Source organism: Pristiophorus japonicus, chromosome 9 (genome assembly GCF_044704955.1).
Source record: "Pristiophorus japonicus isolate sPriJap1 chromosome 9, sPriJap1.hap1, whole genome shotgun sequence".
In the NCBI taxonomy this organism is placed as follows: domain Eukaryota; kingdom Metazoa; phylum Chordata; class Chondrichthyes; family Pristiophoridae; genus Pristiophorus; species Pristiophorus japonicus.
This window is the reverse complement of record NC_091985.1, coordinates 188,033,096-188,104,940: the sequence shown is the minus strand read 5'-3', so window position 1 is coordinate 188,104,940 and position 71,845 is coordinate 188,033,096. Positions and strand designations below refer to the sequence as shown.

The 71,845-nt window shown below is 47.8% G+C and overlaps 1 protein-coding gene across 2 annotated transcripts; it reads right to left on the bottom strand.

The window, feature by feature from the left end:
* Positions 1-17,641: 17,641 nt before the first annotated feature.
* Positions 17,642-50,520, bottom strand: LOC139272787 (oocyte zinc finger protein XlCOF6.1-like). Of its 2 annotated transcripts, none has more exons than XM_070888899.1 (2): positions 50,458-50,520; positions 17,642-18,669 (listed from the first exon to the last, which is right to left on the bottom strand). In XM_070888899.1, exon 2 carries the CDS (start codon positions 18,304-18,306, stop codon positions 17,728-17,730), a length of 579 nt encoding a protein of 192 aa, XP_070745000.1. In that variant the 5' UTR covers positions 18,307-18,669; positions 50,458-50,520; the 3' UTR covers positions 17,642-17,727. The 2 variants fall into 2 exon arrangements, with proteins under 2 accessions (XP_070745000.1, XP_070744999.1); XM_070888898.1 differs by lacking the exon at positions 50,458-50,520 and adding an exon at positions 34,226-34,309.
* Between the last annotated feature and the right edge of the window lie 21,325 nt (positions 50,521-71,845).

Genomic DNA, 71,845 nt, shown 5'->3' with positions numbered 1-71,845 from the left:
AATTAGAAATAGAGAGTATACGCAGTGAGGGAAACACAGTGAGTGTGTAAGTAGAAATAGAGAGTCGGGACAAAACGGGGAAGTCAGTGAATGTTTAATTAGAAATTGAGAGTGGGGACAGTAAGCGGAACACAGTTGGGGTTTTACTAAAAATAGAGACTGGGCGCAGTATATTGAACACAATGAGTGTTAAATTAGGGATAGAGTAGGGACAATAACGGGAAATCAGTGAGTGTTTAATTAGAAATAGAGAAAGGTGCAGTAAGTGGAACACAATAAGTGTTTAATTGGAAATATGAGTTGGGGCAGTAACTGGAATACAGTGAATGTTTAATTGAAAATATAGAGTGGTGTTAGTAACGGGAACACAGTGAGAGTGTTTAATTAGAAAGAGAGACTTGGGTTGTAAGGGGAACACAGTCACTGTTTAATTAGAAATAGACAGTGGGGGTATTAAGGGGAAAACAATGAGTATTTAATCAGAAATGGAGAGTGTGGACAGTAAGGATAACACAATGAATTTTTAATTAGTAACAGATAGAGGGGCAGTGAGCGGTACACAGTGAGTGTTTAATTAGTAATAGAAAGGGAGCGGTTAGGGGAACACAGTGAGTGGTAAATTCGAAATAGAGATGGTGGCATTAAAGGGAACACAGTGAGTGTTAATTAGAAATAGAAAATCAGGGCAGTGAAGGGAACACAGTGAGTGTTTAATTAGAACCAGAGGCGAGGGGCAGTAAGGGGATCAATGAGTGTTAAATTAGAAATAGTTAGTTGTGGCAGTAAGAGGAACACAGTTCGTGTTTAAATAGAAATAGAGATTGGGGGCAATAAGGTGAACACAGTGAATGTTTCATCAGAAATAGCGAGTGGGGGCAGTAAGGGGAACACAGTGAGAGTTTAATTAGAAACAGAGAGTGGGGGCAACAACGGGAAGACAGTGAGTGTTTTATTAGAAATAGAGAGTGGGGGCAGTAAGTGGAACAGTGTGAGTGCTTTATTAGAAATAGAGAGTGGGGGCAGTAAGGGAAACACACTGAGTGTTTCATTCGACATAGAGAGACATGCAGTAACGGGATCAAAGTGAGTGTTTAATTAGAAATAGACAATGTAACAGTCAGGAGAACACAATGAAAATATAATTAGAAATAAAGAGTGGGCGCAATCAGGGGAATACAGTGAGAGTTTCATTCGAAATAGAGATTTGGGACAGTAAGGGCAACACAGTGAGTGTTTAACTTGAAATAGAGTGTGGGGGCAGTTTTGGGAACATGGTGAGTGTTTAATCAAAAATCAAGAGTGGGAGTAGTAAGCGAAACACAATGTGAGTTTAATTAGATACAAAGTGGGGCCAGTAAGGAGAACACAGTGAGTGTTTAATTAGAGCTAGAGGCGAGGTGTAGTAAGGGGAACGCAGTGAGTGTTTAAATAGAAAAAAGAGTTGGAGCAGTAAGTCAAACGCAGTGGGAGTTTAATTATAAATAGCGCGTGGGGGCAGTAAGGGGAACACAGAGAAAGTTTAATTAGAAATAGAGAGTGAGGGCAGTAAGAGGAACACAGTGGGTGTTTAATTACAAATAGAGAGTGGAGGGATTAAGGGGAACACAGTGAGTGTTTAATTAGAGCTAGAGGCGAGGTGTAGTAAGGGGAACGCAGTGAGTGTTTAAATAGAAAAAAGTGTTGGAGCAGTAAGTCAAACGCAGTGGGAGTTTAATTATAAATAGCGCGTGGGGGCAGTAAGGGGAACACAGAGAAAGTTTAATTAGAAAAAGAGAGTGAGGGCAGTACGAGGAACACAGTTGGTGTTTAATTAGAAATAGAGAGTGCGGCAGTAAGGGGAACAGAATGAATGTTTAATTAGGAATAGAGAATGGGGGCAGTAAGGGTAACGGACTGAGTGTTTAATTAGAAATAGAGAATGGGGGCAGTAAGGGGAACACAGTGAGTGTTTAATTAGAAATAGGGATGGGGCAGTAAGTGGAACACAGTAAGTGTTTAATTACGAATAGAGAGTGGGGGCAGTATGGGGAACACAGTAAGAATTTAATTTGAAATAAAGAGTAGGGGCAGTAAAGGGAACACAGTGAGTGTTCAGTTAGAAATTGAGAATAGGATCAGTAAGGGGAAAACAGTTAGTGTTTAATTAGAAATAGAGATTGCGGGCAGTAAGGGGAATAGAGTGAGTGTTTAAATAGAAATAGAGTGGGGGCAATAAGTGGAGCACAGTGAGTGTTTAATTAGAAATAGAGAGAGGGGCTGTAAGGGGAACACAGTGAGTGCTTAATTAGAAATAGAGAGTAGCGGCAGTAAGGGGAACAGAATGACTATCGAATGGGGGCAGTAAATGGAAAACAGTGAGTGTTTAATTGGAAATAGAGAATGGGAGCAGTAAGGGGAACAAAGTGAGTATTTAATTCGATATAGAGAGTAGGGACAATAAGTGAATGTTTAATTCGAAATAGAGAGTGTGGACAGTAAGAGGAACATAGTGAGGGTTTCACTAAAAATAGAGACTGGGGGCAGTATTTGAACACAGTGAGTGTTAAATTAGGAATAGAGTAGGGGCAATAACGGGAATACAGTGAGTGTTTAATTATAAATAGAGAAAGGGGCAGTAAGGGGAACAGAATGAGTGGTTCATTGGAAATATAGAGTAGGGGCAGTCAGGGGAATAGAGTAAGTGTTTAAAAAGAATTAAAGAGTGGAGGCAGTCAGGGGAGCACAGTGAGTGTATAAAATGAAATAGAGAGAGGGGCAGTAAGGGGAACACAGTCAGTGCTTGATTAGAAATAGAGTGGGGGCAGTAAGGGGAACAGAATGAATGTTTAATTAGAAATATCGAAAAGATTAGAAATAGAGTATTCAAATAGAATTTGAGAATGGGGCTGTAAGGAGAACACAGTGCGTGTTTAATTAAAAATAGAGAATGGGAGCAGTAAGGGGAACACAATGAGTGTTTAATTCGAAATAGTGGGTGAAGGCTGTAAGGGGAACACAGTGAGTGTTTAATCAGCAATAGAGAGTGGGGGCAGTAAGGGGAATAGAGTGAGTGTTTTAGTAGAGATAGAGTTGGGCAGTAAAGGGAACACAGTGAGTGTTTAGTTCGAAATTGAGAATAGGATCAGTAATGGGAATACAGTTAGTGTTTAATTAGAAATAGAGAGTGGGGGCAGTAAGGGGAATTGAGTGCATGTTTAAATAGAAATAGAGTGGGGGCAGTAAGTGGAGCACAGTGAGTGTTTAATTAGAGATAGAGAGTGGCGGCAGTAAGGGGAACAGAATGACTATCGAATGGGGGCAGTAAATGGAAAACAGTGAGTGTTTAATTGGAAATAGAGAATGGGAGCAGTAAGGGGAACAAAGCGAGTATTTAATTCGAAATAGAGAGTAGGGGCAATAAGTGCATGTCAGTGAATGTTTAATTAGAAATAGAAAGTGTGGTCAGCAAGAGGAACATAGTGAGGGTTTCACTAAAAATAGAGACTGGGGGCAGTATTTGAACACAGTGAGTGTTAAATTAGAAATAGAGTAGGGGCAATAAGGGGAATACAGTGAGTGTTTAATTGTAAATAGAGAAAGGTGCAGTAAGGGGAACGCAATGTATGGTTAATTGGAAATAGAGAGTAGGGGCAGTCAGGGGAATAGAGTAAGTTTTTAAACAGAACTAGAGAGTGGAGGCAGTCAGGGGAACACAATGAGTGTATAATTTGAAATAGAGAGTGGGGCAGTAAGGGGAACACAGTGAGTGTTTAATTAGAGTTAGAGAGTGGGGCAGTAAGGGGAATACAGTCAGTGTTTAATTAGAAATAGAGTGGGGCAGAAAGGGGAACAGAATTAATGTTTAATTAGAAATATCGAAAGGGGGCAGTAAGGGGAACACAGTGAGTGTTTAATTAGAGTTAGAGAGTGGGGCAGTAAGGGGAACACAGTCAGTGTTTAATTAGAAATAGAGTGGGTGCAGTAAGGGTAACAGAATGAATGTTTAATTAGAAATATCAAAAGGGAGCAGTAAGGGGAACACAGTGAGTGTTCAAATCGAATGTGTTAATGGGGGCTGTAAGGGGAACACAGTGAGTGTTTAATTAAAAATAGAGAATGGGAGCAGTAAGGGGAACACAGCGAGTGGTTAATTAGAAATAGAGAGTATACGCAGTGAGGGAAAAACAGTGAGTGTGTAAGTAGAAATAGAGAGTCGGGACAAAACGGGGAAGTCAGTGAATGTTTAATTAGAAATTGAGAGTGGGGACAGTAAGAGGAACACAGTTGGGGTTTTACTAAAAATAGAGACTGGGCGCAGTATATTGAACACAATGAGTGTTAAATTAGGGATAGAGTAGGGACAATAACAGGAAATCAGTGAGTGTTTAATTAGAAATAGAGAAAGGTGCAGTAAGTGGAACACAATAAGTGTTTAATTGGAAATATGAGTTGGGGCAGTAACTGGAATACAGTGAATGTTTAATTGAAAATATAGAGTGGGGATAGTAACGGGAACACAGTGAGAGTGTTTAATTCGAAAGAGAGACTTGGGTTGTAAGGGGAACACAGTCACTGTTTAATTAGAAATAGACAGTGGGGGTATTAAGGGGAAAACAATGAGTATTTAATCAGAAATGGAGAGTGTGGACAGTAAGGATAACACAATGAATTTTTAATTAGTAACAGATAGAGGGGCAGTGAGGGGTACACAGTGAGTGTTTAATTAGTAATAGAAAGGGAGCGGTTAGGGGAACACAGTGAGTGGTAAATTAGAAATAGAGATGGTGGCATTAAAGGGAACACAGTGAGTGTTTAATTAGAAATAGAAAATCAGGGCAGTGAAGGGAATACAGTGAGTGTTTAATTAGAACCAGAGGCGAGGGGCAGTAAGGGGATCAATGAGTGTTAAATGAGAAATAGTTAGTTGCGGCAGTAAGAGGAACACAGTTCGTGTTTAAATAGAAATAGAGATTGGGGGCAATAAGGTGAACACAGTGAGTGTTTCATCAGAAATAGCGAGTGGGGGCAGTAAGGGGAACACAGTGAGAGTTTAATTAGAAATAGAGAGTGGGGGCAACAACGGGAAGACAGTGAGTGTTTCATTCGACATAGAGAGACATGCAGTAACGGGATCAAAGTGAGTGTTTAATTAGAAATAGACAATGTAACAGTCAGGAGAACACAATGAGAATATAATCAGAAATAAAGAGTGGGCGCAATCAGGGGAATACAGTGAGAGTTTCATTCGAAATAGAGATTTGGGACAGTAAGGGCAACACAGTGAGTGTTTAACTTGAAATAGAGTGTGGGGGCAGTTTTGGGAACATGGTGAGTGTTTAATCAGAAATCGAGAGTGGGAGCAGTAAGCGAAACTCAATGTGAGTTTAATTAGATACAGAGTGGGGCCAGTAAGGAGAACACAGTGAATGTTTAATTAGAGCTAGAGGCGAGGTGTAGTAAGGGGAACGCAGTGAGTGTTTAAATAGAAAAAAGAGTTGGGGCAGTAAGTCAAACGCAGTGGGAGTTTAATTATAAATAGCGCGTGGGGGTAGTAAGGGGAAAACAGAGAAAGTTTAATTAGAAATAGAGAGTGAGGGCAGTAAGAGGAACACAGTGGGTGTTTAATTAGAAATAGGGAGTGTGGCAGTAAGGGGAACACAGTGAGAGTTTAATTAGAAATAGAGAGTGAGGGCAGTAAGAGGAACACAGTGAGTGTTTAATTACAAATAGAGAGTTGAGGGATTAAGGGGAACACAGTGAGTGTTTAGTTAGAAATAGAGAGTGCGGCAGTAAGGGGAACAGAATGAATGTTTAATTAGGAATAGAGAATGGGTGCAGTAAGGGGAACGGGCTGAGTGTTTAATTCGAAATAGAGAATGGGGGCAGTAAGGGGAACACAGTGAGTGTTTAATTAGAAATAGGGATGGGGCAGTAAGGGGAACACAGTAAGTGTTTAATTACGAATAGAGAGTGGGGGCAGTATGGGGAACACAGTGAGAATTTAATTTGAAATAAAGAGTAGGGGCAGTAAGGGGAACACAGTGAGTGTTTAATTGGAAATAGAGAGTGGGGGCAGTAATTGGAACACAGTGAGTGTTTAATTAGATATAGAGATTTCGGGAAGTAAGGGGAACACATTGAGTGTTTAATTAGAAATAGAGAGTGGGGGCAGTAAGTGGAACACAGTAAATGTTTAAATATAAACAAAGAGGGAAATTTAGGTTTATTACCAAAAGGAACATGATGCGGCAGATAAACCATTTATTTAGAAATGGAGGACATGGAAAGACTTGAACTGCTTAATAATAAATAGAGGAAACAAGACTGTTAGGGTAGAACATTAAATCATTCATTAGAAATTGAGAATGTCAAGGCAACACGTCAACTGTTTAATTAGGAACAGAGGCGATGAATGTATGGGATGGAGTGTGACACGATAATGTAATGGTGAACTTTGATTTCTCTTTTACCTGTACATATTGGATGATATGTTCATTTGCACCTCTGCTTCTCATGTTGGCAACTGCATGCAGAAGCATCGCTGCCTGACGGAATTAGAACATCTGCGTTTTGCCAGTTGTGCTTAAATATTGTTGCACGTTCAAGGAGAATGTACCTATTGCACAAAACTGCCCGCAATGCACTAGCACTTTTTCCCAGGAGCTGGGTGCCAGCCTGACTGGCAGAACCTGGGTACACGGGCGCCTGCAACGATGTAAAGTTTGGCTTTTGCAGAATGTCAGCATCAAATGGAACGTTGAAGTACGCCGAATAAAGTGTCAACTTAATCACAATTAATAAATGAAGCCCATTGATATTTTAATTACTAAGGCTATTGTTAGAGGGAGGTTTGCAATAAGGTTCTTCAACATTGAAGTGGGGTGGTATACATATGTTGAGCACGCAGTACATACAATAGTACTTAAACACACGTTAAAAGGTGCATATTGCATCGACTTCTGATGTAGTTTGCTTGATGACTCAAATGTGTCACCATTCTGAGCTGAGTATCTTCGGCTTTTAAAATGTTTAATACTCATTACAAACAGCTATTTCTTTAAATTGCTCTCACTTCCCCTGCCACACAATTCTGTATTACACAATTATACAATCGTTAAAATTCAACGCAATACAAAAATAATTAATTTAAATATCTGTTCCCAATCACAATAGTTTTCATGCTAAACAAGCTGTTTTTTTCCCATTGGCCTAACAAGTATTATAAGAACATAAGAAATAGGAACAGGAGTAGGCCATAAGGTCCCTCGAGCCTGCTCTGCCTTTCAATAAGATCATGGCTGATCTGACCATGGACTCAGCTCCGCTTCCCTGCCCGCTCTCCATTATCCCTCATACCCTTATCGGTTAAGAAACAACTTTCCTCATAAGTAAACCCCCACATCCCAGGGATAAACCTAGTGAAACTTCTCTGAACTGCCTCCGCAGAAAATATATCCTTTCATCAATGTGGAAACAAAAACTGCACTCAGTATTCCAGATGTGACCTCACCAATACCCTGTACAACTGTAATAAGGCTTCCCTGCTTTTATACTCAACCCCCTTTTCAATAAATGCCACGATACGATTGGCATGCCTGATCATTTGCTGTACCTGCATACTATGCTTTTGTGTTCCATGCCCAAGTAGCCCCAGGTCCCGCTGTACAGCAGCACTTTGCAATCATTCTCCATTTAAATAATAACTTGCTCTTTGATTTTGTTTCTGCCAAACTGCATGACCTCACACTTTCGAACATTATACTCCATCTGTCAAATGTTTGCCCACTCACTAAGCTTGTCTATATCCATTTGCAGCGTTTTTATGTCCACCTCACACATTGCTTTTACTTCCAGCTTTTTATCGTCAGCAAACTTGGCTAAGTTGCACTCAGTCCCATCTTCCGAGTCGTTAATATAGATTGTAAATAGTTGGGGTCCCAGCACTGATCCCTGCGCCACCCCGCTCGTTACTGATTGCCAACCTGAGAATGAACCATTTATCCTGACTCTCTGATTTCTGTTAGTTAGCCAATCTTCTATCCCTGCTAATATATTAACCAAAACACCGTGAAATTTTATCTTGTGCAGTAACCTTTTGAGTGGCACCTTGTCAAACGCCTTCTGGAATTCCAACTACATCACTTCCACTGGTTGCCCTTTATCTACCCTGTTCCTTATATCCTCAAAGAATTCCAGCAAATTTGTCAAACATGACTTCCTCTTCATAAATCCATGCTCTGTCTACCTGTATAACTTTTGCTTTTCCCAACGAGTTGTTACTGCTTCTTTAATAATGGACTCCCACATTTTCCCAAACACAGATGTTAGGCTAATTGGTCTATAGTTTACTGATTTTTGCCTGCCACCTTTTTTGAATAGGGGCGTCACATTTGCAGTTTTCCAATCTGCTGGGACCTCCCCAGATTCCAGGGAAATTTGGTAAATTGCAACCATTGCATCCACATCCCTGCCACTACTTCTCTTAAGACCCTAGGATGCAAGTCATCAAGTCCAGGGGATTTATCTGCTTTAGTTCCATTATCTTACTTAGTACCACCTCCTAAGTGATTGTGATTGTGTTACGTGCCTCACCACGCCCCGCCCCTCCCCACACCCACCCCCGCCGTCCTACAGCCCCTTGACTATCCACTGTTGGAATATTGTTAATGTCCTCACCGTAAAAACTGCGACAAAATAATTGTTTAGAGTTTTTGCCATCTTCATGTTCCCCGTTACTAATTCCTCGGTCTCGTCCACTAAGGAAATGTGACACCACTTTTTAAGAAAGGAGGGAGAGAGAAAATTGATAATTATAGACTGGTTAGCCTGACATCAGTAGTGGGGAAAATGTTGGAATCAAATATTAAAGACGAAATAGCAGCACATTTGGAAAGCAGTGAAAGAATGACAGGATCGGTCCAAGTCAGCATGGATTTATGAAAGGGAAATCCTGCTTGACAAATCTTTTGGAATTTTTTGAGGATGTAACTGGTAGAGTGGACAAGGGAGAACCAGTGGATGTGGTGTAGTTGGACTTGCAAAAGGCTTTTGACAAGGTTCCACACAAGAGATTGGTGTGCAAAATTAAATCACATGGTATTGGGGGTAATGTACTGACGGGATAGAAAACTGGTTGGCAGACAGGAAGCAGAGAGTCGGATAAATGGGTCCTTTTCAGAATGGCAGGCAGTGACTAGTGGGATGCCGCAGGGCTCAGTGCTGGGACCCCAGCTATTTACAATATACATTAATGATTTGCATGAGGGAATTGAGTGTAATATCTCCAAGTTTGCAGATGACACCAAGCTGGGTAGCGGTGTGAGCTGTGACTACGACGCTAAAAGGCTGCAGGGTGACTTGGACAGGTTAGTTGAGTGTGCAAACGCGTGGCAGATGCAGTATAATGTGGATAAATGTGAGGTTATCCACTTTGGTGGCAAAAACACGAGGGCAGAATATTATGTGAATGGCAGCAGATTAGGAAAAGGGGCGGTGCAGCGAGACCTGGGTGTCATGGTACATCAGTCATTGAAAGTTGTCATGCAGGTTCAGCAGGCGGTGAAGAAGGCAAATGGTATGTTGGCCTTCATAGCTAGGGGATTTGAGTATAGGAGCAGGGAGGTCTTACTGCAGTTCTACAGGGCCTTAGTGAGGCCTCACCTGGAATATTGTGTTCAGTTTTGGTCTCCTAATCTGAGGAAAGACTTTCTTACTATTGAGGGAGTGCAGCGAAGGTTCACCAATCTGATTCCCGAGATGGCAGGACTGACATATGAGGAGAGACTGGATCGACTGGGCCTATATTCACTGGAGTTTAGAAGGATGAGAGGGGATCTCATAGAAACATATAAAATTCTGACGGGACTGAATAGGTTAGATGCAGGAAGAATGTTCCCGATGTTGTGGAAGTCCAGAACCAGGGGACAGAGTCTAAGGATAAGGGGTAAGCCATTTAGGAGAAACTTCTTCATTCAGAGAGTTGTTAACCTACGGAATTTCCAATCGCAGAGAGTTGTTAATGCCAGTTCATTGGATATATTCAAGAGCGAGTTATATATGGCCCTTACGGCTAAAGGGATCAAGGGGTATGGAGAGAAAGCAGGAAAGGGGTACTGAGGTGAATGATCAGCCGTGATCTTATTGAATGGTGGTGCAGGCTCGAAGGACCGAATGGCCTACTCCTGCACCTAATTTATGTGTTTCTATGTTTCTATCAGTTACAACCCCTCCTGATTTATACGCTGTTCTTTGTGTTTCTATTCTGCTCGCAGGCAAAAATCTTACGAGGAAGGTTTATTAATGTTTAGTATATATGCAATAATCTGAACAGCAAACTCGCTGCTCTGTTTGTGGATCTATATTATTACATGTTCAACAGACATTCACCGGTTTATAACTGAGATCGAGTGAGTACACCTGGTTAGGAAACTCCCAGCTTATCAACGGTAGGGATTTAATATTAAGCAGAGAAATAGAGACTTGGATTTATATTGCGCCTTTCATGGCCATCGGACTTCTGAATGTGCTTCCCAGCCAATGAAGTACTTTTTGAAATGTAGACACTTTAGTAATGTAGGAAAGGCGGCAGCCATTTCGCGCACAGCAAGCTCCCATAAACAGCAGTGTGATAGTGACCGGATAAGCTGTTGTGTTATGTTGATCGAGGGATAAGTATTGGCCACGACACTTGGGATAACTGACCAGCTCTTCTTTAAAATAGTGGTCATGTGGTCTATTATGTCCAGCTGAAAGAGCTGAAGGGGCCTCCGTTTAATGTCTCTTCCTATAGATGGCATCTCCAACAGTGCAGCATTCCCGCATCACTGCACTGGTGTGACAGCCTAGACTTTGTGCTCAAGTCCCTGGAGTGGGACTTGAACCCACAACCTTCTGACTCAGAAGTGAGAGTGCTACCAACTGAAGCACAGGTGATAAGATTGTGATCAATAGATCAGTTTCTTCAGACAGTAGAAATATAGAAATAATAGAAATACAGCAACATAGATATTTACAGCACAGAATGAGGCCATTTCAGTCCATCGTATCCGCAACGGCCGACAAAAAGCTGCACGGCTCTTGGTCAGTGGCCCTAAAGGTTACAGTTAAACCTTTGAACAATGACAGAAAGGCAAAGAGCACCCAGCCCAACCAGTCCGCCTCAAACAACTGCGACACACCTTATACTGAAACATTCTACATTCGACCCCAACCAGAGCCATGTGATCTCCTGGGAGAGGCAAAAACCGATAAAAGCCCTGGCCAATTTAGGGAGAAAAAATCTGTGAAAATTCCTCTCCGACCCATCCAGATGATCGAAATGAGTCCAGGAGATCACCCTGGCCGTATTCTATTCCCTGCAGTACTTACCATTACATCTGCACCGTCCAACAAAAGGTCATCCAGTCTAATCCTGGTTACCAGCTCTAGGTTTGTAACCCTGCAGGTTATGGCACTTTAAGTGCCCATCCAACCATCTCTTAAAAGTTGTGAGGGTTTCTGCATCCACCACTCTTCTAGGCTGCGAGTTCCAGATCCCCACAACTCTCTGTGTAAAGAACCTCACCCCCCCCCCTTAAATCCTTTCTAAACCTTCCACCAATTCACGCGAAAACTATGCCCCCTCGTAATAGACCCCTTCACCAATGGTAATAGACCCTTACTATCCACTATGTCCAGGCCCCTCAATATTTTGTACGCCTCAATGAGGTTTCCTCTCAACCTCCTCTGTTCCAATGAGAATAAACCCACCCTATCCAATCTGTCCTCATAACTAAGATTTTCCATTCCAGGCAGCATTCTAGTAAATCTCCGCAGCACCCTCTCTAGTGCAATCATGTCCTTCCAATAATACGGCGACCAGAACTGCAAGCAGTACTCCAGCTGTGGCCTAACTAAAGTATTATACAACTTAACCATAACCTCCCTGCTATTATATTCTATGCCTCGGCCAATAAAGGCAACCATTATGTATGACTTCCTATCCACCTTATAACTGGCCGGCTACTTTCAGGGATCTGTGGACAAGCACTCCAAGGTCCCTTTGTCATCTACACTATTAAGTGGACTACCGCTTAATGTGTATACCTATTCCGTATTAGCCCTCCCAAAGTCCATCACCTCACACTTCTCTGAATTAAATTCCATTTGCCACTGCTCTGCCCATTTGACCAGTAGATTGACATCCTCCTGCAGCCCATGACTTTCCTCTTCATTATCAACCTCAGCCAATTTTAGTGTCGTCAGCAAACTTCTTAATCATATTCCCTATACTCAAATCCAAATCGTTAATATATACCACAAAAAGCAAGGATCCCAGTACTGAGCCCTGTAGAATCACACTGGAAACATCCTTCCAGTCACAAAAACATCCTTCAATCATTACCCTTTGCTTCCTACCTCCAAGCCAATTTTGGATCCAACTTGCCACTTTGCCCTGTATCCCATGGGCTTTAACGTTCATAACGAGTCTACCATTTGGGACTTTATCAAAATCGTTACTAAAGTCCAAATATACGACATCGTATGCACTTAGCCTCATCGACCCTCTTGGTTACCTCCTCAAATAATTGAATCATGTTAGTCAACCACGAAGTTCCCTTTAAAAATCCGGTCTGACTGTCCCTAATTAATCCTTGACCTGCTAAATGCAGATTTATCCTGTCTTTCAGGGTTTTTCCAATAATTTTTCCGCCACTCAGGTTAGCCTGACAGGCCTGTAATTACTCAGCCTATCCCTTTCTCCCTTCTTGAACAAGGGTACTACATTGTGGGTGGCTCTGAAAAGAACCCACGTGTTGTTAGATCAAATCTTGTTCACTTTACTTGCCCTTGCTGGGCCCAGCATTGGATTTCTTTGTCAGGAGCACCACCTGGATTTTTGGCTGTTCGGCCATGATCATATTGAATTGTGGAACAGAATTTCCAGAAGGCATTCGATAAGGTGCCACATAAGAGGCTATGGCATAAGATAAAAGCTCACGGGTTGGGGGTAATATATTAGCATGGATAGAGGATTGGCTAACTAACAGAAAACAGAGAGTCGGGATAAATGGGTCATTTTCCGGTAGGCAAAGAATAACTATTGGGGTGCCGCATGGATCAGTGGTGGGGCCTCAACTATTTACAATCTATATTAATGACTTGGATGAAAGGACTGAGTGTAATGTAGCCAAATTTGCTGATGATACAAATATGGGTGCAGAAGCAACTTGTGAGGAGGACACAAGAAATCTGCAAAGGGATAAGTGAGTGGGCAAATTTTTGGCAGATGGAGTATAATGTGGGAAAATGTGAGGTTATCCACTGTGGCAGAAAAACTAGTAAAGCAAATTATTATTTAAATGAAGCCAAATTGCAAAACACTGCAATACAAAGGGACCTGAGGGTCCTTGAGCATGAAACACAACAAATTAGTGTGCAGGTACAGCAAGTAATCAGGAAAGCAAATGGAACGTTGGCCTTTATTGCAAGGGTGATAGAGTATAAAAGCAGAGAAGTCCTGCTGCAACTGTACAGGGTATTAGTGAGGCCACACCTGGAGTACTGCGTATAGTTTTGGTCTCCATTTTTAAAGCAGGACATACTTGCATTGGAGGCAGTTCAGAAGAGAAGATTCACTCAGTTTATTCTGGAGATGAGGGGGTTGACTTATGAAGATAAGTTGAGTCTATTGGGCCTGTACTCATTGGAATTCAGCAGGATGAGAGAGAATCTTATTGAAACATATAAGATAATAAGGGGTCTCGACAAGCTTGATGCAGAGAGGATATTTCCACTCATAGGGGAATCTAGAACTAGGGGGCATAATCTCAGAATAAGGACTGCCCATTTAAAACTGAGATGAGGAGGAATTTCTTCTCTGAGGTTCGTACATCTGTGGAATTCTCTGCCCTAGAGAACTGTGGAAGCTGATTCGTTGAATATATTTAAGGCAGAGATAGACAGATTTTTGAGCGATAAGGGAATAAAGGGATATGGGGAGCGGGTAGGGAAGTGGAGCTGAGTCCATGATCAGATCATCCATGATCGTATAGAATGGCACGCAGGTGCGAGGAGCCAAATGGCCTACTGCTGCTCCTATTTGTTATGTTCTTTTATTCCAGGCTTCGAGCTAATAAAGTGCCACACAAGGGGCTGCTCAATCAAAAATTTTCAAGAAGTCTGAAGAGGGAAGGGTGAGGGGAGGGAGTGGTCTGGCACAGGGGAGGGTGAGGGGGGTCTGAGTCAGGGAAATGTGAGGGGGGCGTCTGGGACAGGGGAGGGAGAGGGGGTCTGAGTCAGTCTCGACAGGGGAGGGTGAGGGGGCTCTGGGACAGTCTGGGACAGGGGAGGGTGAGGGGCGTCTGGGTCAGCGGAGGGTGAGGGGGGCCTGGGTCAGTCTGGGACAGGGGAGGGTGAGGGGGGTCTGGGTCAGTCTGGGATAGGGGTAGGTGAGGGGGGTCTGGGTCAGTCTGGGAGCAGGACAATTGAGGGAGATGTTGCCTGCTCCAGTCCTGTACAGTGCTCGGTTAGTGGGGCACATTTCCTGAGTGTGTCCTTTGTATTTCTGCACCCAGCCAGAATCAGCATCTTCAGGGGAGGAGAGCTGCTGTGGATAAATGTAACTCCCCACAACTCACAGTGAGAGTGGAGCTAACATGTGGGGTCTGGGGGAGCAGAATGATCGCTCCCCCTCTGTGGATGCCCAGTGTTCCAGGTCTGTGGGCCAAAGCTGGGGGGTTCTGGGGGGCTTCTCCAGGGTCTGTGAGATCCCACTGGTCACTGTGGCTTCCAGGCTGCAGCGTAGAATGTGGTGATTCGGCATCAATTTGACTCGGAATTCATAACCAGAATGTTTGGAGGAGTTCCCTTTCTGTCTCTGGACGCTCCAGAAGTGACTGCCCCAGAGACAGGGCAGTTCGTGCATTCCCTATAGTGTGCAGTATGTTCAGTGTCTGACCCTGAGCTGCCCCAGGGAGGGTACATTGTGTGATGTCCTTGTGGGTTGCAGTGTGTTCAGTGTCTGACCCTGAGCTGCCCCAGGGAGGGGGCAGTGTGTGATGTCCCTGTGGGGTGCAGTGTGTTCAGTGTCTGACCCTGAGCTGCCCCAGGGAGGGGGCAGTGTGTGATGTCCCTGTGGGGTGCAATGTCTGACCCTGAGCTGCCACAGGGAGGGGGCAGTGTGTGATGTTCCTGTGGGGTGCAGTGTGTTCAGTGTCTGACCCTGAGCTCCCGCAGGCAGGGGGCAGTGTGTGATGTCCCTGTGGGGTGCAGAACACCCTTCTGATATTTTGTATCAGTCTTAAAGGTAGAAGATACTAAAGACATCCCAATAATAGATAACCATGGGGCTACAGGGAAGGGGGAACTTAAAACTATCACTGACACGAAAGAAAAAGTAAGCGGTAAAATAATGGGACTAAAGGTGGAAAAATCCCCTGGACGAAAGGTGGAGAAGTCCCCTGGAACTGATAGCCTGCATCCTAGGGTCATAAAAGAAGTGGCTGCAGAGATAGTGGATGCATTGGTTGAAATCTCCCAAAACTCCCTGGATTGTGGAGAGGTCCCAGCGGTTTGGAAAGCCACAAATTTAACACCGCTATTGAAAAAAGGAGGGAGACAGAAAACAGGAAACTATAGACTAGTTAGCCTAACATCTGTTTTTGGGAAAAAGCTGGAGTCCATTGCTTAGGAAACGAGCAGGACATTTGGAAAAGCATAATACAGACAAGTAGAGTCAGCATGATTTTAGGAAAGGGAAATCATGTTTGACAAATTTGCTGGAGTTCTTTGAGGATGTAATGAGCAGGGTGGCTAAGGGGGAACCAGTGGAGGTGGTGTATTTGGATTTCCAGAAGGCTTTCAATAAGGCGCCATATAAAAGGTTACTGCTCAAGATTAAAGTTCACGGGTTTGGGGTTAATATATTAGCATGGATAGAGGGTGGGCTAACTAACAGAAAACAGATAAATGGGTCATTTTCCGGTTGGCAAATGGTGACTAGTGGGGTGTCACAGGGATCGGCCTCAACTATTTGCAATCTATATTAATGACTTGGATGACGGGTCTGAGTGTAATGTAGCCAAGTTTGCTGATGATACAAAGATGGATGGGAAGCAAATTAGAGGAGGACAAAAACAATCTGCAAATAGATGTAGACAGGCTAAGTGAGTGGGTTAATATTTGGCAGATTGAGTATAATGTGCGAAAGTGTGAGGTTATCCACTTTGGCAGGAAAAATAAAAATACAATTTATTATTTAAATGGAGAGCTATTACAAAATGCTGTAGTACAGAGGGACCTGGTTGTCCTTGTTTGTGAAACACAAAAAGTTATCATGCAGATAAAGCAAGCAATTATGAAGCCAATAGAAATGTTGGACTTTATTGCAAGGGGGATGAAGTATAAAAGCAGAGAAGTCCTGCTACAACTGTACAGGGTATTTGGTCAGACCACACCTGGAGTACTGCGTACAGTTTTGATCTCCTTATTTCAGGAGGGATATGCTTGCATTGGAGACAGTTCAGAGAAGCTTCACTAGTTTGATTCCTGAGGTGAAGGGGTTGCCTTATGGGGATAGGTTGAGCAGGTTGGTCCTATACTCATTGGAGTTTAGAAGAATGAGAGGTGATCTGATTGAAACATATGATACCGAGGGGACTCGACAAGGTGGATGCCAGAGAGGATGTTTTCACTTGTAGGGAATCTAGAACTAGAGGGCATAGTTGAACAATATGGGATTTAGAACTGAGATGAGGAGAAATGTCTACTCTCAGAGGGTCGTAAATCGGTGGAATTCTCCGCCCAGAGAGCTGTGGAGACTGGGTCACTGAATATATTTAAGGTGGGGATAGACAGATTCTTGAACGATAATGGTGTGAAGGGTTATGGGGAGTGGGCAGCGAAGTGATCTTATTAAATGGTTTAGCAGGTTCGAGTGGCCAATGGCCTACTCCTATTCCTATTTCTTATGTTTTTTAAAGTGAATTAGAGATGCAATCACAATCAGTATTATTTTTTATCTGACCATTTTCCCATTGATTAATTTGTCAAATATCCAGAATATTAAACTCCAGCCCAGGTATTGGGGGAATCAATATCAGCAGTAAGAAAGCCCAACTGTCAGAATGGACTTGATTCAGTCTGGGACAACAGCAGAATCCAAACCCTGCAGTCACTTGTGAACTCGCTGGTGCCTCAGCAGGTGGGATGAAGAAGTGAATCCGTTCCCACACTCAGAGCAGGTGAAGGGCTTCTCCCCAGTGTGAACTCGCTGGTGTGTCAGCAGGCTAAATGACTGAGTGAATCCCTTCCCACACTGAGAGCAGGTGAACGGCCTCTCCCCACTGTGAACTCGCTGGTGTGTCAGCAGGTGGCATAACTGAGTGAATCCCTTCCCAGTCAGAGCAGGTGAACGGCCTCTCCCCAGTGTGAACTCGCTGGTGTGTCAGCAGGTGAGATGAGGTAGTGAATCCCTTCCCACAATCAGAACAATTGAACAGCCTCTCCCCAGTGTGTTCTCGCTGGTGTGTCAGCAGGTGACATAACTGAGTGAATCCCTCCCCACACTCAGAGCAGGTGAAAGGCCTCTCCCCAGTGTGAACTCGCTGGTGTTTCAGCAGGTTGGATGACTGAGTGAATCCCTTCCCAGTCAGAGCAGGTGAACGGCTTCTCCCCAGTGTGAACTCGCTGGTGTGTCAGCAGGTTGGATGAGGTAGTGAATCCCTTCCCACATTCAGAGCAGGTGAACGGCCTCTCCCCAGTGTGAACTCAGTGGTGTGTCAGTAGGTGGGATGACAGAGTGAATTCCTTCCCACAGTCGGAGCAGGTGAACAGCCCCTGCCCAGTGTGACCTCGCTGGTGAGTTGCAAGATGAGATGAGGTAGTGAATTCCTTCCCACACTCGGAGCAGGTGAACGGCCTCTCCCCAGTGTGAACTCGCTGGTGTGTCAGCAGGCTAGATGACAGAGTGAATCCCCTCCCACACTCGGAGCAGGTGAATGGCCTCTCCCCAGTGTGAACTCGCTGGTGCCTCAGCAGGTGGGATGACCGAGTGAATCCCTTCCCACACTCAGAGCAGGTGAATGGTCTCTCCGCAGTGTGAACTCCCTGGTTTGTCAGCAGGCTGGATGACTGTGTGAATCCCTTCCCACAGTCGGAGCAGGTGAACGGCCTCTCCCCAGTGTGAACTCGATGGTGTTTCAGCAGGTGGGATGATGTAGTGAATCCCTTCCCACATTTAGAGCAGGTGAATGTTCTCTCCCCAGTGTGAGTGCGCCAATTAACTTCCAGCTGAGACGGGTAATTGAATCTCTTCCCATAGTCCCCACATTCCCATGGTTTCTCCATGATGCGGGTGTCCTTGTGTCTCTCCAGGTGGGATGATCAGTTGAAGCCTGGTCCACACACACAACACGTGTACAGTTTCTCCCTGCTGTCAATTGTGTGATATTTTTGCAGGCTGTGAATCTGGCTAAAGCTCTTTCCACAGTTAGTGTACTGGAACACTCTCACTCGGGTGTGTGTGTCTCGGTGCTTTTCCAGTCACACTGATGTTTGAAATCTGTTCCCACAGACAGAACAAACAAACATTTCTCCATCCACATTCAAAGGCCGATGATATTCAGGTCCTGATGATTCGAGTGAATCCGTCAGATCTTGACGAATGTTTGATTTGATTTTCTCGTCTGCAAATCCTGCCCCTCGAATACTCTGGAAAATGAGTTTACAAAAATCATTACTGCAAGTAAAGGACATTAATTCACAACTGACAATTTTAGATTGTATGGAAGATTCTTTCCTCTCTTGTTCCTCCAAAGCAGTAAATCCCCACCCCATACACTCTTCCCCGTCACTGTCCTGAAATTCAAACACATCGCATGTCTGAAGGCAGCTTGTCCTATGCTCCTAATTATCATCACCAACTCTGGCTGGATTCAGTTCTACACTCACTGGGCCCACTCACTGGTTCCCCTCCCCTGAAGGTACGGATTCTAGCTGGGTTCAATTCTACACTCACTGGTTCCCCTCCCTGAAGGTGTGGACTCTGGCTGGGTTCAGTTCTAAATTCCCTGGTTCCCCTCCCCTGAAGGTACTGACTCTGGCTGGGTTCAGTTCTGCACTCACTGGTTCTCCTCCCCTGAAGGTGCGGACTCTGGCTGGGTTCAATTCTAAATTCCCTGGTTCCCCTCCCCTGAAGGTATTGACTCTGGCTGGGTTCAGTTCTAGACTCACTGGTTCCCCTCCCCTGAAGGTACGGATTCTGGCTGGGTTCAATTCTACATTCACTGGTTCCCCTCCCCTGAATGTACGGATTCTGGCTGGGTTCAGTTCTACACTCACTGACTTTCCTCCCTCTCGCTCAATCCCAGAGGGTGCTGACTCTGGCTGGGGCAGTTAACATAAGATAAGAAATAGGAGCAGGAGTAGGCCATTTGACCCCTCGGGCCTGCTCCCCCATTCAATAAGATCATGGCTGATCTCATCATGGGCTCGCTCCACGTCCCTGCCCGCTCTCCATAACACTTTACTCCATTATCGCTCAAATATCTGTCTATCTCTGCCTTAAAATGTTTGCTGGGACCGTGCAGGAGTTAATATTAGACAGAAACAGTCCGAGATTAGTTTAATTACAGAAAAACACTTGGTCACTGAGAGTAATATCGAAGTGGATAATCAAACGGCTATGGGGAGGGAAAACCTAATACAATCACTATCACTAATGAAGCAGTACTCGGTAAAATAATGGGACGGAAGGCAGGCAAGTCCCTTGGACCTGAGGGTCTCAAGAGAAGTAGCTGTGGAGATAGTGGATGCATTGGTTGTAATCTACCAAAATTCACTGGATTCTGGGGCGGTCCCAGCAGATTGGAAAACCGCAAATGTAACTCCTCTATTTAAGAAAGGAGGCAGACAAAAAGCAGGAAACTATAGACCAGTTAGCCTAACATCTGTCATTGGGAAAATGCTAGAGTCCAATATTAAGGTAGCAGTAGCGGGACATTTAGCAAAGCATGATTCAATCAAGCAGAGTCAGCATGGCTTTCTGAAAGGGAAATCACGTTTGACAAATTTTCTGGAATTCTTTGAGGATGTAATGAGCAGGCTGATAAGGGGGAACCAGTGGATGTGGTGTATTTGGATTTCCAGAAGGCATTTGATAAGGTGCCACATAAGAGGTTACTGCACAAGATAAAAGCTCATGGGGTTGAGGGCAGTATATTAGCATAGATAAAAGATTGGTTAACTAACAGAAAACAGAGAGTCACGATAAATGTGTTTTTTTCTAGTTGGCAAATGGTGACTAGTGAAGTGCCGCAGATATCGGTGCAGGCTCCTCAACTATTTACAATCTATATGAATGACTTGGATGAAAGGACTGAGTTTAATGTAGCCAAATTTGCTGATGATACAAACATGGGTGGAAAAGTAAAGTGAGGACACAAAAAATCTGCAAAGGGATAAAACTGCAAAGTGCTACAGGACAGTGAGATCTGAGGATGTTTGTGCATGAAACACAAAGTTAACATGCAGGTACAGCAAGTAATCAGGAAGGTAAATGGAATGTTGGCCTTTATTGCAAGGGTGATAGAGTATAAAAGCAGAGATGTCCTGCTACAACTGAACAGGATATTGGTGACACCACACCTGGAGCACTGCATACTGTTTTGGTCTCCGTATTTAAGGAAGGATATACTTGCATTGGAGGCAGTGCTGAGTTTGATTCCGGAGATGAGGGGGTTGCTTTATGAGGATAGGTTGAGGCAATACACGTTGGAATTCAGAAGAATGAGATGTAATTTTATTGAAATACATGATCGACAAAGTGGATGCAGAGAGGATATTTCCACTCATAGGGGAAACTAAAACCAGGGGGCATAGTCTCAGAATAAGGGGTCGCCCATTTAAAACTGAGATGAGGAGAAATTTCTTCGCTCAGAGGTTGTAAATGTGTGGAATTCTCTGCCTCAGAGAGCGGTGGAGGCTGGGACATTGAATAAATTGAAGACAGAGATAGACAGTTTCTTAACCTATAAGGTGTTTTGGGGAGCGGGCAGGGAAGTGGAGCTGAGTCCCTGATCAGATCAATCATGAGCTTATTGAATGGCGGAGCAGGCTCCAGGGGCCAAATGTCCTACTCCTGCTCATATTTCTTATGTAATAAGGAGATAATAACCCTGGGACTGTTAATGGGGATTGCAAACCTGGGACTGTACATGGGGATTCTAACCCTGGGAGTGAACAGCTCTGGGGTTTTCCTGCTACAATTGTCTGGGACGTAAACCGTAAGCTGAGCACTGAGCAGCGCCTTCAGGAGAGATGCTGAGAAACCCGAGGTGTTGAGTGAGAATAAAATAATTAAGTTGTTGCTTTACCCAGGCGGCCCGGTTGGATGCAGACACTGGCGCAGCTCACGTTGCTCCTGCACCAAGATGGCCGCGCATGCGCTTTGCTGCTCATTGAATCAAGATGGCGGAGCGCTGACCTTGACTTCCTGTATAAAGATGGCTGCCGTTAACCTGGGCCTGTGACCGGGAGAAAGCCCGGAGGTTGCAGCCACCGGTATTCCGGTTATAATTCCAGGCTTCCGTCGGGCACTAGTTGTTTATGAAGCCTCCCCGTTTACCCTCAGGTCCATTACTCCCCTCCGCCCCGCTGAAAACGGGCTCCTTCGCGCACCAGATGTTCACCGTGTGCGCTCCGCCATCACACGCGCCGCGCATGGTCCAAACACAGCCAGGTCCCGCGCCTGCGCACTGGGCCGCTGTTGTCTGGGCTCGGCACAATCTCCCCCGCGGGGAATGCTGGGTAAATATACCGCCATTGAAAGGCCACGTTGGTGAATTCAAGAGGATTTACTGGGATTGAAAGGTTGCATTAGAGGGAGCAGCGTGCGGCGACGCGGTCCCGGCCTGCAAGACCATCAGCAGGCCTGGGCCATCAGAGGGAGCAGTGTGCAGCGGCATACGAGGGCGACGGCTGCGAAATCAGGTCGTTCATTGCAGTGCGGGCAGGCACAGCAGGAGGGGCGAAGGAGCAAGAGTTTGTCGAAGGAAGTGACCGGGGCCCAGGAGAGGCATGAGTTTGGGACCCAAAAGAGTCGAGGGCCCAGGGACAGCACGGGCCAGCCCACACTGCGATATGTGTGCGCGCTCGGTCCGTGCAGCAGAGCTGGTCTCCAGTCCTCTTGGGTAATTCTTGCCACTGGACCAAGACCTAGCTCTGTCAAGCCCGTGTGCTGGCTGGTGTGCAACAGCCACCACACGTTAAAAAAAAATCCACACACAGGCATCTTCCACCCTTCAGGATGTAATTCGGGATCTGGAATATTAGGTCCTTCATTGAAACACCTGTGAACTTATTCCTTTTTGGCATGGAAACAAGTCATCCTCGCTTTGAGGGGCTGCCTATGATGAAGACTCTGATTGCAATGGACACTGAACCATGTTCATTCTGGCAATTAGACCTTGTTTCTGCTGCTCGACATAATCCCTATACCTGAGCTGGAGATTAAGGTTCTGTATAAATAGTGAATACATCAGTTTGTTTCAAACACCGTGTGTCGAGTATTTGATTTCTCCATAATAAGAAGAGACTAATTAATGTTTCCTTCCCTTCCATTTTGGGCCTTTTCTTACTCTAACTTATTTAACTTCTCACGCAGTTCATCTTTTACCACATCAAATCCCAAGCTTGTTTTGTTTGAGTATACGGCTTGTGGGTGTCATGGACTGAACTGGTGTGTCTCACTTTACACTCATTTGACGTTCCTTTCAACCAATCCTTGAAAGAACTATTTTGCTTAAGACTGAAATCTGTTATTTTCTGTATTATTTAACGATTTTTGAATGCAGTTAGTAGAACTTCACACATATTGCATGTGATCGCCTTTGAAATGTTCTGATCTTTGTAATTTCCTTTGCTAATTTTGATGGGTTAGTTGATTATAATTACTTGTTACTAACATACCTTGCAGTATTTCTTACATCAAAATAATTGTTTAAATACTTCCTTTATCAGGTCTTTAGCTCTTCCATTGAACTCTGTATCCTCTTGTGGGGGAATCTCGAACAAAGTGGCATAGTCTGAGAATAAGGGGTCACCCATTTAAAATGGAAATGAGGAGGAATTTCTTCGCTCAGAGGGTCATGAATCTTTTAAAGTCTCTATTCCAGAGAGCAGTGGAGGCTGGGTCATTGAATATATTTAAGTTAGAGATAGACTGATTTTTGAAAGGTAGGGAAATCAACGGTTATGGGGAGAGAGCAGGGAAGTGGAATTGAGGCCAAGATCGATCAGCCATGATCTTATTGAATGGCAGAGCGGACTCAAGGGGCCTATTTCTGCTCCTATTTCTTATGTTCTTGGCCTTGGTTAGGAGCTGCGTTTAGATGTAGGTTTAGGGGTTAGTGGGTGTGGTTTGTGGTTATTTGTTAGTATTGGGATTAGTGATTGGGATAGTAATAGCATATTTGGCTTAGGATATCGTGATTAACTTAGAAAGCACTTTTGAAAATAAAAATGTCACTGGACGTGCCCTTTTCCATTTCATCTTTTTAACCTCTCACAGGCGAGTCAAAAAACAGCCTCACAATGTGTTCATTCAAGGAATCTTCTTTCCTGCGCAAGCCTCATTTCCTCCCTTCTTTCACACCTCTTCATTTCTCACAGAAAAATAAATTAGTGACATTAGATTTGGGGATTTTGGGACAAGAACAGATGGATACAGTTGTTGTGCTGGTTACATCTAATCATCAACCTTCCTGAAAAGGGCTTTTCACAATAATCTGTCACCAGGCCCCACCAATCGCCACGTGATTCCAGCATCATATCTTCATTCATTACCCACCCTTCGCCCTAACTAGAGCTGCTTTCACCTGCCCACTCCCCATACTGAGGCTCTCCAATTGATGAGCACAGCATAAACACCGGCACGGACTGGTTCGACTGAATGGCTGAGCCCGCTCCCCCACCCTGACCAAGATGGTGGGTGCTGCGCCCACTCCCCCCTCTGCCCTGACCAAGATGGCTGCCGCTGAGTACACTTCCCCCATCCGCCCTGACCAAGATGGCGGCTGCTGCGCCCACACCCCCCTCCTCCTGACCAAGATGGCAGACGCTGAGTACACTCCCCCCTGCACCCTGACCAAGATGGCAGCCGATGAGTACACTCCTCCCTCCACCCTGACCAAGATGGCGGCCGCTGCGCCCACTCCCCCCTCATCCTGACCAAGATGGCAGCCGCTGAGTAAATTCCCCCCTCAACCCTGACCAAGATGGTGGCCGCTGAGGCCGCTCCCCCGGAATTACACCCAGAACTTAGGTTAATGCTCCCTCCTGGTGGTGATTTAATATATTACACCCAGAACTTGGATTAATGCTCCCTCCTGGTGGTGAGTTATTGTATTACATCCAGAACGTAGGTTAATGCTGCCTCCTGGTGGTGCGTTACTGTATTACACCCAGAACTTGGATTAATGCTGCCTCCTGGTGGTGAGTTGCTGTATTACACCCAGAACTTGGATGAATCCTGCCACCTGATGGTGAGTTATTGTATTACACCCAGAACTTGGATGAATGCTGCCCCCTGGTGTTGAGTTATTGTATTGCACCTCGGCTCTTTGGTATTAGCCCCACCCCTTGCACTTTCACCATTCCCCTGCAATTATTTCCTTTTTGAAGTGTTTTCCAATTGTTTTTTAAAATTTGCTGTTGAATCTGCTTCCACCACCCTTTCAGGCAGCCCAGTCCCAAGCACAACAAATTGCTGCATATTTTTTGCCTCTCCGCTCACCTCTGGTAACTCACCACGAGGAGGCAGTCTCGCTCCACGCCCCGGGTGGAATTCAGTAACTCACCACCAGGAGGCAGCGTTGCTCCATGTCCTGGGTGTAATTCAGTAACTCGCCACCAGGAGGCAGCCTCGCTCCATGTCTCGGGTGGAATTCAGTAACTCACCACCAGGAGGCAGCCTTGCTCCATTTTCCTCGATGTCATACAATAACTCACCACCAAGTGGCAGCCTCGTTCCATGCCCTGGGTGTAATTCAGTAACTCACCACCAGGAGGCAGCTTTGCTCCATGCCTTGGGTGTAATTCAGTAACTCACCACCAGGAGGCAGCCTCGCTCAATGTCCTGGGTGCAATTCAGTTACTCACCAACAGGAGCCAGCCTCGCTCCATGCCGTGGGTGTAATTCAGTAACTCACCACCAGGAGACAGCCTCACTCCATGTCCAGGCTGTAAGTAATCAAGTCTCGATTTCAAAATTCTCATCCGTGTTTACAAATCCCTCCATGGCCCTCACCCCTCCCTATCTCTGTAACCCCCTCCAATCCCTACACCCCACCCTATCTCTGTAACCTCCTCCAGCCCCTCAGCCCTTCCTATCTCTGTAAGCCCCTCTAGCCCCACAAACCCCCCTTACAACTCTGGCCCCTTGAACCTCCCTGATTATAATATTATTTGATAATCGCTCCATGTGAAATGGCTTGGGGCGTACTATTTGGCTAAAGGTGCTATATCAATGCAAGTAGTTGCTGAGGTTGAATGGCCTGATTCTGTGCTCTATCATTCTCGGAGAAATTAGGGCAGGTGACCAAAAGCTCGGTCAAAGAGGTTCGTTTTAAGCAGCATCTTGAAGGAGGAGAGAGGTAGAGAGGCGGAGAGGTTCGGAGAGGAAGCTCCAGAGCTTGGGACCCAGGCAACAGAAGGCACAGCCACCGATGGCGGAGCGATTATAATCAGGGTTGCTCAGGAGGGCAGAATTAGAGGAGCACAGACATCTCAGGGAGTTTTGGAACTCGAGGAGGTTACAGAGATAGGGAGGGGTGCAGGGGCTGGAGGAGGTTACAGAGATAGGGAGGGGTGCAGGGTCTGGAGGAGGTTACAGAGATAGGGAGATGCGAGGGGCTGGAGGTGGTTACAGACACAGGGAGGGGTGTAGGGGCTGGAGGAGATTACAGAGACAGGGAGGGGTGTAGGGGCTTGAGGAGATTACAGAGACAGGGGGGTGTTAGGTGCTGGAGCGAGTTATAGACACAGGGAGGGGCGAGGGGCTGGAGGAAGTTACAGAGATAGGGAGGGATGTAAGGGCTGGAGGAGGTTACAGAGATAGGGAGGTGTGTAGGGGCTGGAGGGGGTTACAGAGAAAGGGAGGGGTGTAGGTGCTGGAGGAGGTTACAGAGATTGAGAAGGGTGTAGGGGCTGGAGGAGGTTACAGAGATAGTGAGGGGTGTAGGGGCTGGAGGGAGTTACAGCGATAGGGAGGGCTGTAGGGGCTGAAGGTTATACAGATAGGGAGGGGTGTCGGAGCTGGAGGAGGTAATAGAGATAGGGAGGGGTGTAGGGGTGGAAGGAGGTTACAGAGATAGGGAGGGGTGTAGGGGTGGAGGACGTTGCAGAGATAGGGAAGGGTGTCGGGGGGAGGAGGTTACAGAGATAGGGAGGGTGTAGGGGCTGGAGGAGGTTACAGAGATAGGGGGTGTGTAGGGGCTGGAGGTGATTACAGGGATGGGGGGTATAGGGGCAGGAGGAGGTTACAGAGACAGGGAGTGGTGTAGGACTGAAGGAGGTTATAGAGATGGTGGGGTGTACGAGCTGGAGGATGTTGCTGAGATCGGGAGGGGTGTAGGGGCTAGAGGAGGTTAAAGAGATAGGGAGGGATGTAGCGGCTGGAGGAGGTTACAGAGATAGTGAGGGGTGTAGGGGCTGGAGGGAGTTACAGCGATAGGGAGGGCTGTAGGGGCTGAAGGTTATACAGATAGGGAGGGGTGTCGGAGCTGGAGGAGGTAATAGAGATAGGGAGGGGTGTAGGGGTGGAAGGAGGTTACAGAGATAGGGAGGGGTGTAGGGGTGGAGGACGTTGCAGAGATAGGGAAGGGTGTAGGGGGGAGGAGGTTACAGAGATAGGGAGGGTGTAGGGGCTGGAGGATGTTACAGAGATAGGGGGTGTGTAGGGGCGAGGTGATTACAGGGATGGGGGTATAGGGGCAGGAGGAGGTTACAGAGACAGGGAGTGGTGTAGGACTGAAGGAGGTTATAGAGATGGTGGGGTGTACGAGCTGGAGGATGTTGCTGAGATCGGGAGGGGTGTAGGGGCTAGAGGAGGTTAAAGAGATAGGGAGGGATGTAGCGGCTGGAAGAGGTTACAGAGATAGGGAGGAGCAACAGCTTTGGAGTGATATGTAAACAAGGATGAGAATTTTGAAATCGAGGCTTTGCTCAAGCGGGATGCTAATATAGATCAACGAGCAAAGGGTGTGATGAGTGAGTGGGACTTGGTGTGAGTTAGGACACGGAGCAGTGAGCACAGGGGGTGATGGGTGAGTGGGACTTGGTGTGAGTTAAGACACGGGGCAGTGAGCACAGGGGGTGATGGGTGAGTGAGACTTGGTGCAAGTTAGGACACAAGGCAGCAGAGTTTTGGATCACCTCTTGTTTACACAAGGGTAGTACTCCCTCTCTAACAGCACCTTCACCACACGGACTGCAGCGGTTCAAGAAGGTGGCTCGCCACCACATTCTCAAGGGGCGATTGTGGATGGGAAATAAATGACGGCCTCGCCAGCGACGCCCACATCCCATGAACAAATGCAAAAGAGGAAATAGCAGAGGCCTTGACCATCATTTTCCAGTCCTCTTTGGTTTGGGCATGGTGTCGGAGGATTGGAGGACTGCTAATGTGGTAACCTTGTCTAAGAAGGCAGAAAGGAAGGGATAGGCCGAGTAATTATAGGCCTGTCAGCCAACCTCAATTGTGGAAAAATTATTGCAAACAATCCTGAAAGGCAGAATTAATTAGGGACAGTCGGCATGGATTTGTTAAGTGAAGATTATGTTTGACTAACCTGATTGAATTTTTTGAGGAGGTAACCAAGATGGTCGATGAGGGTAGTGTGTATGATGCAGTATATGGACTTTAGCAAGGCATTTGATAAGGTCCCACATGGCAGACTGGTCATGAAGGATAAAGCCCATGGGGTCCAGGTCAAAGTGGCAAGTTGGATCCAAAATTGACTTGGAGTAGGAAGCAAAGGGTAATGATTGATGGATGTTTTTGTGACTAGAAGGATGTTTCCAGTGGGGTTCTGCAGGGCTCAGTATTCGGTCCCTTGCTTTTTGTGGTATATATCAATGACTTATATTTGAATATAGGGAGTATGATTAAGAAGTTTGCAGACGACACTAAAATTGGCTGCGTGATTGATAATGAAGAGGAAAGTCATGGGCTGCAGGAGGATATCAATCTGCTGGTCAGGTGGGCAGAGCAATGGCAAATGGAATTCAATTCAGAGAAGTATGAGGTGAAGCACTTTGGGAGGGCTAATAAGGAAAGAGTATACACATTAAGCGGTAGGCCACTTAATAATGTAAATGAAAAAAGGGACCTTGGGGTGCTTGTCCACAGAGCTCTTTTTGTGAGAAAATTAAAACATTAAATCGTAAAATCGTGTCCCCCCGATCTGGGGGGGGGCGCAACAAACATTTCCAAGGCCCTTTTTTTTGTGTTTTTCTTTGTTTTTTTGGGGTTTTTAAATGGTTTTTTTTGGGCACTAAAATCTTTTTTTTTTCTCCAAGTGCCCCCTATAAAAGGGGAGGGGGACACTAAAAACACCGGCAATTAAAACAAATTAAACTTTAAAACATAAAATCAAATTAAAATTTGGTTGCCGGGCGTGACGATGCACTCCAGTCCCTCCGGTGTGCAACTCACGCGGAAGTCCTCTCGCGAGCGTACCGGTGGACACCGCGTGCTCCATCTCCAAGGACACCCTGGCGCGGATGTATGCGCGGAAGAGAGGCAGGCAGTCAGGTTGAATGGCCCCCTCGACCGCCCGCTGCCTGGACCGCCTGATGGCACCCTTGGCCGTGCCCAGGAGCAGTCCTACGAGGAGGCCCTCGGACCTACCCGCTCCCCTCCACACAGGGTGTCCAAAGATCAGGAGTGTGGGACTGAAGTGCAGCCAGAATTTCAGGAGCAGCCCCTTTAAATAATAAAACAGGGGCTGCAACCTCGTGCATTCCATAAAAACATGGAACACGGACTCTTCCAGACCGCAGAAATTGCAGGCGGCCTGGGAGCCCGTGAACCGGATTAAAAATTTATTGCACGTGACTGCTCCGTGCACCACCCTCCAGGCCAAGTCCCCGATAAATACTGGGAGGACTCCCGCGTAGAGTGCCCTCCATCGGGGACCCCCGCCTCCTCCAGACGGCAAGATGGTACGCCATGGCGTGTCCGGACGGCCGGCGAGGATGGCAAAGTTGAGAGTGTGCAGGAGCAGCCCGTACAGGAAACCCCTCCGTGCGGAACTGAAAGGCACGGAGGGGATTTCCTCGAGGCGGCTCAAGTTGTGAGGCGCCGGCCCCCGAGGGAGGTTCCGGGGTTTGGCGCCAATGAGTAATTCCATCCAGTTCGGACGGGATCTCCCCACGTGCTTGAGCATCCTCGATGCACCTAACGGAGTCAGGGCCCAGAGCTGTTTTTAGCGACTCGATGGCATCGGCCGCGCGGCGGACGTTGGCGGAATTTAGGCGCCGCGCCAGCGTGTCTGGCGCCATCCAGCCCGCTCCTCTCCCAAAGCGAAGGGGCGCCGTCAAGGACCCGTTAACATTTAACAGACACTCTGCGGCAGCGTACAAAAGTCGGATCCGGGCGACGAAATGCGTCCCGAACCCGAAAGCGCGCAGAGTTCCGAACAGATAGTCATGATCCACCCTGTCGAACGCCTTCTCTTGGTCGAGAGATAGGAAGGCGACCGACAGACCAGCCTCCTGGGAATGATGGATGAGGTCCCGGACCAAATGAATGTTATCGTGGATTGTCCGGCCCGGGACCGTGTAGGACTGGTCGGGGTGGATCATGTGGTCCAACACGGCGCCAAGGCGAGCAGACATCGCCCTGGCGAAGATTTTGTAGTCCGTGCTGAGGAGGGAGACCGGGCGCCAGTTCTTAAGGAGACAGAGATCGCCCTTCTTAGGCAGCAGGACGATGACTGCCCTGCGCCAAGAGAGGGGCATCTCCCCGGTCGCCAGACTTTTCCCCAGGACCCGCGTGCAGTCGCCCCCCAGGACGTCCCAGAACGCCCTGTGGAACTCCACGGTCAGCCCGTCCAGCCCCGGGGCATTTCTCCTCCAGAGCCAGGCGAGGGCGCCGGTCAGCTCCGCCAGGCTTAGCGGAGATCCCAGATTTTCGTCGCACACCGGGCCGACCCTCGGCAGGTCCTCCCACAAAACTCTACACGCTTCTACGCTGGACGGATCTGGAGAGAACAAAGCCCCGTAATATTCACGGGCCCTGTTGTTGACGCCATCCGTATCCGAGACGAGAGAGCCGTCGTCGGCCAGCAGCGTCAAGAGCTGCTTACGGACACTCTGTCTTTTTTCCAGCGAGTAGAAGAAGGGGGAGCCGCGGTCCAGATCCCGCAGGAACCGGATCCGCGACCTCACAAACGCGCCTCGGGACCCAACGAGCTGCAGGTCCTTCAGCGCGGCCTTCTTCGCCTCGTACACAATCTGCAGGGCCGGGTCCTCGACGACTTGACCGAGACGGACTCCAGTTCGAGCACCTCTTTTTCTAGGCACCCGACCCTGGCCGCCCGCCTCTTGGTCGACCCCCTCGCGTACTCTTGACAGAAGACGTGGACGTGAGCCTTGCCCACGTCCCACCATAGCCTCAAGGAGGGGAAGCCCCCATGCTTCCTTCTCCAGTCGGCCCAGAAACGACGGAACGAGTCCTGGAACCGCACGTCCTCCAGCAGCTGGTTGTTAAAATGCCAGTACGCGGACCCCGTCCTCGCGCGGAGCGAAGCGAGCTCCGCCCACACCAGGTGGTGGTCCGAACACAGCACCGGCCGCATGGAGGCCGCCGGGACGCACGAAATGTATGCCCAAGACATGTAAAGGTGGTCGACTCTGGACCATCCTACTCCATGCCTCACCCAAGTAAAGGCGCTGGAGTCGGGATGGAGATTTCGCCAGACGTCCACCAAGTCGAAGGACCCGACCAGGTCCCTCAACTTCTCCATCGCCATCATCCTCTGCAGGGCACCGGAGTGGTCCCTCGCCTCGAGGATGCCGTTAAAATCTCCCCCAAGGACAATGCAGTCGCTGACATCGACGGAGCCAAGAAGAGCGGACACTTCTTCGAAGAAGCGCGTTTGCTGCGGGCCGGGCTGAGGGGCGTACACGTTCACGAGATAGAAGCACGTCCCCCAGGCGAACCGTGACGTGCAGCAAGCGGCCTGGCACGGGCAACTCGACCCCCAAGATCTCCGGCTGAAAATGTGGGGCCAACAAGATGGCCACCCCACAAGAAGTGGTAGTGAAGTAGCTCATGCGGACCTCTCCTTGCCATTCCAGGAGCCACGTGGCTTTGTCTCCCAGAACGGTGTGGGTTTCTTGCAGGAAGCACACCGCATATTTACCCTCCCGCAGGAGCGAAAAATTTTTAAATCTACGGTGTGCCTCTCTGCTGCCGTTGATGTTGAGGCTGGCTATGGTTATCTTCATGACAAAAGCATAGTGCAACCTCTACCTAACCTATTGTGGTGCGGGAGTGGAGTCGTTTGTTGACCTCCACTCCTTCAGTAGCCCAGCGAGCAACCCTTTGAGCTCAAGGCCTTGCGCCTTTGATAAGGGCCCGCCCGTGGCCATGGTTTTAGCGGCGGCATGGACGGACGCGACGAGCAGCCCCGGATCGGACCATCTTTCCAGGGCCAGATGGGCTCGATTGCAGCGACCCTGGCTCTGGACCAAAAAGTCCCGGAGTTCCTCTACGGGTCTGAGGGTGGACTCAGCGGCGGGCACGAGGAGATCCACCACCTCACTGGCGATGGACTCAAGATCTTCTCCCGAGTCCCCCACCGAGTCCCCGTCCCCCTCCGGGAGGTCGCCGCCAGCAGCCGGCCCGTCGACCGCACGCGGTATGGCAAACGGCCCGGCCGCTCCATCCAGCCCTGTCTCTGCCCCGATCCCACCCCCAGGATCGTCGACAGAGGAGTCCCCACTGGGCTCTTTTAAAAGTGGTGCTGGGTCAGGAAGTGACAGTGGAAGGGGTTCCCCCTCCGCCCCAGGAACCGGGGAACACGGAGAGACCTGGTCAAAGTAATGTTCCAGGTCCTCCAAGTACCCCAGCTCCAAAGTAGGGGGCGAGGGTTGTTGTTCTTTTCCCTCCCCGCCGCCACCCACCGGCCCAGCGTGAACAGATTCATTAAAATTGTTAATTCTGTGTATTTCTGCCGAGTCGAGCAAATCCCGGGGGAAGTTGGATATTGGCTGGGTGGGCTCAGGTCCGGCCTTTTCGGCCCCGCCCGCCACAGTCCCCAGGACGCTCGACCCGGTGGCTACGCGTTCCTCCGCTGGCCCCACGCCCCCCACGACAGGCAGATCCCTCACACCATCCCCGGGAGGCAGAGGCTGGGCAGCCTCGACTGCCCCTCGCTCCCTGGGGACAGATTCTTCCCGTCTACGGCGCAGTTTGGTGGCACTGGTGGGGGACGCGGGACACACGGTGGGCAGCGACTCCTCTGCGGAGGGACCTTGTTCCCCCTCCGCCTCATTGGAGCGGCGCCTCCTTTTGTTCCTGGGGGTGCGTGGAGGCAGGGAGACCTCCATGTCTGCCGAGACCTCCCGCTCTGCCCCCCCTTTTTCTTATCTTGCCCGCGCCCGAGCCCCTCTATGATATTGGTCATGGTCTCGGGCATGGGCTCAGGGCACCCCGCGATCGCCGGTGACAGGGTTGGGCTGAGCGCGGTGACCAGACTGTCTGGCGCACTGAGGGGACCCGCCTCAAGATGTTTCGCCTTCCTCCGCGCCTTCTTTCCGATCGGACGTTCTCCCTCACCCCCACCGGAGGCCATGAAAACAAAGGCCTCCGACGATGCCCGCGCACCTACGGCTCCCGGCATGCGGACGCTACTAGGGGGAGGGTTGGCGGCGGCGCCATCCTTGGCCGCCTTCGGTGGTTTGGCGGCCTTGGAGGCGGGGCAGTTCTTGTGAACGTGCCCCACCTCCCTGCAGGCATGGCACCGCACACCGTCCGACGTCCAAAAGACGCGGTAGGCAGTCCCCTCGTGCACCACATTAAACGATCCCTACGTCGTCTCCTCCCGCGCCAACCGGACAAAGAGCTGGCGGCGGAAGGACAACACATGGCGCAGGCTGTTCTCCCTGAGGCCGAGCGGTATGGGGTTGATCCCCGACCTTACCTCCCCCAGTTGGTGAAGGTGAGGGAGGAGGAGCTCAGCGGGAACAAAGGGCGGGACGTTTGAAATGATGACTCTCTGCGCGGTGGCCTCGAGAGGGTCCACCGGCAGGAACGTCCCGCCCACCGTGAGCCCCTTTTCAAGGGCCACGGACACCGCCCGCTCCGACCCCAGGAAGAATACAGCCTTCCCAGACATCTTGGAGGCAGCGACAATGGCCAAGGGGCCGACTACCCCAGCCATCGCCCGCACGCACTCCTCGATGCTCATTGTGGGGTGAGTGTAGCTCTTGACCCCGTGTTTTTTTGCTATCAGTCTGAATGGTGGCAGGGCGGCAGGAGGCGCGTGGATGTGGACGCCACCTGCGCATATGTCCTAGCTGGCCCTGCCACCGGCGTGGATGGGGTCACCATCACGGGGTCCCTTTAAGGGCTACACCCACCCCAAAGTCACAGGCCTTAATGGTCTTTAATTGGCCTCGTTGGTTTTTTGAGCAGAGGGAGCTCGTAATGGGGCACACCTTTCCCCTAGTTAACGAATGGGGAGGGGCCTTGCTCCCTCTGCTCAGTTGTCTTAATTGTTTTAAAATTAGGAGGAAAGAGCTCTCAGAGAGAGAGGGGAGAGACAGAGAGAGAGAGAAAGAGAGAGAGGGGTGGGAAACAGGGAAGCTGTGAGGGCAGGTCTCCCCTCACAGCGATGGGTGGGTGTTTCTTGGGGTGCACTCCCCAGATGGCAAAAAACAGTCTTTGTAGAATGGTCTTCGGGTGGGGGGAGAAGATGTCTTCACCTGGGGTAGCTGGAGCCACCCAGGCACACACTCCCAACGATGTTTAATAGGGTGATTAAAGATTCTTCAGCCAGGTAGCTCCAGCTATCCCAGGCTAGGCAATGGGGGAGGGGTGCTTAAGTGGTGTGTGGGGCCTAGCTGTAAGCAAGACCCCCACACACACTTCCACACACAAACACACACCCGCCGCGATGTTCCGGCCCTCGAAAGGTCTTCTTTCCTCCCCCCACCGATACAACAAAGTCTGTCGGGGAATGCACCAAAACACACCCACCTGTCGAAGATTGTCGAAATGGCTCTCCCTCCTTCCACACTGGATGGTGTTTTCTCAGGATGTTCTTTTCCCCCTCTCTCCAACTCTCTGTAGTAGCAATAAATGATAAATTTTCTTCTCTCCTCCTCTCCCTCTGGACGTTGATTTGTAGTAAGCCAGCCCCCTCCTCCTCTTCCTGGGCTGGTCTCAGGGTTCACTCTAGGCCTTCCAGGCAGGAGCAAAGCAGGGAGCTCCTTCTCTCACAGCAGCACAGCTCCAACTGAATAGGCCACGCCTCCAAAGCTCCACCATTGGTCCACAGGTCCCTGAAATTAGCAGGACAGGTACATAAGGTGATTAAGAAGGCATACGGAATACTTGCCTTTATTGGCCGAGGCATAGAATGTAAGAGCAGGGAGGTTATGCTTAAATTGTATAATACTTTGGTAAGGCCACAGCTGGAGTATTGCATGCAGTTCTGGTTGCTGTATTATAGGAAGGACATGATTGCACTAGAGAGGGTGCAGAGGAGATTTACTAGGATGCTGCCTGGAATGCAAAATCTTAAGTTATGAGGACAGATTGAATAGGCTGGGTTTGTTCTCATTGGAACAGGGGAGGTTGAGAGGAAACGTCATTGAGGTGTACAAAATATTGAGGGTCCTGGACATAGTGGATAGTAATGGTCGATTTCCATTGGTGGAGGAGTGTATTACGAGGGGGCATAGTTTTATGGTGGTTGCTGGAAGGTTTAGAGGGGATTTGCAGAGGGTTGTGGGGATCTGGATCTCGCTGCCTGGAAGAGTGGTGGATGCAGAAACCCTCACCACTTTTAAGAGATGGCTGGATGGGCACTTAACCTGCACGGTTACAGACCTAGAGCTGGTAATTGGGATTAGACTGGATGACCTTTTGTAGGACAGCGCAGATATAATGGTAAGTACTGCAGGGAATAGAATACGGCCAGGGTGATCTCCTGGACTAGTTTTGATCGCCTGGGTGGGTCGGAGAGGAATTTTCCCAGATCTTTTCTCCCAAAATTGGCCTGGGTTTTTATCTGGTTTTTACCTCTCCCAGAAGGTCATATGGCTCTGGTTAGGGTGGAGTGTAGACTGTTTCAGTATAAGCAGTATTGTAGTTGTGTGAGGTGGACTGGTTGGGCTGGGTGCTCTTTGCCTTTCCGTCATTGTTCATTGGTTTATATATAACTTTTAGGGCTGTTGACCAAGAGCCCTGCGGCTCTTTGTCGGCCGGTGTGGACACGATGGGCCAGAATGGCCTCCTTCTACGCTGTAAATATCTATGTTTCTGAATCCATGAGACGCGACACCTTCTGCACAAGATAAAAGTTCACGGGCTTGGGGGTAATATATTAGCATGGATAGAGGATTGGCTAACTAAAAGAAAACAGGGTGTCAGGATAAATGGTTCATTTTCGGGTTAGCAATCAGTAACACGTGGGGTGCCACAGGGATCAGTGCTGGGACCCCAACTATTTACAATCTATAGTGATTGTGACCATTTTTTAAAAAGGGACAAGTCCGACTACGGCAACGAGAGGGGAATCTCCCTGCGATCAGCTACTGGGAAAGTTGTTGCTTGAGTTCTCCTCAATCATCTTTTCCCTGTGGCCGAGGAGCTCCTCCCGAAATCACAATGCGGATTTCGTCCCCTACGGGGCACAACAGACATGATCTTTACAGCACGATAATTGCAGGAAAAATGCAGGGAACAGCGCCAGCCCTTATACATGGCCTTTTTCGATCTTGCAAAGGCCTTTGGCACTGTCAACCATGAGGGTCTATGGAGCGTCCTCCTCCGTTTTCGATGCCCCCAAAAGTTTGTCAACATCTTTCGCTGCTTCACGATGACATGTAGGCCGTGATCCTTACCAACGGATCCATTACAGACCCAATCTGCGTCCGGACCGGGGTCAAACAGGACTGCATTATCGCTCCAACCCTCTTCTCAATCTTCCTCGCTGCCATGCTCCACCTCACAATCAACAAGCTCCCTGCTGGAGTGGAATTAAACTACAGAATCAGTGGGAAACTGGTTAACCTAAACCGCCTCCAGGCCAGGTCCAAGATCACCCCAACCTCTGTCATTGAGCTGCAGTATGCGGACGATGCCTGCGTCTGTGCACGTTCAGAGGTTGAACTCCAGGACACAGTCAATATATTCACTGAGGCATATGAAAGCATGGGCCTTATGCTTAACATCCATAAGAAAAAGGTCCTCCACCAGCCTGTCACCGCCGCACTGCACTGCCCTCTAATCATCAAGATGCACGGCGCGGCCCTGGATATCTCGAGAGCCTCTTATCAACAAAGGCAGACACTGATGCGGAGATTCAGCATCGCCTCCAGTGCACCAGTGCAACCTTCGGCCGTCTGAGGAAAAGAGTGTTTGAAGCCAGTCCCTCTAACCTACCACCAAACTCATGGTCTACAGGGCTGCAGTAATACCCGCCCTCCTGTATCGATCTGATGATGTATAGAAGGCACCTCAAGTCGCTGGAGATATATCACCAACGATGTCTCCGCAAGATCCTGCAAATGCCCTGAGAGGTCAGGCACACCAACATCAGTGTCCTCGACCAGGCTAACAGCCCCATTATTGTAGCACTGACCACACTCGATCAGCTTCGCTGGGCAGGCCACATAGTACGCATGCCACAGCCTGGAACTTGCAAGCAATATGTGTTTAAGACAAAATAAATTAAAATGTGTTGGCAAATCTTTGACTAATGGTGAATTTATTAACATAATCCGCTATTTTTAAAATTCTTGGCGGGGTTTTTGAATTAAAAATTCGTTATTCTGACTGTTAGAGACAGTAATTTCGGCTCTACTTTCATTAGTGGGTTAAGCAGACTGTAATTGGTTATCGGAAAAGACCAATGAAATACACCACAGAGCGACCAATCACAAGTTCGCTCCCTACATTCCTCCTTTGGCTCGCTTACCATGAAGGAGCTCCACATAAAGCATTTGCTTTGGGAGTCTCGTATCTGGCATGCGAACTCTGTGGCCTGCCCAACGGAGCTGATCGAGTATAGTCAGTGCTTCAATACTGGGGATGTCAGCCTGGTCAAGGACACTGATGTTGGTGCACCTGTCCTCCCAGGGGATTTGCAGGATCTTACAGAGACATCATTGGTGATATATCTCCAGCGACTTGAGGTGGCTTCTATCCATCGTCCATGCCTCAGATCCGTACAGCCCTGTAGACCATGAGCTTGGTGGTAGATTTGAGGGCCCAAGCTCAGCCCAAGCAAGTTAACTATTCACAGTGATCGTTTTTAATCGGAGGGAAAGTGTCTCAGCACCGTGTTTACATTCTGATTACTGAACACAGTATTTGTCCCACTTAAGAGCCGCAAGTTAGTCCGTAAATACAATGTTTACTGTGTGGGCGATGTTGGTATAGTGGTGAGCATAGCTGCCTTCCAAGCAGGTGACCTCGGTTCGATTCCTGGCCATCGCAACCGATGTAATTTTACTATCCCTGTCAGGTCAGAAATGACTTGTGAGCTTGGAACAGTAGCATTTTATAACTAAGAATAACTGTCAATGAAATGAATTTTGACGAAAATCATTCATTTGCGTCACCCATAGCTTTAAAAATGATTTTGAACCAAAAAATGAATTCTCAGTCAGAAACGTTGGGCCCATCAACCGCTCATTCCCTTTATCATCGGCTCTTAACATCCGTTGATATTCGGCCCTCACAGCATGTTCACTGAAGGCCAGTCTCACGTTCAGGTTCCGTCTGTTTTATATTTCTCTGAAGTCTGTCTATCTCTATATTGATTCACTGATCCGAATATCCGCTAGTGTTTGGTGATCTCGATATCTACATGTTCGACAGAGAATGACTGATTTATAACCGAGATCAGGAAACGCCCAGCTTCATTGCAGAGATTTAAGATATTAAACTAGATCTGGGATAATTATGATCCATAGATCCAACAACAACTGCAATCCATAGAACATTCACCTGCCCTTTCACAAAAACTGTGGGTGGCTCTGAAAAGAGCCTTTGAGTTATTAGATTAAATCCTGTCCGTTTTACTTCCTCTTGGACACACTGGTGGTTTTCTTGGGCAGCAGCAAAGCCTGGATACTAGGCAGCACCTCGCCCTGAGCGATGGTCACCTTTCCCAGCAGCTTGTTGAGCTCCTGATCGTTGCGGATGGCCAGCTGCAGGTGTCTGGGGATGATGCGGGTCTTCTTGTTGTCGCTGGCCGCTGAGACTGAGCCCTGTGAAACAGCCCAGGAAGAGGAGGCAGGGGCTTTCTACAATTCCAATTCATCCAGAGGGACAGGAGGAGAGCTGAAAATTCAATAACCTTTAATACTGCTGCAGAGAGTTGGAGAGAGGGGGAAAAAGAACAACTATCCAGTGTGGAAGGAGGGAGAAACTTCATCAACCAAAGGTGGGTGTGTTTTGGTGCATTCCCCGAAAGACTTTGTTGTATCGGTGGGGGGAGGAAAGAAGACCATTTCGAGGGCCGGAACATCGCCGGGGTTGTGTGTGTGTGGAAGTGTGTGTGGGGGTCTGGCACACGACTAGGCCCCACACACCACTGAAGCACCCCTCCCCCATTGCCTAGCCTGGGATAGCTGGAGCTACCTGGCTGAATTACTATTAATTACCCTATTTAACATCATTGGGAGTGTGTGCCTGGGTGGCCCCAGCTGCCCCAGGCGAAGACATCTTCTCCCCCCACCCGAAGACCATCGTATAAGACTATGTCTTGTTTTTCCATCATCTGGGGAGTGCATCCCGGAAAAACACCCACCCATTGCTGTGAAGGGAGACCTGCCCTCGCAGCTTCCCTGTTTCCCACCCCCCTCTCTCTTTCTCTCTCTCTCCGTCTCTCCCCTCTCTCTCTGAGAGCCCTTTCCTCCTAATTGAAAAAACAATTAAGACAACTGAGCAGAGGGAGCAAGGCCCCTCCCCAAATGTCAACTAGGGGAGAGGTGTGCCTCATTGTGAGCTCCTCTGCTCATACACTTAAACGAGGCCAATTTAAGAACATTAAGGCCTGTGACTTTGGGGTGGGTGTAGCCGTTAAAGGGACCCCGTTATGGCGACCCCATCCATGCTGATGGCAGGGCCAGCAAAGACATACGCACAGGCGGCGTCCACATCCACGGCGCCTCCTGCGACTCCTGCTGCCCTGCCACCGTTCAGACTTATAACAAAAAAACACGGGGTCAAGAGCTACACTCACCCCACAATGACCATCGAGGAGTGCGTGCGGGCGATGGCTGGGGTAGTCGGCCCCTCGGCCATTGTTGCAGCCTCCAAGATGTCTGGGAAGGCTGTATTCTTGCTGGTGTCGGAGCGGGCGGTGTCCCTGGCCCTTCAAAAGGGGCTCACGGTGGACGGGACGTTCCTGCCGGTGGACCCTCTCGAGGCCACCGCGCAGAGGGTCATCCTTTCTTACGTCCCGCCCTTTGTTCCTGCTGAGCTCCTCCTACCTCACCTACACCAACTGGGGGAGGTAAGGTCAGGGATCAACTCCATACCGCTCGGCCTCAGGGAGAACAGCCTGCGCCACGTCTTCTCCTTCCGCCGCCAGCTCTTTGTCCGGCTGGCGCGGGAGGAGACGACAGAGGGTAGTTTTAATGTGGTGCACGAGGGGACTGCCTACCGCGTCTTCTGGACGTCAGACGGCGTGCGGTGCCATGCCTGTAGGGAGGTGGGGCATGTTCGTAAGAACTGCCCCGCCTCCAAGGCTGCCAAACCACCGAGGGCGGCCAAGGCTGGCGCCGCCACCACCCATCCCCCTAGTAGCGTCTGCGTGCTGGGAGCTGTGGGTGCGCGGGCATCGTCGGGGGCCTTTGTTTTCATGGTCTCCGGCGGGGGGGAGGGAGAGCATCCGATCGGAAAGAAGGCGCGGAGGAAGGCGAAACATCTCGAGGCGGGTCCTCTCAGTGCGCCAGACAGTTTGATCACCGCGCTCAGCCCAACCCTGTCACCGGCGAGCGCGGGGTGCCCTGAGCCTGTGCCCGAGCCATTGACCAGTATCACAGAGGGGCTCGGGCCTGGGCAAGATATGAAAAAGGCGGTAGTGGAGCGGGAGGCCTCGGCAGAAATGGAAGTCTCCCAGCCTCCGCGCACCCCCAGGAACAAAAGGAGGCGCCGCTCCAATGAGGCGGAGGGGGAACAACATCCCTCCGCGGAGGAGTCGGTGCCCGCCGTGTGTCCCGCGTCCCCCACCAGCGACCCAAACTGCACCGTAGGCAAGAGGAATCTGTCCCCGGGGAGGGTGGGGCAGTCAAGGCTGCCCAGCCTCTGCCTCCCGGGGATGGCGTGGAAGATCTGCCTGTCGTGGGGGGCGTGGGGCCAGCAGAGAAATGCATAGCCGCCGGGTCGAGCGTCCCGGGGCCTGAGGCGGGCGGGGCCCAAAAGGCCGAACCTGAGCCTGCCCAGCTATTAACCAACTTCCCCCGGGAGTCGCTCGACCCGGAAGAAACACAAAACATTAACAATTTTAATGATTCTGTACACGCTGGGCCGGGTTGTGGCGGCGGGGATGGGGAAGAACAACAACCCTCGCCCCCTACTTTGGAGCTGGGGTACTTGGAGGACCTGGAACATGTCTTTGACCAGGTCTCTCCATGTTCCCCGGCTCCTGGGGCGGAGGAGGAACCCCTTCCTCTGTCGCTTCCTGACACAGCACCGCTTTTAAAAGAGCCCAGTGGGGACTCCTCTGCCGACGATCCTGGGGGTGGGATCGGGGCAGAGCCAGGGCCGGATGGAGCAGCCGGGCCGTTTGCCGTACCTCGTGCGGTCGACGGGCCGGCTGCTGGTGGCGACCTCCTGGAGGGGGACGGGGACTCGGTGGGGGACGAGGTAGAAGAACTAGAGTCCATCGCCAGTGAGGCGGTGGATCTCCTCGTGCCTGCAGCTGAGTCCCCCTTCATTCCTGTAAAGGAACTCCGGGACTTTTTGGTCCAGAGCCAGGGTCGCCGCAACCGAGCCCATCTGGCCCTGGAAAGATGGTCCGAGCCAGGGCTGCTCATCGCGTCCGTCCGCGCCGCCGCTAAAACCATGGCCGCGGGTGGGCCCTTATCAAAGGCGCAAGGCCTTGAGCTGCGCCGGCTCAAAAGGTTCCTTGCTGGGCTGCTGAAGGAGTGGAGGTCAACAAACAACTCCACTGCCCCCCCACCACAATAGAGGTAGCACTATGCTTTTGTCATGAAGATAACCATAGCCAGCCTCAACATCAATGGCGGCAGAGAGGCACGCCGTAGATTTAACAATTTTTCACTCCTGCGGGAGGGGAAATATGCGGTGTGCTTCCTGCAAGAAACCCACACCGTTCCGGGAGATGAAGACACGTGGCTCCTGGAATGGCAAGGAGAGGTCCGCATGAGCCACCTCACCGCCACTTCTTGTGGGGTGGCCATCTTGCTGGCCCCGCATTTTCAGCCGGAGATCTTGGGGGTCGAGGAGTTCATGCCAGGCCGCTTGCTGCACGTCACGGTTTGCCTGGGGGACGTGCCGCTCCATCTCGTGAACGTGTATGCTCCTCAGCCCGGCCCGCAGCAAGCGCGCTTCTTCGAAGAAGTTTCTGCTCTTCTTGGCTCCGTCAGCGTCGGCGACTGCATTGTCCTCGGGGGGGATTTTAACTGCACCCTCGAGGCGTGGGACCGCTCCGGTGCCCCGCAGAGCATGACGGCGATCGAGAAGTGGCGAAATCTCCACCCCACTCCAGCGCCTTTACTTGGGTGAGGCCTGGAGTAGGATGGCCCAGAATCGACCACCTTTACGTGTCTAGGGCATACGTTTCCTGCATTCCGGTGGCCTCCATGCGGCCGGTGCCGTGTTTGGACCACCACCTGGTGTGGGCGGAGTTCGCTTCACTCCGCGCCAGGACGGGGTCCGCGTAGTGGCAGTTTAACAACCAGCTTCTGGAGGATGTGCGGTTCCAGGACTCGTTCCGTCATTTCTGGGCCGACTGGAGAAGGAAGCAAGGGGGCTTCCCCTCTTTGAGGCGATGGTGGGACGTGGGCAAGGCTCATGTCTGCATCTTCTGTCAAGAGTACGCGAGGGGGTCGACCAAGAGGCGGGCGGCCAGGGTTGGGCGCCTAGAAAAAGAGGTGCTTGACCTGGAGTCCCGTCTCGGTCAAGTCGTCGACGACCCGGCCTTGCGAAGCGAAGAAGGCCGCGCTGAAGGACCTGCAGCTCATCGGGTCCCGAGGCGCGTTCGTGAGGTCGCGGATCCGGTTCCTGTGGGATCTGGACCGCGGCTCCCCCTTCTTCTACTCGCTGGAAAAAAGACAGAGTGTCCGTAAGCAGCTCTTGACGCTGCTGGCTGACGACGGCTCTCTCATCTCGGATCCGGAGGGCGTCAACAACAGGGCCCGTGAATATTACGGGGCTCTGTTCTCTCCGGAGCCGTCCAGTGAGGAAGCTCGTAGAGTTTTGTGGGAGGACCTGCCGAAGGTCAGCCCGGAGGGCGCCGAAAATCTGGAAGCTCCGCTAAGCCTGGCGGAGCTGACCGGCGCCCTCGACCGGCTCTCAAAGGGAAAAGCCCCGGGGCTGGATGGGCTGACCGTGGAGTTCCACAGGGCGTTCTGGGACGTCCTGGGAGGCGACTACGAGTGGGTCCTGGGGGAAAGTCTGGCGACTGGGGAGATGCCTCTCTCTTGGCACAGAGCAGTCATCGTCCTGCTGCCTAAGAAGGGCGATCTCCGCCTCCTTAAGAACTGGCGCCCGGTCTCCCTCCTCAGCACGGACTACAAAATCTTCGCCAGGGCGATGTCTGCTCGCCTTGGTGCCGTGCTGGCCCACATGATCCACCCCGACCAGTCCTACACGGTCCCGGGCCGGACAATCCACGACAACATCCATCTGGTCCGGGACCTCATCCATCATTCCCAGGAGGCTGGTCTGTCGGTCGCCTTCCTATCCCTCGACCAAGAGAAGGCGTTTGACAGGGTGGATCACAACTATCTGTTCGCGACTCTGCACGCTTTCGGGTTCGGGACGCATTTCGTCGCCCAGATCCGACTTTTGTACGCTGCCGCGGAGTGTCTGATTAAGGTTAACGGGTCCTTGATGGCGCCCCTTCGCTTTGGGAGAGGGGTGCGCCAGGGATGCTCCATGTCCGGGCAGTTATATGCCATCTGTGTGGAGCCTTTCCTGTGCCTCCTGCGGACGAGGTTGACGGGACTGGCTCTGCAAGGACCGGGTGTGGAGGTCGTCCTCTCGGCTTACGCCGATGACGTGCTCCTCGCAGTAGAGGATCCCGCTGACCTGCGGAGGATGCGTGAGTGCCAGGAGATTTACTCGGCCGCGTCCTCCGCCAGGATCAACTGGGAGAAATGTTCCGAACTCCTGGTGGGTCAGTGGCGGGTGGATTCCCTGCCGGAGAATCTCAGGCCTTTTGCCTGGAGCACGGCCCATCTCCTCTATCTGGGAGTCTACCTTAGCCCCGATGAGGGAGCCTGGCCGGCGAACTGGCAGGAGCTGGAGGCCAAGGTCGCCGCTCGCCTAGGGCGCTGGACAGGACTGCTCCGAGTGCTGTCCTACAGGGGTCGAGCGCTAGTCATAAACCAGCTGGTGGCCGCAATGTTGTGGTATCGGCTGGTCACTTTGACCCCTCCCCCTGCGTTTGTCGCCAAAATACAGAAGAAGCTGGTGGACTTCTTCTGGAACAACAGGAAGCACTGGGTCTCTGCCCCGGTCTTGAGTCTCCCGCTTGAGGAGGGCGGTCAGTCGTTGGTGTGCGTCAGCGCCCAGCTCGCGACATTCCGTCTTCAGACCCTGCAGAGATACCTTTACGTCGAGCCCCCTCCTAGGTGATGTGCTCTGGCGACGTATTTCTTCCGCCAGCAGCGCGACCTCAATTACGACACGCAGCTCCTGTTTGTGAACTTGGGGGGTGTCAGGACCGCCCTCCGGGAGCTGCCTGTCTTTTACAAGGAACTCATCAGGGTCTGGAACAAAGTCTCCACCAGGCGCAGCTCTCCGCCGGCTGGAGTGGCGGCCGTCCTGCAGGAGCCGCTGCTCGGGAATCCGTACCTCCACGACCGAGGTTTTATGTGGCGGTCGGAAGAGAGGGCTGTGGCTGGTGAGGTGACCAGGGTCAGGGACCTGCTCGATGGCGGAGGAGCGGGCTGGATGGCGCCAGACACGCTGGCGCGGCGCCTAAATTCTGCCAACGTCCGCTGCGCGGCCGATGCCATCGAGTCGCTAAAAACAGCTTTGGGCCCTGACTCTGTTAGGTGCATCGAGGAGGCTCAATCACGTGGGTAGATCCCGTCCGAACTGACCCCCGTCCGGACGGAATTCCTCATCGGCGCCAAACCCCGGAACCTCCCTCGGGGGCCGGCGCCTCACAACTTGAGCCGCCTCGGGGAAATCCCCTCCGTGCCTTTCAGTTCCGCGCGGAGGGGTTTCTTGTACGGGCTGCTCCTGCACACTCTCAACTTTGCCATCCTCGCCTGCCGTCCGGACACGCCATGGCGTACCATCTTGCCGTCCGGAGGAGGCGGGGGTCCCCGATGGAGGGCACTCTACGCAGGGGTCCTCCCACTATTCGTCGGGGACTTGGCCTGGAGGGTGGTGCACGGAGCAGTGCCGTGCAACAAATTTTTAAGCCGGTTCACGGACTCCCAGGCCGCCTGCAATTTCTGCGGTCTGGAGGAGTCCGTGTTCCATGTTTTTATTGAGTGCACGAGGTTGCAGCCCCTGTTCCATTATTTGAAGGGGCTGCTCCTGAAATTCTGGCTGCACTTCAGTCCCACTCTCCTGATCTTTGGGCACCCTGTGCGGAGGGGAGCGGGTAGGTCCGAAGGCCTCCTCGTAGGACTGCTCCTGGGCACGGCCAAGGGTGCCATCAGCCGGTCCAGGCAGCGGGCGGTCGAGGGGGTCGTTCAACCTGACTGCCTGCCTCTCTTCCGCTCTTACATCCGGTCCAGGGTGTCCTTGGAGATGGAGCACACGGTGTCCACCGGTACGCTCGCAGCCTTCCACGAGAGGTGGGCACCGGAGGGACTGGAGTGCATCATCATGCCCGGCAACCAAATTTTAATTTGATTTTACGTTTTAAAATTTAATTTGTTTTAATTGCCGGTGTTTTTAGTGTCCCCTTCCATTTTATAGGGGGCACTGTGGAAAAATTGTGATTTTAGTGCCCAAAAAAAAACAAAAAAAAGAAAAACAAAAAAAAAAGGAAAAAAAGGGCCTTGTAAATGTCTGGTGTGTCACCCAGGTCGGGTGGCACGGTTTAATGTTTTATGTTTTGCAGATAAACTCCAAAAAGAGTTTCATGCACAAGGACCCCCAGGTCCCTCTGCACCGCAGCATGTTGTAATTTCTCCCCATTCAAATAATATTCCCTTTTACTGTTTTTGTTTTCCCCCCAAGGTGGATGACCTCACATTTTCCAACATTGTATTTCATCTGCCAAACCTTAGCCCATTCGTTTAACCTATCTAAATCTCTTTGCAGCCTCTCTGTGTCCTCTGCACAACCCGCTTTTCCACTAATCTTTGTGTCATCTGCAAATTTTGTTACACTACACTCTGTCCCCTCTTCCAGGTCATCTATGTATATTGTAAACAGTTGTGGTCCCAGCACCGATCCCTGTGGCACACCACTAACCACCGATATCCAACCCGAAAAGGACCCATTTATCCCGACTCTCTGCTTTCTGTTAGCCAGCCAATTCTCGATCCATGCTAATACATTTCCTCTGACTCCGCGTACCTTTATCTTCTGCACTAACCTTTTGAGTGGCACCTTATCGAATGCCTTTTGGAAATTTAAATACACGACATCCATCGGTACACTTCTATCCACCATGCGCGATATATCCTCAAAGAATTCCAGTAAATTAGTTAAACATGATTTCCCCTTCATGAATCCATGTTGCATCTGCTTGATTGCACTATTCCTATCTAGATGTCCCGCTATTTCTTCCTTAATGATAGCTTCAAGCATTTTCCCCACTACAGATGTTAAACTAACCGGCCTATAATTACCTTCCTTTTGTCTGCCCCCTTTTTTAAACAGAGGCGTTACATTAGCTGCTTCCCAATCCGCTGGTACCTCCCCAGAGTCTAGAGAATTTTGGTAGATTATAACGAATGCATCTGCTCTCACTTCCGCCATCTCATTTAATACCTTAGGATGCATTTCATCAGGACCAGGGAACTTGTCTACCTTGAATCCCATTACCAGTCCAGCACTACCCCCTAGGTGATAGTGATTGTCTCAAAGTCTTCCCTTCCCACATTCCCGTGACCAGCAATTTTTGGCATGGTTTTTGTGTCTTCCACTGTGAAGACCGAAGCAAAATAATTGTTTAAGGTCTCAGCCATTTCCACATTTCCCATTATTAAATCCCCCTTCTCATCTTCTAAGGGATCAACATTTACTTTAGTCACTCTTTTCCGTTTTATATATCGGTAAATGCTTTTACTATCTGTTTTTATGTTTTGCGCAAGTTTACTTTCATAATCTATCTTTCCTTTCTTTATTGCTTTCTTAGTCATTCTTTGCTGTCGTTTAAAACTTTCCCAATCTTCTAGTTTCCCACTAACCTTGGCCACCTTATACGCATTGGTTTTTAATTTGATACTCTCCTTTATTTCCTTGGTTATCCATGGCTGGTTACCCTTCTCTTACCGCCCTTCTTTTTCACTGGAATATATTTTTGCTGAGCACGATGAAAGAGCTCCTTAAAAGTCCTCCACTGTTCCTCAATTGTGCCATCGTTTAGTCTGTGTTTCCAGTCTACTTTAGCCAACTCTGCCCTCATGCCACTGTAGTCCCCTTTGGTTAAGCATAGTACGCTCGTTTCTGACACAACTTCCTCACCCTCAATCTGTATTACAAATTCAACCATACAGTGATCACTCATTCCGAGAGGATCTTTTACTAGGAGATCGTTTATTATTCCTGTCTCATTACACAGGACCAGATCTAAGATAGCTTGCTCCCTTGGAGGTTCTGTAACATATTGTTCTAAGAAACAATCCCGTATGCATTCTATGAATTCCTCCTCAAGGCTACCCCGTGCGATTTGATTTGACCAATCGATATGTAGGTTAAAATCCCCCATGATTACTGCCGTTCCTTTTTCACATGCCTCCATTATTCCCTTGATTATTGCCTGCCCCACCATGAAGTTATTATTTGGGGGCCTATAAACTATGCCCACCAGTGACTTTTTCCCCTTACTATCTCTAATCTCCACCCACAATGATTCAACATTTTGTTCATTGGAGCCAATCTCGTCTCTCACAACTGCCCTGATATCTTCCTTTATTAACAGAGCTACCCCACCTCCTTTCCCTTCTTGTCTATCTTTCCGAATTGTCAGACACCCCTGCATGTTTAATTCCCAGTCTTGGCCACCCTGCAACCTCGTTTCTGTGATGGCCACCAAATCATACCCCTTTGTAATGATTTGTGCTGTCAACTCATTTACTATATTTTGAATGCTGCATGCGTTTAGGTAGAGTGTGTTAATACTAGTTTTTAAACCATGATTTTTAGTTTTGACCCCTCCTGCAGCCCCTTTATATTCATACATATTGTCCCTTCCTATCACCTTGTGGTTTACACTTACCCCAGTGCCACTCTGCTCTGTTGCCTCCTGCCTTTTGCATTCTTTCTTGGGGTCCTGTTCATCTGAGCTCTCACCCATTCTAACTAGCTCAGAGCCCTCTCCTGGGTTCCAAATACTCCTTGCATTGAGACACCGAGCTTTCATGCTTGCCTTTTTATTACACTTTGACCCTTTAGAATTTTGCTATACAGTGGCCCTTTTTGTTTTTAGCCTTGGGTTTCTCTGTCCTCCACTTTTACTCTTCTCCTTTCTATCTTTTGCTTTTGTCTCCATTTTGTTTCCCTCTGGTTCCCATCCCCCTGCCATATTAGTTTAACTCATCCACAATAGCACTAGCAAACACTCCCCCTTGGACATTGGTTCCGGTCCTGTCCAGGTGCAGACTGTCCGGTTCCCACCTCCCCCAGAACCGGTTCCAATGCCCCAGGAATTTTAATCCCTCCCTGCTGCACCACTGCTCAAGCCACGTATTCACCTGTCAGTCTATGGTATGTTAGTGTGGGGTCAAATCTGTACCTGTCAGGCTCTGGTATGAGAGTGTGGAGTTTAATCTGTACCTGTCAGTCTCTGGTATGTGAGTGTGGGGTATAATCTGTACCTGTTCGTCTCTGGTATGTGAGTGTGGCTTTAAACTGTATCTGTCAGTCTCTGGTAGGTGAGTGTGGGGTTTGATCTGTACCTGTCAGTCTCTGGTATGTGAGTGTGGAGTTTAATCTGTACCTGTCAGTCTCTGGTATGTGAGTGTGGGGTATAATCTGTACCTGTTCGTCTCTGGTATGTGAGTGTGGGGTATAATCTGTATCTGTCAGTCTCTGGTAGGTGAGTGTGGGGTATAATCTGTACCTGTCAGTTTCTGGTATGTTAGTGTGGGGTCCAATCTGTACCTGTCAGGCTCTGGTATGTGAATGTGGGGTATAATCTGTACCTGTCAGTTTCTGGTATGTGAGTGTGGGGTTTGATCTGTACCTGTCAGTCTTTGGTATGTGAGTGTGGGGTATAATCTGTACCTGTTTGTCTCTGGTATGTGAGCGTGGCTTTAAACTGTACCCGTCAGTCTCTGGTATGTGAATGTGGGTTATAATCTGTGCCTGTCAGTTTCTGGTATGTTAGTGTGGGGTATAATCTGTACCTGTCAGTGTCTGGTATGTGAGTGTGGGTATAATCTGTACCTGTCAGTCTCTGGTATGTGAATGTGTGGTATAATCTGTACTGTCAGTCTCTGGTATGTGAATGTGTGGTATAATCTGTATCTGTCAGTGTCTGGTATGCGAGTGTGGGTATAATCTGCACCTGTCAGTTTCTGGTATGTTAGTGTGGGGTCAAATCTGTACCTGTCAGTCTCTGGTATGCGAGTGTGGGGTATCATCTGTACCTGTCAGTTTCTGGTATGTGAATGTGGTGTATAATCTGTACCTGTCAGTCTATGGTATGTGAGTGTTGGGTATAATCTGTACCTGTTCGTCTCTGGTATGTGAGTGTGGCTTTAAACTGTATCTGTCAGTCTCTGGTAGGTGAGTGTGGGGTTTGATCTGTACCTGTCAGTCTCTGGTATGTGAGTGTGGAGTTTAATCTGTACCTGTCAGTCTCTGGTATGTGAGTGTGGGGTATAATCTGTACCTGTTCGTCTCTGGTATGTGAGTGTGGGGTATAATCTGTATCTGTCAGTCTATGGTATGTGAGTGTTGTATAATCTGTACTTGTCAGTCTCTGGTATGCGATTGTGGGCTATAATCTGTACCTGTCAGTTTCTGGTATGTGATTGTGGGGTATAACCTGTACCTATCAGTGTCTGATATGTGAGTGTGGGTATAATCTGTGCCTCTCAGTTTCTGCTATGTAAGTCTGGGTTTAATCTGTACCTATTTGTTCCTGCTATGTAATTGTATGTTTTAGACAGTACCTGTCAGTTCTTGCTATGTGGGTGTGGAATTCACTGTATCTGTCAGTCTCTGCTATGTGAACGTGAGAATCAATTTTACTTTTTACCTGTATTTCTCTATGTGTAAATGAAGATTTTGCCTTCTACCTGTTATTTTTCTGATGTGTGCGTGTGGGTTTTACTCTGCCCCTATCAGTTTCTGCGATGCAAGTAACAATTTTACTTACTGCCTTTCAATTTTCCGATATGGGATTTACACTTTACCTGTCACTCTCTGATATGCAAGTGCGGATTTTATTCTGTTACTGTCACTTTCATATATGTGGGTGTGTGTTGTATACTGTGTCAGTCTATGGTACGGGAATGGGGTTTTATTCTGCACCTGTCATCTTCTGGTATGTTCGGAGGGTTAAATACTGAATCCATCAGATTCTGAAACCTGAATATGGCTTTTGCTCTGTACCCATCAGCTTCTGATATGCGCGTGTGGTTTATACTATCTGTTTGACATTTTTTCTGATAGATGATTGTGTGTTTTATTCTCTACCTGCTAGTTTCTGGCAAGTGAGCGTGGGTGTTTAATGTACCTGTCAGTGTGATCTGTTTCAATGGTGAAACAGCATCTGATTCTATTGCTCCATGTGGCTATAAGATTCACAATGTAACTCTGCCACTTCGGATCACTGTGGGACTGACAGCTCCTGCTGCCTGTGATAATAGGATTGAGGCCAGTTCTGTGTCTCTGCGTTCTGTGAGTGATAATCTACTTACTGTGTGTGAGAAGGAGCTGTCTGCACTGTTCCTTGTGTTCCGGTGGAGGAAAAATCATATTTGTTCTGGCTGGTTAAAGAATTTTGCTCTGAGAATAATAATACGAGAACATTATTAGTTATAAGATATGGATGTGGGGGAGAATATGATGTAACTGAGGGAGTGACAATGTATCTCTCGATCACCAGCGACACGGTTCTGGAGAACTCAGCTCACCGAAATAATATAACCCGTCTTTAAAATATCTTCTCCCACACTCCTCTCCTGGTGCCTGCAATAGATGCACTTTGTGAAACTCCCCACATCCTCACTGCCAGGCTGTGTTTCAACTGCTCTCTGTCCAAGAACAACAGACACGGTGAGATTGGAACTGAATCAGGGACATTCACTGCTGATTTGTGGAAAGAAAGCAGCAATGATTTGAAACAGTGAGGTGATTTACTTTCTCTGTTACCTTACACTGTCCACACACAGCCCGAGAATGGTCTCTCCCTTCCCCCACTCTCTCCATGTTCCGGAACTAGTTCCTGCTCCACTCTGCCTCTTACACACAGTCCCCAACTCCCCCTGACCTCCCCACTTATTCTATGATCATGCCCTCTAGTTCTAGTCTCCCCCCATCAGTGGAAACATCCTCTTTGCATCCACCTTGCCATGGCAGGAGAGCTCGGACACATGTCGTGCTCCTTCTGCGCTATGTGGGAAGTCAGTAACGCTCCCAGTGTCCCTGATGACTACTTGTGCAGTAAGTGTATCCGCCTGCAGCACCTGACAGACCACATTGCGGCACTGGAGCTGCGGGGGGGGTTTGCTCTGGAGCATCCACGATGCTGAGGATGATGTGAATAGCACGATTAGTGAGTTGTCCACTCCGCAGGTAGAAGGTACACAGCTAGATAGGGGATGGGTGACCAACAGGAAGAGCAGTGGATGGAAGGTAGTGCAAGGGTCCCCTGCGGTCATCCCCCTGCAAAACAGATACACCGTTTTGGGTACTGTTGAGGGGGATGACTCATCAGGGGAGAGCAGCAGCAGCCAAGTTCATGGCACCGTGGGTGGCTCTGCTGCAGAGGAGGGCAGAAAAAGAATGGGAAAGCTATAGTGGTAGGGGATTCTATTGTAAGGCTGCAATCGAGACTCCAGGTTGGTATGTTGCCTCCCTGGTGCAAGGGTCAAGGTTGTCTCGGAGCGGGTGCAGAACATTTTGAAGAGGGAAGGTGAACAGCCAGTTGTCGTGGTGCATGTCGGTACCAACGATATAGGTAAAAAATGGGATGAGGTCCTACAAGACGAATTTAGGGAGCCAGGAGGTAAATTAAAAAGTAGTACCTCAAGGGTAGTCATCTCAGGATTGCTACCAGAGCCACATGCTAGTCAGAGTAGGAATCGCAGGATAGCTCAGATGAATATGTGGCTTGAGGAGTGGTGCAGAAGGAAGGGATTTAAATTCCTGGGACATTGGAACCAGTTCTGGGGGAGGTGGGACCAGTACAAACCGGATGGTCTGCACCTGGGCAGGATCGGAACCAATGTCCTAGGGGGAGTGTTTGCGAGTGCTGTTGGGGAGGAGTTAAACTAATATGGCAGGGGGATGGGAATCTATGCAGGGATACAGAGGGAAGTAGAATGGTGGCAGAAGCAAAGGATAGAAGGAAGAAAAGTAAAAGTGGAGGGCAGAGAAACCCAAGGCAACAAGCAAAAAGGGCCACATTACAGCAAAATTCTAAAAGGGACAAAATGTGTTAAAAAGACAAGCCTGAAGGTTCTGTGCCTCAATGCGAGGACTATTCGTCATCAGGTGGACGAATTAACTGCGCAGATAGCTGTTAACAGATATGATGTCACTGACATTACAGAGACGTGGCTCCAGGGTGACCAAGGCTGGCAACTCAACATCCAGGGGTATTCAACATTCAGGAAGGATAAACAGAAAGGAAAAGGAGGTGGGTGGCATTGCTGGTTAAGGAGGAAATTAATGCAATAGTAAGGAAGGACATTAACTTGGATGATATGGAATCTGTATGTATGGAGCTACGGATTACCAAAGGGCAGAAAACGCTAGTGGGAGTCATGTACCGATCACCAAACAGTAGTAGTGAGGTTGGGGACAGCATCAAAACAAGAAATTAGGGATGCGTGCAATAAAGGTACAGCAGTTATCATGGGTGACTTTAATCTACATATTGATTGGGCTAACCAAACTGGTAGCAATGCGGTGGAGGAGGATTTCCTGGAGTGTATTAGGGATGATTTTCCAGACCAATATGTCAAGGAACCAACTGCAAATGTAACGCCCCTATTTAAAAAGGAGGCAGACAAAAAAGCAGGAAACGAAAGACCAGTTAGCCTAACATCTGTAGTTGGGAAAATGTTATTGTCCATTATTAAAGAAGCAGCAGCAGGACATTTGGAAAAGCAAAATTCAGCATGTTTGACAAATATGCTGGAATTCTTCGAGGATGTAACAAACAGGGTGGATAAAGGGGAACCAGTAGATGTGGTGTATTTGGACTTCCAGAAGGCATTTGACAAGGTGCCACATAAAAGGTTACTGCATAAGATAAAAGCTCACTGGGTTGGGGGTAATATATTAGCATAGATAGAGGTTTGGCTCACTAACAGAAAATAGAGAGTCGGGATAAATGGTTCATTCTCTGGTTGGCAATCAGTAATGAGTGGGGTGCTGCAGGTATCAGTGTTCGGACCCCAACTATATACAACCCATATTAACGATTTGCAAGAAGGGACTGAGTGTAACGTAGCCAAGTTTGGTGACGATACAAAGATGGGAGGAAAAGCAATGTGTGAGGAGTACACAAAAACTCTGCAATAGGCGAAGTGAGTGGGCAAAATTTTGGTAGATGGATATATTGTTGGAAAGAGTGAGGTCATGCTCTTTGGCAGAAAAAAAATCGAAGAGCAAGTCATTATTTAAATGGAGAAAGATTGCAAAGTGCTGCATTACAGCGGGACCTGGGGGTACTAGTGCATGAAACACAAAAGCATAGTATGCAGGTACAGCAATTGATCAGGAAGGCCAATGGAATCTTAGCCTTTATTGCAAAGGGGATGGAGTATTAAAGGAGGGAAGTCTTGCTACAGCTATACAGAGTATTCGTGAGGCTACACCTGGAATACTGCATGCAGTTTTAGTTTCCATATTTATGAAAGGATATACTTGCTTTGGAGGCAGCTCAGAGAAGGTTCACTGAATGATTTTAGAAATGTTGGGGTTGACTTATGAGGATAGGTTGAGTAGGTTGAGCCTCTACTCATTGGAATTCAGAAGAATGAGAGGTGATCTTATCGAAATGTATAAGATTATGAGGGGGCTTGACAAACATAGAAATATAGAACATAGAAAATAGGTGCAGGAGTAGGCCATTCGGTCCTTCAAGCCTGTACCACCATTCAATAAAATCATGGCTGATCATTCACCTCAGTACCCCTTTCCTGCTTTCACTACATACCCCTTGATCCCTTTAGCCATAAGGGCCATATCTAATTCCCTCTTGGACATATCCAACGAACTGGCATCAACAACTCTCTGCGGTAGAGAATTCTACAGACTAACAACTCTGAGTGAAGAAGTTTCTCCTCATCTCAGTCCGAAATGGCTTACCCCTTATCCTTCGACTATGTCCCCTGGTTCTGGACTTCCCCAATAACGGGAACATTTTTCCTGCATCTAACCTGTCCAGTCCCATCAGAATTTTATATGTTTCTATAAGATCCCCTCTCATCCTTCTAAACTCCAGTGAATACAGACCCAGTCGATCCAGTCTCTCTACATATGTCAGTCCTGCCATCCCAGGAATTAGCCTGGTGAAGCTTCACTGCACTCCCTCAATAGCAAGAATCCTCAGATTAGGAGACCAAAACTGAACACAATATTCCAGGTGAGGCCTCACTCAGGCCCTGTACAACTGCAGTAAGACCTCCCTGCTCCTATACTCAAATCCCCTAGCTATGAAGGCCAGCATATCATTTGCCTTCTTCACCGCCTGCTGTACCTGCATGCCAACTTTCAATGACTGATGTACCATGACACCAGGTCTCGTTGCACCTCCCCTTTTCCTAATCTGCCACCATTCAGATAATATTCTGCCATCATTTTTTTGCCAACAAAGTGGATAACCTCATATGTATCCACATTATACTGCATCTGCCATGCCTTTGCCCACTCGCCTAACCTGTCCAGGTCACCCTGCAGCCTCTTAGCAACCTCCTTACAGCACCACCCAGCTCAGTGTCGTCTGCAAACTTGGAGATATTACACGCAATTCCTGCATCCAAATCATTAATGTATATTGTAAATAGCTGGGGTCGCAGCACTGAGCCCTGTGGCACCCCACTAGTCACTGCCTGCCATTCTAAAAAGAGCCCGTTTATCCCGACTCTATGTTTCCTGTCTGCCAACTAGTTCTCCATCCACATCAGTACATTACCCCCAATACCATGTGCCTTAATTTTGCACACCAATCTCTTGTGTGGGACCTTGTCAAAAGCCTTTTGAAAGTCCAAATACACCACATCCACTGGTTCTCCCTTGTCAACTCTACTCGTTAGATCCTCAAAAAATTCTGGAATATTTGTCAAGCATGATTTCCCTTTCATAAATCCATGCTGACTTGAACCGATCCCGTCACTGCTTTCCAAATGCGCTGCTATTTCATCTTTAATAATTGATTCCAACATTTTCCCCACTACTGATGTCAGGCTAACCGGTCTAAAATTACCTGTTTTCTCTCTCCCTCCTTTCTTAAAAAGTGGTGTTACATTAGCTACCATCCAGTCCATAGGAACTGATACAGAGTCGATAGACTGTTGGAAAATGATCACCAATGCATCCACTATTTCTAGGGCCACTTCCTTAAGTACTCTGGGATGCAGACTATCAGGCTCCGGGATTTATCGGCCTTCAATCACATCAATTTCACTTACATAATTTTCTGCCTAATAAGGATTTCCTTCAGTTCCTCGTTCTCACTGGACCCTCGGTCCCCTAGCATTTCCGGAAGGTTATTTGTGTCTTCCTTCGTGAAGACAGAACCAAAGTATTTGTTCAACTGGTCCGCCATTTCTTTGTCCCCCATTATAAATTCTCCTGAATCTGACTGCAAGGAACCTACGTTTGTCTTCACTAATCTTTTTCTCTTCACATATCTCTAAAAGCTTTTGCAGTCTTTTTATGTTCCCAGCAAGCTTCCTCTCATACTCTATTTTCCCCTTCCGAATTAAACCCTTTGTCGTCCTCTTTATAAAATTCTCTCAGTCCTCAGGTTTGCTGCTTTTTCTGGCCAATTTATATGCCTCTTCCTTGAATTTAACACTATCCTTAATTTCCCTTGTTAGCCACAATTAAGCCACCTACCCCGTTTTATTTTTACTCCAGACAGGGATGTGCAATTATTGAGCTTCATCCATGTGATTTTTAAATGTTTGCCATTGCCTATCCACCGTCAACCCTTTAAGTATCATTCGCCAGTCTATTCTAGCCAATTCACGTCTCATAGCATTGAAGTTACCTTTCCTTAAGTTCAGGATCCGAGTCTCTGAATTAACTGTGTCACTCTCCATCTTAATAAAGAATTCTACCTTATTATGGTCACTCTTTCCCAAGGGGCCTGGTACAACAAGATTGCTAATTAGTCCTTTCTCATTCCACATCACCCAGTCTAGGATGGCCATTATTAAGGAAACAGTAGTGGGACATTTAGCAAAGCATGATTCAATCAAGCAGAGTCAGCATGGCTTTATAAAAGGGGAATCACGTTTGACAAATTTGCTGGAGTTCTTTGAGGATGTAATGAGCAGGGTGGAAAGGGGGAACCAGTGGATGAGATGTATTTGGATTTCCAGAAGGCATTTGATAAGGTGCCACATAAGAGGTTACTGCACAAGATAAAAGTTCACGGGGTTGGGGGCAGTATATTAACATGGTTAAATAACAGAAAATAGAGAGTCGGGATAAGTGGGTCATTTTCCGGTTGGCAAACAGTGACTAGTGGGGTGCCACAGGGATCGGTGCTGGGTCTTCAACTATTTACAATCTATATTAATGACTTGGATGAAAGGACAGAGTTTAATGTAGCCAAGTTTGCTGATGATACAAAGATGGGTGGGAAAGCAAATTGTGAGGACACAAAATATCTTCAAAGGGATATAGACAGGCTAAATGAGTGGGCAAAAATTTGCCAAATATAGTATAATGTGGGAAAATGTGAGGTTATGCACTTTGGCAGAAATAATAGAAAAACTAATTTTAATTTAAATGGAGGAAAATTGCAAAGTGCTACAGTACAGAGAGACCTGGGGGTCTTTGTGCATAAAACACAAAGTTAGTATGCAGGTACAGCAAGTAAGCAGGAAGGCAAATGGAATGGTGGCCTTTATTGCAAGGGGGATAGAGTATAAACACAGAAAATTCCTGCTACATCTGTACAGGATATTGGTGAGGCCACATCTGGAGTACTGCGTACAGTTTTGATCTCCTTATTTCAGCAGGGATACACTTGCATTGGAGGCTGTTCAGAGTTTGATTCCGAAGATGAGGGGGTTGTCTTATGAAGATAGGTTGAGTAGGTTGAGCCTATACACATTGGAGTTCAGAAGAATCAGAGGTAATTTTGTTGAAACATATGATAACAAGGGGGCTCGAAAAGGTGGATGCAGAGAGGATATTTCCATTCATAGGGTAAACTAAAACTAGGGGGCACAGTCTCAGAATAAGGGGCCACCCATTTAAAACTGAGATGAGGAGAAATTTCTTCGCTCAGAGGGTTGCAAATCTATGGAATTCTCTGCCCAAGAGAGCTGTGGAGGCTGGGTCATTGAATATATTTAAGGTGTAGACAGATTTTTGAGCGATAAGGGAGTAAAGGGTTATGTGGAGCTGAATCCATGATCAGATCAGGCATGATGTTATTGAATGGCGGAACAGGCTCCAGGGGCCAAATGGCCTTCTCCTGCTCCTATTTCTTAGGGGATAATTTCCTGGAGTGCATAAGGGATGGTTTTCTAGACCAATATGTCGAGGAACCAACTAGGGGGGAGGCCATCTTAGACTGGGTGTTGTGTAATGAGAGAGGATTAATTAGCAATCTCATTGTGCGAGGCCCCTTGGGGAAGAGTGACCATAATATGGTGGAATTCTGCATTAGGATGGAGAATGAAACAGTTAATTCAGAGACCATGGTCCAGAACTTAAAGAAGGGTAACTTTGAAGGTATGAGGCATGAATTGGCTAAGATAGATTGGCTAATGATACTTAAGGGGCTGACTGTGGATGGGCAATGGCAGACATTTAGAGACCGCATGGATGAATTACAACAATTGTACATTCCTGTCTGGCGTAAAAATAAAAAAGGGAAGGTGGCTCAACCGTGGCTATCAAGGGAAATCAGGGATAGTATTAAAGCCAAGAAAATGGCATACAAATTGGCCAGAAATAGCAGCGAACCTGGGGACTGGGAGAAATTTAGAACTCAGCAGAGGAGGACAAAGGGTTTGATTAGGGCAGGGAAAATGGAGTACGAGAAGAAGCTTGCAGGGAACATTAAGGCGGATTGCAAAAGTTTCTATAGGTATGTAAAGAGAAAAAGGTTAGTAAAGACAAACGTAGGTCCCCTGCAGTCAGAATCAGGGGAAGTCATAACGGGGAACAAAGAAATGGCAGACCAATTGAACAAGTACTTTGGTTCAGTATTCACTAAGGAGGACACAAACAACCTTCCGGATATAAAAGGGGTCAGAGGGTCTAGTAAGGAGGAGGAACTGAGGGAAATCTTTATTAGTCGGGAAATTGTGTTGGGGAAATTGATGGGATTGAAGGCCGCTAAATCCCCAGGGCCTGATGGACTGCATCCCAGAGTACTTAAGGAGGTGGCTTTGGAAATAGCGGATGCATTGACAGTCATTTTCCAACATTCCATTGACTCTGGATCAGTTCCTATCGAGTGGAGGGTAGCCAATGTAACCCCACTTTTTAAAAAAGGAGGGAGAGAGAAAGCAGGGAATTATAGACCGGTCAGCCTGACCTCAGTAGTGGGTAAAATGATGGAATCAATTATTAAGGATGTCATAGCAGCGCATTTGGAAAATGGTGACATGATAGGTCCAAGTCAGCATGGATTTGTGAAAGGGAGATCATGCTTGACAAATCTTCTGGAATTTTTTGAGGATGTTTCCAATAAAGTGGACAAAGGAGTACCAGTTGATGTGGTATATTTGGACTTTCAGAAGGCTTTCGACAAGATCCCACACAGGAGATTAATGTGCAAAGTTAAAGCACATGGGATTGGGGGTAGTGTGCTGACGTGGATTGAGAACTGGTTGTCAGACAGGAAGCAAAGAGTAGGAGTAAATGGGTACTTTTCGGAATGGCAGGCAGTGACTAGTGGGGTACCGCAGGGTTCTGTGCTGGGGCCCCAGCTGTTTACATTGCACATTAATGATTTAGACGAGGGGATTAAATGTAGTATCTCCAAATTTGTGGATGACACTAAGTTGGGTGGCAGTGTGAGCTGCGAGGAGGATGCTATGAGGCTGCAGAGTGACTTGGATAGGTTAGGTGAGTGGGCAAATGCGTGGCAGATGAAGTATAATGTGGATAAATGTGAGGTTATCCACTTTGGTGGTAAAAACAGAGAGACAGACTATTATCTGAATGGTGACAGATTAGGAAAAGGGAAGGTGCAACGAGACCTGGGTGTCATGGTACATCAGTCATTGAAGGTTGGCATGCAGGTACAGCAGGCGGTTAAGAAAGCAAATGGCATGTTGGCCTTCATAGCGAGGGGATTTGAGTACAGGGACAGGGAGGTGTTGCTACAGTTGTACAGGGCCTTGGTGAGGCCACACCTGGAGTATTGTGTACAGTTTTGGTCTCCTAACTTGAGGAAAGACATTCTTGCTATTGACGGAGTGCAGCGAAGATTCACCAGACTGATTCCCGGGATGGTGGGACTGACCTATCAAGAAAGACTGGATCAACTGGGCTTGTATTCACTGGAGTTCAGAAGAGTGAGAGGGGACCTCATAGAAACGTTTAAAATTCTGACGGGTTTGGACAGGTTGGATGCAGGATGAATGTTCCAAATGTTGGGGAAGTCCAGAACCAGGGGTCACAGTCTAAGGATAAGGGGTAAGCCATTTAGGACCGAGATAAGAAGAAACTTCTTCACCCAGAGAGTGGTGAACCTGTGGAATTCTCTACCACAGGAAGTAGTTGAGGCCAATTCACTAAATATATTCAAAAGGGAGTTAGATGAAGTCCTTACTACTCGGGGGATCAAGGGGTATGGTGTGAAAGCAGGAAGGGGGTACTGAAGTTTCATGTTCAGCCATGAACTCATTGAATAGCGGTGCAGGCTAGAAGGGCTGAATGGCCTGCTCCTGCACCTATTTTCTATGTTTCTATCATAACGCTGGGACCGTATGTGGTGATTCTAACTCTGGGAGTGAACAGCTCTGGGACTTTCCTGTTACAATTGTCTGGGACGTAAACCGTAAGCTTAGCACGGAGCAGCGCCTTTAGGAGAGATGGTGAGAAGTCCGAGGTGTTGAGTGAGAATAAAATAATTAAGTTGTTGCTTTATGCAGGAGGACCGGTTGGAAACAGACACTGACGCTGCTCCTGCACCAAGATGGCCGCGCATGCGCTTTGCTGCTCACTGATTCAAGATGGTGGAGCGCTGAACTTGCCTTCCTGTACAAAGATGGCCGCTGTTACCCTGGGCCCGTGACCGGAGAAAGCCTCGAGGCTGCAGTCGCTGATATTCCGGTTATTATTCCAGGCTTCCAGCGGGCACCAGTTGTTTATGAAGCCTCCCCGGCTCCCCGCTGGTCCATTACTCCTCTCCGTGCAGCTGAAAATACGTCCTTTTGTGCAGCACATTTTGATTGTGACAACTCCACCATTACACGCACCGCGCATGCTCCAAACGCAACCTGGTCCTACGCCTGCGCATTGGGTCCCTGTAATCTGGGCTCAGCACATTATCCCCCGCGGGGAATGCTGGGTAAATGCGAAAGGCCACGTCAGTGAATGGAAGAGGATTTACTGGGATTGCATTGGGCACTGAACTATGTTCATTCTGGTAGTTAGACTTTGTTCCTGCTGCTCTTCATAACCCCTGTACCTGCGCTGGAGATTGATGTTCTGTATAAATATTAAATAAATCAGCTTGTTTCAAACACCGTGTGTGGAATATTTGATTTCTCCATAATAAGAGGAGACTAATTAATGTTCCCTTCCCTTCCATTTTGGGACTTTTCTTACTTCTAGATTATTTCACTTCTCACCCAGTTCATCTTTTCCCACATCAAATCCCAAGCTTGTTTCGTTTGTGGGTGTCATGGACTGAACCGGCGTATCTCACTTTACACTCATTTGACGTTCTTTTCAACCAAACCTTGAAAGCACGATCTTGCTTAAGACTAGAAATCTGTTATTTTCTGTATTATTTAATGATTTTTGAAAGCAGTTAATAGAACGTCACACATACTGCATGTGATTGCCTATGAAATGTTCTTATCTTTGTAATTGTCTTTGCTAATTTTGATGGGTTAGTTGATTATAATTGTTTGTTTCTAACATACCTTGCAGTATTTCTTGCATCAAAATAATTGTTTAAATACTTCCTTTATCGGGTCATTAGCTCCTCCGCCGATCTCTGTTTCATCTTGTGGGGAAATCTAGAACTAGGTTGTATAGTCTAAGAATAAGGGGTCGCCCATTTAACACGAAAATGAGGAGGGATTTCTTCTCTTGGAGGGTCGTAAATCTTTGAAATTCTTTACCCAAGAGAGCAGCGGAGGCTGGTCATTGAATATATTTAAGTTGGAGATAGACTGATTTTTGAAAGATAGGGGAGTCAAGAGTTATGGGGAGAGAGCAGGGAAGTGAAATTGAGGCCACGATCAGATCAGCCGAGATAAGATCAGCCATGATGGGTAGAGCTGCGGAACACTAAGGGGCAGGGATCGTTGGTGGGAGTTGTGTACAGACCTCCAGGCAGTGGTGGTGATGTTGGGGAGGGCATCAAACAGGAAATTAGGAGTGCATGCAATAAAGGTGCAGCAGTTATAATGGGTGACTTTAATATGCACATAGATTGGACTAGCCAAACTGGAAGCAATACGGTGGAGGAGGATTTCCTGGAATGCAAAAGGGATGGTTTTCTAGACCAATATGTCGAGGAACCAACTAGGGGGGAGGCCATCTTAGACTGGGTGTTGTGTAATGAGAGAGGATTAATTAGCAATCTCATTGTGCGAGGCCCCTTGGGGAAGAGTGACCATAATATGGTGGAATTCTGCATTAGGATGGAGAATGAAACAGTTAATTCAGAGACCATGGTCCAGAACTTAAAGAAGGGTAACTTTGAAGGTATGAGGCATGAATTGGCTAAGATAGATTGGCTAATGATACTTAAGGGGTTGACTGTGGATGGGCAATGGCAGACATTTAGAGACCGCATGGATGAATTATAACAATTGTACATTCCTGTCTGGCGTAAAAATAAAAAAGGGAAGGTGGCTCAACCGTGGCTATCTAGGGAAATCAGGGATAGTATTAAAGCCAAGGAAATGGCATACAAATTGGCCAGAAATAGCAGCGAACCTGGGGACTGGGAGAAATTTAGAACTCAGCAGAGGAGGACAAAGGGTTTGATTAGGGCAGGGAAAATGGAGTACGAGAAGAAGCTTGCAGGGAACATTAAGGCGGATTGCAAAAGTTTCTGTAGGTATGTAAAGAGAAAAAGGTTAGTAAAGACAAACGTAGGTCCCCTGCAGTCAGAATCAGGGGAAGTCATAACGGGGAACAAAGAAATGGCAGACCAATTGAACAAGTACTTTGGTTCAGTATTCACTAAGGAGGACACAAACAACCGTCCGGATATAAAAGTGGTCAGAGAGTCTATTAAGGAGGAGGAACTGAGGGAAATCTTTATTAGTCGGGAAATTGTGTTGGGGAAATTGATGGGATTGAAGGCCGATAAATCCCCAGGGCCTGATGGACTGCATCCCAGAGTACTTAAGGAGGTGGCCTTGGAAATAGCGGATGCATTGACAGTCATTTTCCAACATTCTATTGACTCTGGATCAGTTCCTATCGAGTGGAGGGTAGCCAATGTAACCCCACTTTTTAAAAAAGGAGGGAGAGAGAAAGCAGGGAATTATAGACCGGTCAGCCTGACCTCAGTAGTGGGTAAAATGATGAAATCAATTATTAAGGATGTCATAGCAGCGCATTTGGAAAATGGTGACATGATAGGTCCAAGTCAGCATGGATTTGTGAAAGGGAGATCATGCTTGACAAATCTTCTGGAATTTTTTGAGGATGTTTCCAATAAAGTGGACAAAGGAGTACCAGTTGATGTGGTATATTTGGACTTTCAGAAGGCTTTCGACAAGGTCCCACACAGGAGATTAATGTGCAAAGTTAAAGCACATGGGATTGGGGGTAGTGTGCTGACGTGGATTGAGAACTGGTTGTCAGACAGGAAGCAAAGAGTAGGAGTAAATGGGTACTTTTCGGAATGGCAGGCAGTGACTAGTGGGGTACCGCAGGGTTCTGTGCTGGGGCCCCAGCTGTTTACATTGTACATTAATGATTTAGACGAGGGGATTAAATGTAGTATCTCCAAATTTGCGGATGACACTAAGTTGGGTGGCAGTGTGAGCTGCGAGGAGGATGCTATGAGGCTACAGAGTGACTTGGATAGGTTAGGTGAGTGGGCAAATGCGTGGCAGATGAAGTATAATGTGGATAAATGTGAGGTTATCCACTTTGGTGGTAAAAACAGAGAGACAGACTATTATCTGAATGGTGACAGATTAGGAAAAGGGAAGGTGCAACGAGACCTGGGTGTCATGGTACATCAGTCATTGAAGGTTGGCATGCAGTACAGCAGGCGGTTAAGAAAGCAAATGGCATGTTGGCCTTCATAGCGAGGGGATTTGAGTACAGGGGCAGGGAGGTGTTGCTACAGTTGTACAGGGCCTTGGTGAGGCCACACCTGGAGTATTGTGTACAGTTTTGGTCTCCTAACTTGAGGAAGGACATTCTTGCTATTGAGGGAGTGCAGCGAAGATTCACCAGACTGATTCCCGGGATGGTGGGACTGACCTATCAAGAAAGACTGGATCAACTGGGCTTGTATTCACTGGAGTTCAGAAGAGTGAGAGGGGACCTCATAGAAACGTTTAAAATTCTGACGGGTTTGGACAGGTTGGATGCAGGAAGAATGTTCCAAATGTTGGGGAAGTCCAGAACCAGGGGTCACAGTCTAAGGATAAGGGGTAAGCCATTTAGGACCGAGATAAGGAGAAACCTCTTCACCCAGAGAGTGGTGAACCTGTGGAATTCTCTACCACAGGAAGTAGTTGAGGCCAATTCACTAAATATATTCAAAAGGGAGTTAGATGAAGTCCTTACTACTCGGGGGATCAAGGGGTATGGCGTGAAAGCAGGAAGTGGGTACTGAAGTTTCATGTTCAGCCATGAACTCATTGAATGGCGGTGCAGGCTAGAAGGGCTGAATGGCCTGCTCCTGCACCTATTTTCTATGTTTCTATGATCTTATTGAATGGTGAAGCGGGATCAAGGGGCCAGTGTAAGTGGGCCCTGAATTTGATGCCTCAGTGTCAGTGGTCCCTGGATTTGGTGTCACAATGTAAGTGGACCCTGGATTTAATGTCACAATGTATGTGGTTCCTGAGATGGAGAGTGACACAGTTAATTCAGAGACTTGGGTCGTGAAATTAAGGAAAATTAACTTCAATGGTATGAGATGTGAATTGGCTAGAATAGACTGGCAAATGATACTTAAGGGTTGATGGTGGACAGGCAATGGCAAACATGTAAAGATCACATGGATGAACTTCAACAATTGTACATCCCTGTCTGGAATAAAAATAAAACGGGTAGGTGGCTTAACCGTGGCTAACAAGGGAAATTAAGGATAGTGTTAAATCCAAGGAAGAGGCATATAAATTGGCCAGAAAAAGCAGCAAACCTGAGGACTGGGAGAATTTTGTAAAACAGCAGAGGAGGACAAAGGGTTTAGTTAGGAGGGGGAACATAAAGTATGAGAGGAAGCTTGCTGGGAACATAAAAACTGACTGAAAAAGCTTCTATATATATATATATGTGAAGAGAAAAAGATTAGTGAAAACAAACGTAGGTCTCTTGCAGTCAGATTCAGGTGAATTTAAAATGGGGAACAAAGAAATGGCAAACCAGTTAGACAAATACCTTGGTTCTGTCTTCATGGAAGGAAGACACAAATAACCTTCCGGAAACACTAGGGGACCGAGGGTCGAGTGAGAAGGAGGAACTGAAGGAAATCCTTATTAGGCGGGAAATTGTGTTAGGGACATTGATGGGATTGAAGGCCGATAAATCCCCGGGGCCTGATATTCTGCATCCCAGAGTACTTAAAGAAGTAGCCCTAGAAATAGTGGTTGCATTGGTGATCATTTTCCAACTGTCTATCGACTCTGGATCGGTTCCTATGGACTGGAGGATAGCTAATGTAACACCACTTTTTAAAAAGGAGGGGAGTGAAAAAACGGGTAATTATAGACTGGTTAGCCTGACATCAGTAGTGGGGAAAATGTTGCAATCAATTATTAAAGGCGAAATAGCAGCACATTTGGAAAGCAGTGACGGGATTGGTGCAAGTCAGCATGGATTTATGAAAGGGAAATCCTGCTTGACAAATCTTCTAGAATTTTTTGAGGATGTAACTAGTAGAGTGAACAAGGGAGAACCAATGGATGTGGTGTATTTGGATTTCAAAAGGCTTTTGACCAGGTCCCACACAAGAGATTGGTATGCAAAATTAAGGCACATGGTATTGGGGGTAATGTACTGACGTGGATAGAGAACTGGTTGGCAGACAGGAAGTAGAAAGTCAGCAGAAACCGGTTCTTTTCAGAATGGCATGCAGTGACTAGTGGGGTGCCGCAGGGCTCAGTGCTGGGTCCCCAGCTATTTACAATATACATTAATGATTTGGATGAGGGAATTGAGTGTAATATCTCCAAGTTTGCAGATGACACTAAGCTGGGTAGCATTGTGAGCTGTGAGGAGGACGCTAAAAGGCTGCAGGTTGACTTGTACAGGTTCGGTGTGTGGGCAAATGAGTGGCAGATGCAGTATAATGTGGATAAATGTGAGGTTATCCACTTTGGTGGCAAAAACACGAGGGCAGAATATTATCTGAATGGTGGCAGATTAGGAAAAGGGGAGGTGCAACGAGACCTGGGTGTCATGGTACATCAGTCATTGAAAGTTGGCATGCAGGTGGTGAAGAAGGCAAATGGTATGTTGGCCTTCATAGCTAGGGGATTTGAGTACAGGAGCAGGGTGGTCTTACTGTAGTTGTGCAGGGCCTGAGTGAGGCCTCACCTGGAATATTGTGTTCAGTTTTGGTCTCCTAATCTGAGGAAGGACGTTTTTGCTATTGAGGGAGGGGAGGAAAGATTCACCAGACAGATTTCCGGGATGTCAGGACTGACATATGGGGAGAGACTGGATCGATTGGGCCTGTATTCACGGGAGTTAGAAGGATGAGAGGGGATCTCATAGAAATATATAAAATTCTGACGGGACTGGACAGGTTAGATGCAGGAAGAAAGTTCCCGATGTTAGGGAAGTCCAGAACCAGGGGACATAATCTAAGGATAAGGGGTAAGCATTTGGGACCGAGATGAGGAGAAACTTCTTCACTCAGAGAGTTGTTAACCTGTGGAATTCCCTACCGCAGAGAGTTGTTGATGCCAGTTCATTAGATATATTCAAGAGAGAGTTAGCTATGGCCCTTACAGCTAAAGAGATCAAGGGGTATGGGGAGAAAGCAGGAAAGGGGTACTGAGGTGAATGATCAGGCATGATCTTATTGAATGGTGGTGCAGGCTCGAAGGGCGGAATGGCCGACTCCTGCATCTATTTTTATGTTTCTATGTTTCTTTGTGAGAGTTAATTCCCTTTCCCACTGTTAGCGTTAGTGTTTTCTCAGAAGAATCACTCAACACTCAGTCGGTTCCAATGCCTGGCGGCCTTTATTACGCTCAGCGGGGAGGAAAACTCAGGACCGTATCCAGGTTTCTCCCCACAGAACAAAGGGTTACATGCACCTTTATATGTTTTACAACAGTTACAAACAGTTTACTACAGCTACACAGCCCATCACGGCTGGACACAAGCCAATCACAACGATTATAGATTACATATAGGTTCTTTTAACCCAATAGAATTCCCCTCGTGTCTCGGGAACCATATGTTCGATTATTGTCAGCTTGGGCTGATTGATGACTTTACTATAGGAGATAGGTTCTCTCACTAGTTCTTTCTTCTTGGAGAAATAATTGGTTTATAACCTTGTTTACAGGAGATGGGTTCTCTTATCTCTTTCTTCCTGGGGAATTAATTGGTTTATGGCCTTGAATACGGGAGATGGGTTCTCTCCTCATTATTCTTATCCTGCATCCAAGGCATTCCTATAGTGGGCCTCACAGGGTTATTGCTCGGTCATTGAACATTCAACAGTTCACAGCTTGACTACCTGATTTCCCATCATGCCTGGGCAGCCATTTTATGTGTGGCCACTTTAAACTTATATGCGGTTAGATATATCTAGCAGGTGCCTAATGCCTAGTGTTCTGGTATATTCTAAAGGTGCCTACCTCCTACAACACCCACTGAATACAGCAGACAGACATGGTCACCTTGGTAAGAGAATGATCAGTGTGACATCACTTTTTAAACAAGAGCACACAAGACAATGGGTCATCAATAAGGGATTAAACACTCTGCTATTACATTGTAAATAATAGGAAACAAAATGCTGGAAAATAACTGGTGAAGATAATAACTTATCTCTGTGGAATTGACTTGCAAACATTAAGAATGATGTGTTTAGTTGACACACACACACAGACATATACATACACTGTTATATGAAATATCAAAATATTACACTCCAGCCCAGTTTACGGGTTATTATCAACAGAAACAATTCCCAACTGACAGAACGAACACCAGTTAGTCAGAATGTGATTAACAGCAGTAATAACAGTAGAACCCAACCCCCGCAGTTACTTGTGAACTCGCAATTCAGATGACTGAGTGAATCCCTTCCCACAATTCCCCAGTGTGAACTCACTGGAGTTTCAGCAGATCGGATGACTGAGTGAAACCCTGCCCACACACAGAGCAGGTGAACGGCCTCTCCCTGGTGTGACTGCGACGATGAATTTCTAGATCAGACAGGGAACTGAATCAGACAGGACATTCTGAAATGGGAGGGAGAACAGCCAGTTGTCATGGTGCACATTGGTACCAATGACATAGGTAAAAAAAGGGATGAGGTCCTACGAAACGAATTGAAGGAGCTAGGAGCTAAATTAAAAAGTAGGACCTCAAAAGTAGTAATCCCGGGATTGCTACCAGTGCCACGTGCTAGTCAGAGTAGGAATCGCAGGATAGCGCAGATGAATAGGTGGCTTGAGCAGTGGTGCAGCAGGGAGGGATTCAAATTCCTGGAGCATTGGAACCGGTTCTGGGGGAGGTGGGACCAGTACACACCGGACGGTCTGCACCTGGGCAGGACCGGAACCAATGTCCTAGGGGGAGTGTTTGCTAGTGCTGTTGGGGAGGAGTTAAACTAATATGGCAGGGGGATGGGAACCAATGCAGGGAGACAGAGGGAGACAATAAGGAGGCAAAAGCAAAAGACAGAAAGGAGGTGAGGAGGGGTGGGGGGCAGAGAAACCCGGGGCAAAGAACAAGAGGGGCCACTGTACAGCAAAATTCTAAAAGGACAAAGGGTGTTAAAAAAAAAAAGCCTGAAGGCTTTGTGTCTTAATGCAAGGAATATCCGCAATAAGGTGGATGAATTAACTGTGCAAATAGATGTTAACAAATATGATGTGATTGGGATTACGGAGACGTGGCTCCAGGATGATCAGGGCTGGGAACTCAACATCCAGGGGTATTCAACATTCAGGAAGGATAGAATAAAAGGAAAAGGAGGTGGGGTAGCATTGCTGGTTAAAGAGGAGATTAATGCAACAGTTAGGAAAGACATTAGCTTGGATGATGTGGAATCTATATGGGTAGAGCTACAGAACACCAAAGGGCAAAAAACGTTAGTGGGAGTTGTGTACAGACCTCCAAACAGTAGTAGTGATGTTGGGGAGGGCATCAAACAGGAAATTAGGGGTGCATGCAATAAAGGTGCAGCAGTTATAATGGGTGACTTTAATATGCACATAGATTGGGCTAGCCAAACTGGAAGCAATTCGGTGGAGGAGGATTTCCTGGAGTGCATAAGGGATGGTTTTCTAGACCAATATGTCGAGGAACCAACTAGGGGGGAGGCCATCTTAGACTGGGTGTTGTGTAATGAGAGAGGACTAATTAGCAATCTCATTGTGCGAGGCCCCTTGGGGAAGAGTGACCATAATATGGTGGAATTCTGCATTAGGGTGGAGAATGATACAGTTAATTCAAAGACCATGGTCCAGAACTTAAAGAAGGGTAACTTTGAAGGTATGAGGCGTGAATTGGCGACGAGAGATTGGCTAATGATACTTAAGGGGTTGACTGTGGATGGTCAATGGCAGACATTTAGAGACCGCATGGATGAACTACAACAATTGTACATTCCTGTCTGGCATAAAAATAAAAAAGGGATGGTGGCTCAATCGTGGCTATCTAGGGAAATCAGGGATAGTATTAAAGCCAAGGAAGTGGCATACAAATTGGCCAGAAATAGCAGCGAACCCGGGGACTGGGAGAAATTTAGAACTCAGCAGAGGAGGACAAAGGGTTTGATTAGGGCAGGGAAAATGGAGTACGAGAAGAAGCTTGCAGGGAACATTAAGGCGGATTGCAAAAGTTTCTATAGGTATGCAAAGAGAAAAAGGTTAGTAAAGACAAACGTAGGTCCCCTGCAGTCAGAATCAGGGGAAGTCATAACGGGGAACAAAAAAATGGCAGACCAATTGAACAAGTACTTTGGTTCAGTATTCACTAAAGAGGACACAAACAACCTTCCGGATATAAAAGGGGTCAGAGGGTCTAGTAAGGAGGAGGAACTGAGGGAAATCTTTATTAGTCGGGAAATTGTGTTGGGGAAATTGATGGGATTGAAGGCCGATAAATCCCCAGGGCCTGATGGACTGCATCCCAGAGTACTTAAGGAGGTGGCCTTGGAAATAGCAGATGCATTGACAGTCATTTTCCAACATTCCATTGACTCTGGATCAGTTCCTATCGAGTGGAGGGTAGCCAATGTAACCCCACTTTTTAAAAAAGGAGGGAGAGAGAAAACAGGGAATGAAAGACCGGTCAGCCTGACCTCAGTAGTGGGTAAAATGATGGAATCAATTATTAAGGATGTCATAGCAGCGCATTTGGAAAATAGTGACATGATTGTGAAAGGGAAATCATGCTTGACAAATCTTCTGGAATTTTTTGAGGATGTTTCCAGTAAAGTGGACAAAGGAGAACCAGTTGATGTGGTATATTTGGACTTTCAGAAGGCTTTCGACAAGGTCCCACACAAGAGATTAATGTGCAAAGTTAAAGCACATGGGATTGGGGGTAGTGTGCTGACGTGGATTGAGAACTGGTTGTCAGACAGGAAGCAAAGAGTAGCAGTAAATGGGTACTTTTCAGAATGGCAGGCAGTGACTAGTGGGGTACCGCAAGGTTCTGTGCTGGGGCCCCAGCTGTTTACATTGTACATTAATGATTTAGACGAGGGGATTAAATGTAGTATCTCCAAATTTGCAGATGACACTAAGTTGGGTGGCAGTGTGAGCTGCGAGGAGGATGCTATGAGGCTGCAGAATGACTTGGATAGGTTAGGTGAGTGGGCAAATGCATGGCAGATGAAGTATAATGTGAATAAATGTGAGGTTATCCACTTTGGTGGTAAAAACAGAGAGACAGACTATTATCTGAATGGTGACAGATTAAGAAAAGGGAAGGTGCAACGAGACCTGGGTGTCATGGTACATCAGTCATTGAAGGTTGGCATGCAGGTACAGCAGGCGGTTAAGAAAGCAAATGGCATGTTGGCCTTCATAGCGAGGGGATTTGAGTACAGGGGCAGGGAGGTGTTGCTACAGTTGTACAGGGCCTTGGTGAGGCCACACCTGGAGTATTGTGTACAGTTTTGGTCTCCTAACTTGAGGAAGGACATTCTTGCTATTGAGGGAGTGCAGCGAAGATTCACCAGACTGATTCCCGGGATGGTGGGACTGACCTATCAAGAAAGACTGGATCAACTGGGCTTGTATTCACTGGAGTTCAGAAGAATGAGAGGGGACCTCATAGAAACATTTAAACTTCTGACGGGTTTAGACAGGTTAGATGCAGGAAGAATGTTCCCAATGTTGGGGAAGTCCAGAACCAGGGGTCACAGTCTAAGGATAAGGGCTAAGCCATTTGGGACCGAGATGAGGAGAAACTTCTTCACCCAGAGAGTGGTGAACCTGTGGAATTCTCTACCACAGAAAGTAGTTGAGGCCAATTCACTGAATATATTCAAAAGGGAGTTAGATGAAGTCCTTACTACTCGGGGGATCAAGGGGTATGGTGAGAAAGCAGGAAGGGGGTACTGAAGTTTCATGTTCAGCCATGAACTCATTGAATGGCGGTGCAGGCTAGAAGGGCTGAATGGCCTGCTCCTGCACCTAGTTTCTATGTTTCTATGTTTCTATCCCTTCCCACAATCTTCACATTCCCACGGTTTCTCCATGGTGGGGGTGTCCTTGTGTCTCTCCAGTTTGGACGATCAGTTGAAGTTTCGTCCATACACAGAACACATGTAGTTTCTCCCCGCTGTGAATGGTGCGATGTTTTTTCAAGCTTAGTAATTGCTTGAAGCTCTTTCCACAGTCAGTACACTGGGACACTCTCACTCGGATGTGTGTGTGTGTGTGTGTGTGTGTGTGTGTGTGTGTGTGTCTCGGTGCCTTTCCAGTCACACTGATGTTTGAAATATTTTTCCACAGACAGAACAGACATAAGAACATAAGAAATAGAAGCAGGAGTAGGCCATATGGCCCCTCGAGCCTGTTCCGCCATTCAATACGATCATTGCTGATCCAATCATGGACTCAGGTCCACTTCACTGCCCGCTCCCCATAACCCCTTATTCCCTTATCTTTGTCTTAAATGTATTCAATGTCCCAGCTTCCACAGCTCTCTGAGGCAGCGAATCCAACAGATTTACCACAATCTGAGGGAAGAAATTCCTCCTCATCACAGTTTTAAATGGGCGGCCCCTTATTCTGAGACTATGTCCCCTAGTTTTAGTTTCCCCTATGAGTGGAAATATCCTTTCTGCATCCATCCTTGTTG

Bases quoted from the DNA above. Each gene is read 5' to 3' on its own strand.
- LOC139272787 (XM_070888899.1), bottom strand. From the start codon at position 18,306: ATGGAGAAACCATGGGAATGTGGGGACTATGGGAAGAGATTCAATTAC.